Source organism: Myotis daubentonii, chromosome 5 (assembly GCF_963259705.1).
Source record: "Myotis daubentonii chromosome 5, mMyoDau2.1, whole genome shotgun sequence".
Taxonomy (NCBI): domain Eukaryota; kingdom Metazoa; phylum Chordata; class Mammalia; order Chiroptera; family Vespertilionidae; genus Myotis; species Myotis daubentonii.
In genome coordinates this window covers 52527656-52592885 of record NC_081844.1, presented here as the reverse complement: position 1 = coordinate 52592885, position 65230 = coordinate 52527656, and the positions used below count along the sequence as shown (strand labels likewise).

The 65230-nt window shown below is 38.5% G+C and overlaps 2 protein-coding genes and 1 non-coding gene across 4 annotated transcripts; all 3 read left to right on the top strand.

Moving 5' to 3' along the window:
• The first annotated feature begins 5639 nt into the window (after positions 1–5639).
• On the top strand, positions 5640–12033 carry LRAT (lecithin retinol acyltransferase). The gene is made up of 2 exons (XM_059697782.1): positions 5640–6476; positions 8809–12033. The coding sequence occupies exons 1-2, from the start codon at positions 5937–5939 to the stop codon at positions 8959–8961; spliced, it is 693 nt and encodes a 230-aa protein (XP_059553765.1). The 5' UTR covers positions 5640–5936; the 3' UTR covers positions 8962–12033.
• Positions 12034–33411: 21378 nt separating this feature from the next.
• On the top strand, positions 33412–59958 carry RBM46 (RNA binding motif protein 46). 2 transcript variants are annotated; one of them, XM_059695307.1, is made up of 4 exons: positions 33412–33574; positions 35289–35756; positions 36229–37011; positions 59365–59958. In XM_059695307.1, the coding sequence occupies exons 1-4, from the start codon at positions 33424–33426 to the stop codon at positions 59562–59564; spliced, it is 1602 nt and encodes a 533-aa protein (XP_059551290.1). In that variant the 5' UTR covers positions 33412–33423; the 3' UTR covers positions 59565–59958. The 2 variants fall into 2 exon arrangements, with proteins under 2 accessions (XP_059551290.1, XP_059551289.1); XM_059695306.1 differs by lacking the exon at positions 59365–59958 and adding an exon at positions 52550–52605 and having other exon boundaries at positions 33424–33574.
• On the top strand, positions 38023–38124 carry LOC132236367 (small nucleolar RNA U13). The gene has a single exon (XR_009453295.1). It is a non-coding gene; the product is annotated as a small nucleolar RNA U13 (small nucleolar RNA).
• Positions 59959–65230: the final 5272 nt, after the last annotated feature.

Below are 65230 nucleotides of genomic sequence, written 5' to 3'. Positions count from 1 at the left end.
TCCAAAGACAATAGGGAGGATTGAAGCCCTCAAAATAAGGTGCTAGCCAACCAGGAAGCTGGGGAAATCTTCCTCCCAGGAGGTAATTGATTTCTGTTAGCCTCGCATTCCAGGCAGCACTGAGCTAGGAGGCTGCAGGGAAAGGAGTCTGCGCTTTTTCCCTCTGCTTCCTGAGGGAAGGTCACGGAAGTCTTTTCCTCCTACCTTCTTAGAGCTAGCTAGTTTGGGCCTCTGCTTGTGCCCTGGGGCCAGACCCTAGTGTATGTAAACAAAAAGAAGAAACACCATTGTTAAGATTATCATTTTTATGTGCTCAAGGATTTAATAGTCTAAAAATGATCTAAGAACAACAACAACCATCTTAAGGGAGGACAATAATGTAAACACATAAGTTTAGGAAATCAAATGTGTCAGGCGTAGGACCCAGGGGGAAGAAGGCCTAACAGGTAAGTAAGAAGTCTGGGACACAGCCCTGGTTTTGCTTCTGACTCTGTGCCCTTGGGCAGTACGTTGAACTGCCCCAGATTCCTGTGTCTAAGGACAGTGTAGGTCAGACTACTGGCCACTCAAGTGCTGGGAACTTCCTGATAAGGGCGTCTTAACTAGACTGTTCTATTGTAGTAAAATAACTGATGTTAAAAACTGGACCCCAGGGTATTTGAGAAGCAGGGAAACAACGTCTAATTAAAAGGTGTGGGACTCAAGTTTGAATTTCCCGGGTTGGGCACAGCACCTGGCAAGCAGCAGGTACTCAATATTAACGAAGGGATGACGTGTCTGAACTGATGGAAGGGCAGGCCCTCCCCAGTGCTAATGGACCTGGGACAGAAAACCTGTGGCTGAGTCCTGATCCACACTAACACGGGGGCAGAAACAAAGTTATAAGCCTCATTTTCTTCCCGTGTAAAATAGAGGTGACACTTTACAGAGTTATGAGGATTTGTTCTGTGCCTCGCAAGCACACAGGAAACACATAATATTGTGGTCATATCCTCCATTTCAAAGCCTTCTCCGAGGAGCAGGGAGGCTGCAGAGGTAAAGAGTCTGTCGGTGGGAAATCCATTAGCCTTCCAGCCTTCTGCTGGACTCCGTCCGTATCTTGTCCCTGTGAGTGAGCAGAGACCTCTTTCTCCTGGAAGTCACCCCCCCGACCACCCCCCCCCCCCCCGCCACCCTTTCATGGTGAAGCCTGGAAGGTAAGTGGGCTTTGTGAGCCCCGATTTCAGTCTGCTTACCACAGAGACCCAGCGGGGTCTTGGCCTGTGCAGCTGGGAGAAATGGACCTGGGCCTGAGAACCGCCGCTGGGAGGGCCCAGGGCCAGGGCCAGGGCCCCAGGCACAGGTCAGGATGTTGCTGCTGTCCCTGGTTTTCCGCAGGGCTCTGGAGAAGTGGTGGTCCAGGTGAGAGTCGGCTTTTCAGTGCAGGGTATGTATGTGTTGACCAGGAAAACCTCTATTCTTTCAGAATCACCAGACCCGGATTCATGTCCATTGAAGACGCTTGCACATTGAAACTTGAACAAGGCCCTTCATACAGTCTGGGAAACAAGAGGTCTTCTTGGCAACCAGGGGGATTTTCCTCTTCCCAAATGACCAGTTCTGGTTCAGGAAGGAGAACTTTCTAATGTTAGATTTCTCTTAGGCACTTCCTTCTAACAGCAGTTGTCTTCCCATAGTTTAAAGTCGATGCAGGCCGGAAAGTATTAGTGAAAGTGGAAGCCTCTTAGTGAGTAAACGTATTTTTATGAAGGCTTCCCCTAGGGAGCAATCAAAACCTGACCCTCAGCCACAGAAATATATGGACTCTGAGGACGTTGAGAACTTGCCTTTTGCAAGGTTACACTGATGGCTGAAGAACAGGGAAGGAGAGGACAACCAGTTGAGCCGACAAGCGCTCCTTTGAGGCTCTATTTTCAATTGAAAAATAGCCTAATCCTCACTGACTCCTTCCTGCTTAAGAGGTTCCAAAGAAGACAAAGGACGTTCCGCTGCCTCCTCCGGGTTACCCCGAACCGAACTCTAGGCAGGCGGGGCAGGGGAAATGGCTGCTTTTGGGCAGCTTCAGTGAGAAATAATAATAATAATAATAATTAATAATAATAATGGCATAACATTTTGACTTAAGAATTGGGAGTCATCAAAGACAAAAATAACTTTCAAGAAACTATAAACACTCCCCATCCTGATTCATTTCCAAAGACAGCAGAATGCCTCTATCTTGAGCATCCTACACGGATTCATGCCTCATCTAATGACCTCACCTCTTTTTTTCTTTAAGTGACTCCCTTTGCAGAGGCCCCCCGCCGGGAAAGAAAGAAAAACCAAAGGCAAATCACCTTGGCCCTGCCTGCCTCTCACAAAATGCCCTGGGGATGCGGCTATTGAGGGTCTTCAAGTGATTTCTCCTTAATATACGTTTGTCCTAAAAGAGCAGAGCCCTCTGTGGAGCCATGTGGCAGTTAGTTCTCTATGCTTTAGTCTCCCCAAGTTCCGGAGATAGGAGATAGTGTTACAGTTCTAAACCAGTTAGTGACCCCCAGAGAAGGAAATCGCTAATTACCAAGTCCGTTGTGTGTTGTGTTTTTTTTTTTAATCTCCCAAGCTCCTTTGGCTCTTGACATTAAAGGGCTCCGATCTGGGCGCTTTCTCAGAGCTGGAGCCCACTGCCCTGTCCAGAGTCCAAGAGTCCGACGTGGGGTCTGCAGTGCCGGGTCCGCGAGGCCTTGATCAGACTTGTGAAAATGTACTTAGATTTTAACTCCTGCAGCGGAGCTGGTGTACTGCAGCTAGAAGCTAACAAGCGCCCCGGTGCAGGAGGATTTGATTTGTTTCAGCAGCTCCACAGTTCGGCGCTTGATTTAAAAAAAAAAAAAAAAAAAAAAAAAAAAATTAGGGGGAATCCTGGGGTAAAAAGGTTATTTTAAATTTCCACGTCCACTGCCTCTCTCCCCTTCTTCCACCTTTTTCTTTCGTTTCGTTTGTGGGAAATGGAATTTTCTTCTCTTTGCTGGGATTATAATGTGATTCAGGATCGTTTGTGAAATGAACAAAAGTCACCGGCAAGGGGATGACTGGGACCCAGCGCTGATGGCAGACCCGGGGTGGGAGCCAAGGCGGGGCCTCCACCCCGCAGTTCTAGGTAAGATGTGTGGCCCTCCGTCCACCCACCGCAGCAAGCCCCCTCCCCAGGAGGGCGGAGGATCTGCTCGCTGGTGAAACCAATGAGCCCCTTACTGCCCTGCTTAGTGGAGCCTAGCGAGGTTCTCCATCGCCACCTTGGTCTCAGAATTTGGGCATTTGCATAACGCAGAGATTCTCAAACTGTGTGCAGCAAGAGGTCCGTCGATGTGAAGCAAGAATTTTTAAAACATGCAATATCATTTAATAAAACATACCTTTCTAAGGGAATATCCACAACCTTATTTCAATTAGTACATAGTCACACCATTAAAATAACATGTGGGAATCAGTATAAAATTCTGTTTTCAAACCACAGAATCCACCCCACAGCCACACTATAAATTTCCCAGAATTGTAAAAGGCATTGACATTTTTCTAAACAACCCAGCCCGAACAGAAATGAAGATGATTTCCAACCAGCAGGGGTACAATCTATTAGCATTTTCTTTGATTCTCCCACAGCCACTCCATCAGAAACAGTATAGGCACTTGTGCTATTCTGTTGTGGAAAGAGGTTCAGGGGAAATTATTCAAATCAAATGTGAAGGTGTGGGGACCCATGGCTGGAAATGGGGATACATGTGAATGTAAGGTCAAAGCAGACAAGAGGCTTTGCTGCCCACCAGCGTAGCCAGAGCGAGGATGAAGTAATGAAACATCATTCCTGGTGGTGCCTGTTTCTTGGAAAGCATGGTGGCGCTTACAACAGGGTGTTCTGTACATCAGCTCTTTCCAAGAAAAACAAAATGGTGGGTGAAACTCATGAACCTGAAATCCAAAGCCACTGACTTTGGCTCTAACCTTTAACTCTCGATGGGCTTGGAATCAGTCCTTCCGTGGGAATCAGTCCTTCCGTATTAGGGTATATAACCTGTCACTCAAACACTGTGGTTAATGAAATCTTGCACAGATGTTCTTGGCTTTATGTTGATACCTGGTCCACTGGAACTTGGCTATAATATAGAACATGATGATTTTGCTTACAGTACCTTCATCATGCCTCCTATATGATAACCACACTCAGCACATGTCTGTTCTGCCATGATTCATGAGCTGGCAGAGTGTGTGTCCATCTCTCTGTACCAGTGATGAAAAACAATGTGTGTACTTAATTCCATACATACACATTATATATACATATGTACACATATATGTAATTTTTAATTTTTAAACACTGGGTACATTGCGGATTTTTAATCAAAACTTCTGACGTGGGTGTTTTTGCATTGATTATACCGCGCTTTAAAAAACAAACCAAAAATATGCAATACCTATTTAGTCAGGGGCACTGACTTATTTTCTCATAGGTTGTCAAATTTAAAAATGACAACAGCTAACAACAATAGCTGTCCAGCATGAATGAATAGAAAGTATACCTTTTTTTGTCAGATGGGCAAAATATATTTTTGTGGTGTGTTGCAGAATTTTAGTAACTAGTTTATATGTGCCAGGGGATGAAAAAGGGTGAAAGTCGCTAGCATGACCTCTGCGCAGGGTGGGGACCCCTGCCTGCCGGCCTGGCGTGCAGGGCGGGTCAGCAGCTCCCTCACCGCTGCTCGGGGACCATCCTCCCCATGCACCTGGGTCACCATGCACACGCTCAGTCAGTAAGGCTCAGCCTCGGCCTCCCTTGGCCACCTCTGGACGACTGCACTTGCAAAGAAAGCGGCAAAGTTGGAGTGCGCGAACCAAAGCTAGGTCTTTGCAACCTTGCAGCCGGAGAAATAAACTTGGCGTGACCCCCGCTCTTCAGGAAAACGTTAAGGGCTTCGCCGTCAGCACACTGACCGTTGGAGCCGCGCGCTCAACTGTCACTGGTGCCTCGGAGCGCGGAGGCGCCTGAAGTTCTGATCGGGGCGCGCGGAACCTGGACGCGCTGGTCGCCGCCCCACCCGCCCGCAGAAAACAAGGGGGATGCGCGGCACTTAAAGGCGAGGGGGATCGCGGCGTGTGGGAAGGGCCATGGTTCTACGGAGTTTAGGAAGGAACACGCAGGCTTCCGAGGCGCGCACACTTCGTAGAGTCAATGCAAACACGTCAGCCGATGTTTCGGGGCATCCAACCCGTTAGGAAGAGAAAAATATCTCCCGAAGGGACCTTCCACCGAAAACCTCCCCGAAGTACCCAGAGAGTGCCCGGGCCCAGACAGGTGCAGACCGTTTCGCGCGGCCACGCCTGCGCCTCTACAGTTCAACTCCGTTTCAAAGCCGAAAGACTTAGGTCGTGAGTGCAAGAGGGAGCCGGTCTAAAAAGACCGCGGTGCAAAAGCCCGGAATCCCGAGGCGGCCTGCCCGCTTCCAAAGAATGAGGGTCCCACGCGCCCCACTGCCAGCGGCGCGGGCCACCGGCGCCCAATCAGCGCTCTCGCCGGTCTGTGACGGCGTTCGCCCCGCCCCCTGGGCGGAGATAAAAGGCCTCCGCGCAGCCGGCGGTGCTGAGATTGGCGTGCGGCCCGGCCCGCGCCTGGAGCACCCGGGAGTCCAGGTGCGCTTCCTTGCTGGCTGCTCGCCGCACGGGTCTCACTGTCCCCTCCGCCAGCCGCCGCCAGTTCCTCACCCGCCTCAGTCCCAGAGCAGTGCCACCCCTAGGCGTCTCCCCCTCTCCTTTTTCCTCTCCCTCCTCCCAGGCCGTCGCTGTCGCCTCCCCCGCGGCATTGGTCCGCTGGCCGCAGGTGAGTTGCAGCGCAGCGCCCCAGTCTGACCAGCTCACCTTGCCTGAGCAGCGGCAGCCCCCCAAGACTCTCGTTTCCCTGCAGGATGAAGAACCCAATGCTCGAGGCGGCGTCCCTGCTGCTGGAGAAATTGCTCCTCATCTCCAACTTCAAGCTCTTCAGTTCGGGCGCCCCGGGCGAAAACAAGGCAAGGAGCAGTTTCCATGATATCAATTCCTTCCGCCGGGGCGACGTCCTGGAGGTGCCCCGGACCCACCTGACCCATTATGGCATCTACCTGGGCGACGACCGTGTCGCCCACATGATGCCCGACATCCTCTTGGCTCTGACCAAGGACAGGAGGCTCACGCAGAAGGTGGTCTCCAACCAGCGCCTCATCCTGGGCGTTATTGGCAGGGTGGCCAGCATCCGCGTGGACACTGTGGATGACTTCGCCTACGGAGCCGAAATCCTGGTCAATCGCCTGGATAAGTCCCTCCAGAAGAAGGCCCTGCTCAACGAAGAGGTGGCTCAGAGAGCGGAGAAGATGCTGGGCACCACCCCCTACAGCCTGCTGTGGAACAACTGCGAGCACTTTGTGACTTACTGCAGATTCGGCACCGCGGTCAGCCCCCAGGCGGACAAGGTACCACTTGTGACTGACTCACCGGTGGGCTGGGCGGGGCCGCCCCCACTCCCATCCCTAGCCGTGTCTCTCCCCGGGGATCAGGCATTGAGTTTAGATGAACAAAGGCTCTGGCGTTCCTAAGGGAGACAATGTAAGTAAATGGCCATGTGTCTTGCAGGACCTCTCAAAAGGCGCAGTGGAGTTTGGCAGTGCAGCACCGCTGCCCACTACGAGAGAGCCGCCCGGCTATTGCTACAGAAGTCATCAGGGTGTCCACCCAGCGTAGTAGAAATGACAAAGTCCGCCGTGTGCTTGCAGCTTTTCCCAAGAATTTCAATTGGCAGGAAGGTGTCCAGAGTTTATATTTAATCCGTAACACTGTGTACAAAGTGTTGTGCATTTAAACTAAGGAGGCTTGCAGCATTCTCCCTCTGTAAGCTGCGCAGAATGAATTCCCCTTGCTCACTATCAACTAACAAAATTCCCAGTAAGAAGACCTCCCTGGTATATCTCTTACTCCTGTGTGGGCTTTAGATGGGTCTTTTCCAGGGTACTTTGAAATTTTTGTGTTGGCTTTAATCCCTATCTAGACTCCCTTATTGTTAAGCATCCTTTACCCATTAGTCCCAAAGGTGGGTTAGGTTTATGGATTCCCTAGAGATCAAAACACTTGGTTTTCTAGAAGAGCCATTGGCTGTTGGAAGGTAATATTAATGTGTGAAGTAAAACAAACAAAAAAAACAATATCAGAATTTAAGATGGTTAAATTAGCCACAAATCCAAAGGGGGGAGGGATGAATTTTTAGCTCCTTTGCCCAAATCTTAAATTTTAAAAATAGCTAACATTAAAAAAAAAAAAAATGCCTGCAACTTCATTTGCAATTAAAAGCTTTCTCAGCCTGCCCCGAAGTTGTTAAAGTTCAACCTTAACAATAGAAGCCTAGGTCATCACAAAATGATCTTCATGGTTGACTCTTCTTCACATTTATGTATTTTTTGGACCAAAAGAATCTGAGTCTATGTAACCAATATTTTTATTGCTCCATATTTTGATTAATTTTTGACCCATGTGGGAAAATCTTTCCTCTGTGGCAGAGCATGAAAATATTATGCTTTTACATATATATGGGTGCATCAAACTCCTTGTGATTGTTTATAGAGCCACAAAGACTCAATCTAGGAATGCTTTTGTAGGAATGCGTTTTTAAAGAATCACAGCTCTAGGCTTGTTTAGAAATGAACTTCACCACATTTACAAACATGGGCTCCAAAGTACACAAAAGAAAACACATCAGATTTACTTAGGAACCAAGCAAATTATTTCTCCAAGGAAAACAGTATTTCTATCGGGTAATACTTTGATGGGACACATATAACTCTGTATTATATATTTCTACAAAAAAACAACAACAAACAGTGTAAGTACTTTTTTAAAGTAGTAAAATATTTAATCTGCATACATAAGTAGTTGGAGAAGTTTTTCATCTTTGGAAACTTTGTCGGGTTTTACAGTAGTAGAGAAGGGTTTTAACTGCTGTTGCTGCATAGCACCTCTTGTGAAACTTGAGTTTTTGTCTTCACTGTGAATGGTCTAACAATCTGGCCACAGAATAGACTTCCCAGGGGAAAAAATCCCATCCCAATTTTTCCAGTTCTCAGAACTGCCTGTGGACATGCTCTGTGAGAATTAGGTCATTAATGCTGAAGGAGGACTGATTTCTACTCTCCAGAAACAATGAGGAATTATTTGGTTCTGAATGTCATTTTTGAAATAGATATGTGTGTGTATATATATATATATATATATATATATATATATATATATATATATATAACTATTACCAGGTTAACATGAGAATTGCACAGTTGTCTCTTAATTTTGAGTTAGAAATTTAAAAGTTATTATATCACCAAATTTTAGAATGGTTCATGGAATGAATTGAATTCACCAATAATAATGGACAACTTATTTATTTGAGATTAGAGATCTCTTTGCTTATCTAATTTTAGAATATATTGTTATTGATAAACAGTTTAATGCTTTTAACATTTAATCCTGAACTTTTATGGGGTTACATTCTCTGTAGTTTTCTATAAAAGTTCTGTATTTATATAGGCAGCTGCCATTGGTAACCTATTTGCCAGAGGTGTTATTTCAGCGGGCTGTTACAGGATGTGGAATCAAGAAACTGAACTCTTAACATCTAAATTCTTTCATAAGTCATAAGAGAAATTCTAGTTTTTCTGGTAGACAGAAAATAGCCTGGAAAATTGTGCTTTATTATTTTGTATATATGATTCTTCTTAGGCTTAGCCACCTTTTCTGACATTCTTAAATTTTATTTTCTAGTTTTGCGAGAATTTGAAGATAATTATTCGTGATCAGAGAAGTGTTCTTGCTTCGGCACTCTTGGGATTGGCGGCTATAATCTGCCTGGGCATGGCATCATATACTACTCTTCCTGCTGTTTTTATTCCATTCTGCTTATGGATGGCTGGCTGACTTCACATCCTCATGTCAGTGTGTGTATTTTGTGTGTACATATGTTTATATTTATGGAGCACAAATCAGTATAAGCATCGTTGAGAAAAATGTGACCTGAAACATTGTGTTCTGGATAAAAATGTGATTAAGAATCACACAAAGTGCTTACTGTGTAAGCCCAAGAACAAGGCCTTCTGAATCTTCCTCAGGCAGTTGCATTTTAAAGCTCTGTGCAAATCTGGGAAACCTGACAACTGTGATAGACTTCATCATTACAAGAAAACCAGCCTCTAAGATGATGGCCACAGGAGATATTTTTTCTCTCTCCCCTGTAATCACTGCTCTTCTCCATTAGGCCAGAATCTGAAGATCAGAAGACTTATTGTAAACTTTATTGTAAATTTAATTCATTGAAAAACTTATATTAAACTGAAAGAATTTCCCTTGTTCAGATGAAAACCTATTTGATGATTGGCCTAGAAAGAAATTCTCAATCTTTTTTTTTATGTATTATAATTCCTGATGAGTCAAGAAGATTTCATTACTTGAAACCATATTAGCAAAATTAAGGTTTACTGATAAATAACTGACCAGAACTATAGAATCTGTGTTTTCCTGCAGAAATTGCTACTATAGCATCAGTTGAACAATTTGATGTAGCTTTACTTAATAGGAAGCCTAGCATTCCGCCTTCCCCCCTTTTATGTGTCACTGTGATTACTTTAAAGGACTCTAAGAGGTAAATGGATATAGGATTGCAATAATTTGGATACTTGTAATGTATATGTACCAATTAAATATGCGGATATCCACATACACTCAAACTGATGAGAAATTAGGTTTGTTCTTGACTGCTTTATTATCATACCAGTGTGGTTACTATAGAGCATTTGTAGAGATGAATGTTACAACAGATTTAGTCCATTTTCTTATGCCTTTGCCTGTGGTGTAACTTGCATATATGACTTTGGATGGTTTAGCTTTTAGAGCACTTACTAATGTACTGTATAATTTTTAAAAGCCCTCAGATTTGTTTTCTAGTCCATTTTTTCCAATTTCATTGGCAAGTATAGCTCGCATCCTTAAAAGAAGAATGCCATAGCAGCATATAAGCCCCAAACAAGTAGGACTCAAGGAAATAACTGTTAGGGATAATTTGTGTCTTAGTACTTCCAGGCATGTAAATTGATTATACCAAGGCTGTTTTAATATTTGAGTTGCGATATAGTGGTGTTAAAGGAAGCATTCAAGTACTTTAACCAAAATTAACAAATTCTACAATTAAGCCAAAAGCTAGACTTGTATTTCAAGTATTAAAGTTACTTTACAAACTACCAAGTATCACAAAATAAGTCACATAATGAGTGGTATGAGGAGGTGGGATCAGTCACTCAATAATCCAACCAGAACAAATTTCAGAGCAGATTTTAGCAACTGATATTTTATCACCACTAAATTTACCCACAATAAATTCAGTTGGAGTTTAATTTTGTGTTTAATCATTTAAATATTTTAAATAATTAAAACATGAAATGGCAATATCACATAATAAAGTTGTTCCATGGGCCTGTTCTGACTACTTAAAAAGTTACTGTAAGTATGTATGCATGAGAGCAACCACCAGCCCTGGCTGGTGTGGCACAAGTTGGTTGGGAGTCGTCCCATGCTGGTTGCCCTGGTTGTGGTCTCGATCCTCAGTACAGGCATGCAAGAGGCAGCTGACTTACGTTGATTGATGTTACGCTCTAACATCAGTGTTTCTCTCCCTTCCTCTCTCTAAAAATCAACAAACTATTCTTAAAAAAAAAAAAAAAGCAACTACGATGAGAAATCCATTGTATTAGTGTTTTTTCACTTACTGTATATTACCCCTGTAGCAATTGTTTAAAGTCATTTTTTTAAAATATGGTGTCCTCATAAGTAATTAACACCTTTTTGCAGACTTTAGTATTATAAGTCACAAAAGCCACTGTCTGATGTTAAATCTGTATTCAAAGATAACAATCCCTGATTAAATGCCAAGGGAAGTACTTAAGATTGGGATTAACATAATCAGTCTTGACTCACTTCATATCCTTAAAGCAAGATTCAATTCATCATTCACTTAAGTGCTCACTATATGCCAGGGATTGACCTGTTTCAATTTCATGGTCTAGATTTAATCATTCTAACTAACCATATTGAAGTGTATACAGTGCTATGGGAACACAGGGGAAGACATTAAATTGTCAGATAAATCTCTCTGAAGGAGGCAGTGCTAACATTAAGGTGAGAAATAGTAAGAGGTGATCTTATCACACTGATGTGTTGTTTCACTAAGGGGAAGAGGGATCTGGAAGGAGGTTTTATTTACTTTGTTGAACTTAGGAGAAAAGGAGAGTTTTTATTTAGTTGGCTCAGCTTGATTAGTTGCTTAACTAGGTAGAAAAAGATGCAAATATCCCTGATTGTGGTTATGGAAAAAATCCTGCACTATTAATGTGTCTTGTAATGAATTTCATGATGGCATCATCAGTTAAGATTGATCCTTGTGATCCTGCCATATATGAGCCCATATATTTCTAAACTTCTCACTTGTGAAATGGTAATCAAGTAGTATCTAATGCAGCTTCTTATTGCTCATTTTGTTCTTTGCCATATCCAGATGAAGGCCAAATAGGACTACTGGGACTAAGATGAAATAATGCATGAGTTGATACTGTGCAGGTATTAGGGATAAAAAGGTCAATGAGACATGGAAATTTGCCTTGAAGTTTATGGCCAAATGGGTATAAATGGCACAATAAAGCTGATTGAAGGCATAGAAAAAGAAGTGGTTATAGTTTTAACTATAAGGCCAAAATTATAGGGACTGTGTTTTGAGATGAAAAACCGGTGTTTTTCAAGAGATAGATTTGGGCAGAACATTTTACACAAGAGCAAATGCATGAAAACTGTCCACAACATGCCTGGCACATAAGTGTGAGGTACTCTACTCTTATCTTAAGTATGTATGCATAAAAGTTCTGAAAGCATGAAACTGCATGGCGCATTTGGGCAAACGCAAGTGGTTCAGAGGCTAGAGCAGAGCAGGCTGATGCGAGATGTGGGGGGAAAAAAGTAATCAGGCGGTACAAGTCTTGTGTGTAGACCAAAAAATGTGGACTTTATGAAGAGGCAATGGAGATTTGGGGGTCCAGAAAAGTAACTCCCAAAAGTATGAAGGAAAGATGGGAACATGAGCCAAGACAGGACAAGAGCATCTATTAGGATACTAGCGATGGTCCTAAATCTTTCAAATAAAGACCTGTAATTGTGAGGGTGGAGAGCAAACATGTCAGGAAAGTGTCAACAGACTTCAGCCAAATCCTTGTATTTGAATAACTCTTGGTGGGGTGTCAGGGAGGAGTTTTGTGTCATTTCCATTGGAAAGTTGGTTCCTGAAAAATAAATATGGTGGCTGTGTGTATACTGGATATTCCAGATATTTGTTCTGCTAGATATAGTTCTAAGGACAAGCAAATATATAAGGATTTGTCATTTAAAAAATTAGCTTTTCAGAATATGGATATATTTCTTATTTTTCCATTTTCTATTTCATACTACTACTGTCAAATAGAAAAAAATGTTTTCCTGCAATATCACATACCAAAGGCAAACTCTTGTTATAGGTGAGAAGCATATAAGAAATGATAGTTGCCAATTTTCTGTTTTATATGCTCTATTGAGAAAGTTTTACCCAGCCTAAACATATCAGTTCAACTGGTTTTATATTTGGTATATATACATGTATGTTAAATCAATTTTACATACTGTCCTCTATATTTGAAATTAAAACTTTACGTGTATCTGCTTTCAGACTGATAATGGCCTATGTTACCTACATCTTGAAGCCTACCTTGATTATGCACAAAGTGTTCTATACAATATTTTATGAAAAACCTCTTCTCCATTCCACAAAATTAAGCAACAAGACATGGATCTTCTGACCAGATGTGAAATGCCGCCAAGGCAGCCTGTTGCTTTACCCTGGCCATGAGTGAGGTAGAGATGAGGTATGAATAGAAGCAAGTCCCAGGGCCAGACTTGATGGGCACTAACAGCATTGCAAAGGAACACAGAAGTTACTGGGCTGAACCCTTAAACACCTAACTACATTTCAGATGTGAAAAATTAGACACAGAGGTTGAGATGTTTTGTGATTATGCAAATAATCAGAGCCAGAGCCAGAACTTAACTCCACCTTTCTTTCCATCACTCAACATTGGCTCCCTGAGGTCTTCCACAAATTGGACAAAGTTTCCTACAGTGAATGTATTAATTTCTTGCAGACCTTCTGTGTACTCCAAGCAGGACCACACAAGAATGAACTACTTAGAATCTTAGTCCTGTGGTTGCTTAGTATAATGAGGAAAAAAATGGCAAGTAAATAGATTTCAAAACAATGAAAGGTCACATATTAGGTCAATGTACATTCAGATTAGGAGGCATCCTTGGGCCAATCAGTTGTGGCTAACTCGCACAAGGACATGCAAGGCATGGTGAGGTACTCTAAAGAGCTCCTTCATCTGATTTTCCTTTGAAAATGGCTATCAGTGTTAGCTTAAATGGCAGATAAATATCTGATTATCACCTTAGCTCATTCTGCAACAAGGTAGAGAATGAACTAGGTGAGATATAAGCTACAAGGACATAATTTCTATTACCAAAATGTAAGAGAAAAATGAGAACTAGATATAAGTCAATGGCAGGGGGAATGGAGAGGAGAGGTAAGAAAGAGGGAGGCTGTTTCATAGAGCCTGGCAGGGTGTATGTATGTTAATGCCTTAGTTTCTCCTTTCCTCTCACCCTCCAACATGTGAGGGCTTCACACTGGCCAACTGAGCCAGAAACCAGTTGACAGGAGAGCCTGGGAAGTAGCCTTCTTGGAAAGGCAGAACCATACCTCAGGGAGAATAGGCCAAGACTTGGCACCAGGATAAGTGTGCTGACTGTACTGAGTAATACTGGTGAACTTAGGGTAGTGGGCCGTGGGAGATGTAGGATGAACCTGGTTTGGGATTTATAAAGTTTGAGTAGCCTAGGGTCCCACAGGCAGAAATACAGAGTAGACACTTGGAGTCTCACTCCTAAGACAGAGCGCAGAGATGGGAATATATTTGGGAATTATAATAGTGGTCGTTGAAGCCAAGGATATGAATTAGAGCAACTTTGAGAGGTCTATGAAGATTGGTTTTTAAATATAAAGATGGAAAACTAAGGTCACAAGAAGGAGGAAGAAAGACCAAGAACAGTTTCAGAAAAAGAATGAAGAATAATACGTACTACAAAAGTTTAAAGCAGACACTGTGAGAAAGCCGAGGAGTGAGTTTTGAAGGTAAGAATACAAATAATATCAAGATATAGAAGAGATAAGGACTGAATAATTTTTCTATTGGATTTGACAAATAAAAAGACTGCCAGTGACCTTGATTAATAAGCACCCCACTAATACTAAATAGGAGATGTTAAAAAGGTTGGGAGAAGAAGGCAGATTGTGGGTTGAAATGTAAATGAGTGTGGGCCTCTTTTTACGAAGTCTGGTGGGGAAAAGAAAACACAAAAGACTCAGAAAACAGAGTATTTATCTAACATCCCTGTTTTCACTTCAGCATTCTTTGGAATGGACCATACTGTCAACTGTTTTATGCCTCATTTTAAGAAGCATAAATCATAATTTAATTTTCACAGTTCTTTTCTGAGGGAAAAACACTGTGAACTGCACTTTCAGAAAAGTGACTCCTTTCAGAGGGTCATCAAATCGATGACCAATTAAATTCCCATTTCTGTTGGCTTCTTTAAAAAGAACACTTATTCAGATGGAAATTCGAATAGGTCCAGGGAAAGTGAGAAGGGGTAGAAAATAAGAAACAACCCTACTGCATAGACTCTAGAGCAGTGGTTCTCAACCTGTGGGTCGCGACCCCTTTGGCGGTCGAATGACCCTTTCACAGGGGTAGCCTAAATACATCCTGCATAAAAGATATTTACATTACGATTCATAACAGTAGCAACATTACAGTTATGAAGTAGCAACGAAAATAATTTTATGGTTGGGTCACAGCATGAGGAAATGTATTTAAAGGGCCAGAAGGTTGAGAACCACTGCCTAGAGCAGTGATGGCGAACCTATGACACGCGTGTCAGAGGTGACATGCGAACTCATTTTTTTGGTTGATTTTTCTTTGTTAAATGGCATTTAAATATATAAAATAAATACCAAAAATATAAGTCTTTGTTTTACTATGGTTGCAAAGATCAAAAAATTTCAATATGTGACACAGCACCAGAGTTAAGTTAGGGTTTTTCAAAATGCTGACACGCCGAGCTCAAAAGGTTCACCATCACTGGCCTAGAGTCTTGGGCTCTTATTCAAACAACCTGTTGAGAAATGACCATTTCTTCCCTTCATAGAATGATGGAGTGGAGAGATCAAGACACAATGCAAGACTCAAATTCAAATGCTTTGGGACCCTTTTCAGTAGCATAACCTCAATTAACAATCCAAGTAGCTAACATGTCCAATGAAAATTGCACAAAATAATATCATATAATGTGTCCTTTGTCCTATATTAACCCCAATATGTGTAAAAGTTTGAAACCATTTTATCTGCTATTTGACATAATCACCTATCCTTTGAAGAAGAATGTTAGTATTTCTGAGAAAATCTCCTTGTATGTATTGAGTCAAACAAAGAGCCTAAATTCCAAAATTTAACAGATAAACAGCTCTTGCCTGTTAAGCCTGGCTCTGCCCGTAGTTGCCCCAAAGGATCTGCTCAGGCAGAAAAATCAGAGCTTAAAGCTCCATATTGGTCCAGACACCTGATCTGACCAGGGGTCTTGCTGCTGGTGGAAACCAACAAGTTAGCAATTGCTAAAAGCTTGAGCGACATGAAAATTTACTTCCTCTCTAAGACTCCCCTAACTCTTCTCTCCATCCACCTCTCCACACACATCTCCCTATGCTTTATTTCTGACAAGCCACAGGCAAATGACCGCCAGGGAATTTAACAACAGAAAATACTTTCACTTCCTAGCACAACTAATTTTTCCTGGATGAGGACTTAAAGGGACAATACCATTGGAAATGACTATTTTAAAAACTATAAAGGAATTTCAGACAAAGACAAGCTGGAAGAAAATCTGAAAATGAAGAAAATGAAGGAAATGGATTTAGAGCACCACAGCAGTCTGAAGGATGAGGTTTTCCTTAGGTGAACAACTCCCCAATACCTGCTTCCCTTTCTGTTGCTGCTGCTGCTGCAGTGGCTGCTATGCCTCCTTCTGTAGCTCAGATGTCTCCTCTTTGTTAATGCTCTTTCTCCTAAGCTCTCTGGAACCAAGTGAGATATTTTTTCAAAAGAGATTTAGAGAAAATGCACTTTTTGCATGTGTTCTCCACCTGTAACTAAGTGATAGGTAGAGAAACAAAGACTCTTTTAGAGCAGTGATTCTCTGAATAGGGCCCTTTACTTGGTTTCTGCCAGGCCTCATATCCCCTTCCCCCCAACCCCCAACACCCCTATGGAATGTATGCATGTGCATTCAGTGATTATTCTAAATATTTAGAAAAAATAATCCATATATAATGAATGGTATGACAATATTAGCTAACTAAATTTTTTTATTATCCCCCCATTTTCTTGCATTCTCAATAAATGAGAGTATTCTTTTCACAGTATGCATTTCATTAGGTTTAATTGCCTTCATCAAATAAAGTGCTTTTTTAAAATCTTAATATCAGGCAATTATAAGTTTCCCCTTATTCTGATATCCTATAGTACTGTTCCTTAATGAGCACTGTATTGGCCACCTGCATCAGAATCATTCAGGAAATCTGTTAAAATTGCAGGTTCCTGGGCCACATTCCACATGCAATGGAGCAGTGGTTACTCCATAGTTGAATATCAAAACATTATTGTTCCTTTCCTCTTTAGTAACCTGATCTTTATTTAGTTGGGGTTAGCAATGCACCTACTAGAATACTAGATTTCCTGCACTTCTTTTCCACGTGACAATGTTCTGACCAATCTAATGAAAGCAGAAGTGGTGCGTAGGAATTCTAGGAATGCCCCTTGAAAGGGAAGAAGCGCACTTTTTCTTTCCCCATTTCTCTTGCTGCCAGTCTGGAAGCAGACACAATGGCTAGAGTGCCAGCAGCCATTCTGGATCATGAGGTGACCTTGTGGATGGAAGACAGGCACCTAGGGTGGCGAAGCAGGAAGAAGGAACCTTGGGTCCCTGTGGTGATACCATATCAGATTTGGACTGTCTTCCTCCACAGGAAATAAGCTGCTAATTTCTTCAGGCAATTGGAGTTATTTAGAGTGTTCTTTCCTATGCAGTTGACCTAATCTCACTTAAAAAAATATGTTAATTCAAATTTCTGTGGGGGGTTTAAAAATTTGCATTTTTAACCACCTAAGATAACACAATCAAATTTAGGAACTATTTTACAACTATTTCTTGGACCAATCAGAGATGTAGACTGTGTACTTTATACATTTGCTTGTATTGCCCAGGGTTTAATACCATGACCAACAATAGGAGACAGTCCATTAAAGTCTACAGAATAATATGTGGGTAAGAAAAGTCAACAGTTTTACCCTAATTTTCTTCCTTTAGCTATCAGAGAAGATATTTCTTGTGGAGAGGCTTAAGAAGTAGTTGGAAGATAAATCTTTTTCTTCTGCTTTGAAAGTCCTAAATAAACCACGCCACACCATGAGCTGTAAGTGGCACCACAGTTTCTCAAATGTGGTGGTGGTTCTGCCTCTAGAGTCCCTTCCAGACTTTGTCATCGGGGAAGTATGAGTCCCATATTCCTACTCAGTCCTTCGGTGCTGCTAGCCTCATGGGGAGTAAAATCAGTTCTAAACACACAGCAATCAAATGCTTCTTCATGATGTGTGTGTGTGTGTGTGTGCAGACAATATGGACATACACACATTATTTTATCAACAAAGTAATTTTCCAAGTTCCTGGGCATTCTATGTCCTCCAACATTATGTCAATTAATAATTGTGATAATTATGCTAATAAAATGCCAATGATTTGAATGAAAAGTTGTGGTGCTCAGAAGTCATGGATGATATATGTTAATGATCTAATATTCTCAGTGACCCACCTGCATGCTTCAAGACATTGATTATTCACCTTTTCTAAAAGGGTATAAGAAATCCAGCTCTTGGAACCTCTATTTCTATATTCCCTCTCAATCTTACCCAAGTTATCATCTTTTCCTTTTGCTCTGTGTGCCAGAGATTCTATAATAAGTATCATAGGTCAGTGAAGATGGTATAGTGATTGCTAAATTCAAATCTATAATATCAGCAGCAACATTGAAGTTAGAAAAACAAAACAACCTAAATGCTCTAAGATTTAGTTTCCTTCCCTGTAAAATGGAGATAAAAATAGTACTTTTAAGAAATCAAGTTGCAGTGCAGAATAATTAAAATAGAGCATTTAAGTTTTGAGCACAATGCCTAAACAAAGTGATTTAAAAATGTTACTGTGACTGGCAATTCTTTCTTCTGTTAAATATTTCAGCTTCATTCTGTGTTTCTGACTAGATGATAAAACATCTGTGAAACTATTAGATACATTCTTTAAAACCTATTCTGTGACATTTAAAAAATACTTTTTATTGATTTCAGAGAGAAAGGGTGAGGGAAAGAGAGAAACATCAATGATGAGAGAGAATCATTGATCAGTTGCCTCCTGCATGCCCCACACTGGGGATCGAGCCCACAATCTGGGCATATGCCCTGCCCACGAATCAAACCATGATAGGTTCATAGGTTGACGCTCAATCCCTGAGCCATGTCTGCCGGGCTGTGACATTTTTAATAAAGGAGAAAAACAATCACTTTCCTCAAATTTAGCCATTTGCCAGATCCTGCTTCTAACATCCCACAAATTAATAACAGTATGGCAATCTGATATTGCCTATGTTTGTCAAGTGAGTCTGTTGATCACAAGACCAAATTCATAACCAGCCAACTATAGCTAGCTACTGTGGCCATTACAATGAACGTGAAGTCCCAAAGACTCTTTTTATTTTTAAATGTATTGGGGTGACATTGGTTAATAAAATCATGTAGTTTCAAGTGTATCATTCTGTAACACATGATCTATATATTGCATAGTGTGCCCATCACCCAAAGTCAAATCTTCCGTCACCATATATTTGACCCTCTTTACCCTTTACTATCCCCCCCCCCCCCCCACACACACCTTCCCTCTGGTAACCACCCTACTGTTGTCTATGGGCCAAAGACTTTCTTAACCCAAAAGCAACCATACACAGTTGTACACTATTTTTACAAGCTAGACTTTATCCTCAATCTTGTATCTGGTATTGAAACTAGATGAGCAAATAAATCTTACACTTCTGTCATTCTAGCTCAAAACCTGAACGCATGGACCAGCACTGGCAACTCTATGCCTCCTATCACTTGATACCCCACCAGGCCTGCTGTCTGGTCTTCCAGGAGGTAATTAATAAATATGAATAGCAGTATTAGTTATAGTAGCACTAGTGGTGGAATTATATTCTCAATAAACATTTGTTAAATAATTTATATTCTTTTATTTATACATTGATAGAGGACTATTTTTTAAATAACTACATATACTAGAACATCTGTAATAAATTTCAGAGTAACATTTTGTTTTTAAATGCTAGGTCCTTTTTCATTGTCATCTGGAAATTCACTGAGGCTAGTCTTATATTCATTAGAGCAGCATTTTCCAGCAAGTGTTCAGTAGGTGTTTCTCAGGTTATAAATAGGCACTGCATGAACCCATTGGGTCATTAAATAAGTTTGTCAAGCCTTGAGTTAAACAGTTAGGACATCTCTGAACTTGTATAAGCTATTGTGCACTGAGCATCACCAAGAAGGGATCTGAGGTGTTTTTTAAAAATTAATTTGATAACATTACTATTTACTTCAAGGAACACTTTCTGGTTCAAGCATTGTACTGAACAAAAGTTTGAGAATTTAATGATAGTGGTTTTGAAATATAGGCATCTCTACTTTATAAACAAGAAGGCATACAAGGAGTAGTTTGGAGAGAGGAAAGGGATGAATATGAGATGGATGCTATACTTGACGCTTTATATTTAATACTCATGGTAGTCACTGATGCGGCTCAGCAAAAATGCCACATTGAGGGTACCTAGGATTATACCTCCCAGACCCCTTTGTTGGTGGCATCATGTAACCAGTCCCAGCTAATGAAATGTGACTGGAAAGGACAGTATCAGTTTAGAATCTGGCATGTAATTGTCCCTGTGAGATGGCCTAGAGCTCTCCTTTCCCTCTGCCTTGGCCACTTGCATTGTAACAGCTACTGATGCTCCATCATTCTGGGTTGCTGAGTGACGAGCAGAGGAATGGGGACAGAGCCATAGCTACTGTATCCCAAGAGAGAGATAAACCTTTATTATTTTAAGCTGAGATTTGTGGAATTGTTTATTATTGCAGTACAACCTAGCCTATCCTGACTGATACAGTACCTTATCAACTAACATACAAGGCAGGAAATATTGTTATAAATACAATTAATGTGAAAATGGAGACTCTGGGTGGCTAAATAATTTGTATCCAAACTCACATTGCTGGCACTTAAACTGTCTCATTCCAAAGACCACGGTATTTAATCCACCTTGTTTCTCTGGCGGAAAAAAAATGTTTTGAAATACAACTCATTAGACCTCCTAAGATGCTTAGAAATCAGTAGGTGCTAGATAAATATTTGTTTAACAATATTGCCCATGCCCTTGAACTACTCTGGGGTTAGTGAAAGGATAGAGTCCTCTACTGTGCCAGTTAAGTACACACCTAGAGATGAAAGAGAAGGTTGGCTGTAAAATTTCCTTTAGGGTCTGCAAGAATTTCAGCTTCACCATAATTTCAAATGAAGGGATAAATAAACAGAGTAGCATAAATAGTCCAAAAGCTAACTTTGGAGTCAAATTTTTACCAGTTTCAATAACTTTAGCTATAACTTCTCTAAACTCTGACATTATGAAAGTCATCCCAGTCATATTTTAAAAATAAGTACACTACATTATCTCCATCTCCCTCCTTCTACATATTAGTAATTTGGGAAATTATATAGAAATTACTTTCCTTTTATGAGGTTACTTAAAGAATTCAAACTTGTTAAAAAAATAAGCTACCTCTATTTTTAAAATTGTTTCCACAGTTTACATTTTAATATGTTATTATGACAGAACAAGACTCCCTTTTTTTTTGGTCATAAAAGCTTAGTAATTCAGTGATGTTAAGACACAGGTTGAGATGAAAATGTATCTCATTTTTAAAGAATGAGATTTGAAATAAAATAAGTAAAAGCTGGCAAAAGGGTTGTCCCAGAAACTGCACATACAAGTGGATCTTACCTTTGTTCTTTCTAGTATTTGGATCACCTTTCCCCAAAAACTTGCAAATAAACTTATAACAAACCCTAATTTGAGATTTATTCCTGAAAAAGAATTCTAGTTGGTATAAGTATTTTAGATCCCCTTTTCTAGGAGTCTTGAGAAATAAAATTAAAAGCCATTCGTTTAACTTTACATGTAGAAAATACAGTTCCTATAGATGTATTTGAAAAATACATCTATTTATAGACTATGGATACTAAAAGATTTAGAAGGAATCTGACCCAAAGTACATACAATGTTAAGTACTGGACTGGGAATGGTCTTTAAATAATACTGTCTTTTCTAAAGCAGGGTTCTGTGGCCTGACTCTAATGCCTATTGAGAAGCCTTTGTTTATTTGGTTTTCTTTATACATACAGGGAGGTCTGGAGGGGCAAAGAAACTGGAAATAGAAAACAACCCTTCAGGAACATCTTTTGCAACTCACAAGATAATATCTCCACCTAGTGATGTTTTAAGGATCCTACAGCAAATCCTAAAAATAAATAAATAAATAAATAAATAAAGTTTTTTGAACTTTTCAGACTAATATGTCTAACACAATTTCAGTTAGTTTAACTTTAAACGTGTATTTATAACTAATTACTGGGAATTGAGAAGGCATCAACATGAATCTTTTTTGTGGGGAAATAAACAAGCAGCCAGCCACACATGTTAATCAAGAAGACAGATCAATTACCATACTTGCAGTTCTTGAGGTGGATAAATTAGACATTTAAAAAATTTAAGGTATATAATCAGTCTAGGTTTTCTAGGGGTTTTATTTTGAATGCATGCAGCCTCTCTAAATGTGATGGTATTCATCGACCGAAGGGCAGAGAGTTTAGGAAAGAATATTTGTTGAGCTCCATGTGTGCATTAGGTATTATACCACTTGTTTATGGACACATTTTGAGATAGTATAGTATAGTGATTATGTCTGCAGGTTTTAAAACCAACCTGGGGCTGCTATATTACCTTGAGCTACTTAAGTTCTCTGTGTCTCAGCTTCCCCACCTGTAACATGGGGCTACATGGGACTAGGACAGTGGTTCTCAACCTGCGGGTCGCGACCCCTTTGGCGGTGGAACAACCCTTTCACAGGGGTCGCCTAAGTCTATCCTGCATATCAGATATTTACATTATGATTCATAACAGTAGCAACAGTACAGTTATGAAGTAGCAACGAAAATAATTTTATGGTTGGGTCACAACATGAGGAACTGTGTTTAAAGGGCCAGAAGGTTGAGAGCCACTGGGCTAGGACCTTTGCCAAAGCCACTGTGAGCCTCAAATTAATTAATAGGTGAAAATTCCTTAGAGTTATTTATGGCACAGAGTAGGTACTCATTCTTTGTTAGCATTTTTTATCATTTAATCCCCACAATTCCCATTTAAAACTGGGGCTCAGAGCAGTTATTTGCCCAAGGTGTCCCAACCACAAAATGGCAATACTATAGGGATTTGAGTCCAGAGCTGTCTGACTCCAAAGCCGTTACTAATTCCTTACTGTTGGAGTATGTTAAAAATAAAACATACTCCACGTTAGTTAACTTCCACATTAGTGCAGTTAACATATGGTGACAACAAACTAAAATCATGAGTTATTGTGAACGAAAGCACCTTGAGTTTGGGAATTAGGAGACCGAATGTGTTACTGTGTAACCCTGTGGATTATTCTGGGCATCATATTCCTCATTTGTTAAAGGAGAAACTACATGATCTAGGTTCTTTCCCGTTTTAATATTCTGTAAGTCTGTGAATCTAACGTTGGTTCCTAAAGCCTTTTTCTTTGTCGTGGTTCCTAAGTCTTTTTCTTTGTCTGCCATTTAATCGTGAGCTCTAGTTTTATAGAAAGCAAAATTTTACACAACCGTATCCGTGAAAATTGGTTTTACACAAGCATAGAAACTGGTTCTTCAGCTCTGCCACAGCCAGATCTCTCTATACACTGCTTGGAGGTAGCGCCGGCCTATGATTAAAGTACCGTTCTCTATCGTCTAGTACTCTATTACTATTTGCAAATACTTTTAGCCTTATCATCAGCCCCCCTCTTCCGCCACCAACCCCAGATCCTTATTTTAAAAGCTCCATCCTTATGAGATGGCTATTGGGGGTCAAACTAGTAGTTTAACGCCTGAAGACGTCAAATGAGAAAAAGAATCTTTACAACAAAGTATCTATATATTCTTCTAAAAGAAGTTCAAACCATAGCCCTTGTTTTTAAGCGCTTTAACAAGATGAGCAGGACCTTCTTTTAGTATCATTTCGTGACCACCCGACCTCCAAAATTTGCATCCCTCGCTCCAGTTGGTTCAAGTGCCTGTCACTCCAAGCACTTTTAAGCTCCTCCCCCAAGAGCCGCCTTCGGATTTGAACCATGGTCTTGTCCAATCGCCCTGGCTCCTCCCCGAGGCCGGCCACTGATTGGTCCAAGCCCCACCCCGCGTGGGGCTGTTTATGCCACCGTGCGCGAAGCCCGCTGGGAGCCGAGTCTAGGCGCGAGGACCCGCGCGAGCCGTGCCGTGTGGACCCCCGACCCCCCGCGCCGACCGACACGTTTCTGAAACGGTGGCGGCGGTTTGTGGTCGTTGGTCCCAGGGATTTAGGACCAACATTTGAAGACCCAGAGGGGTGAGAAGGGGATGGGGGCAGCAAGCTCGCCGCCACACCGCGGGTAACGGCTGGGGGGCCGGTCGCCCGGCCACAGGAAGCCTTGCCTGAGTCCCCCACGCCAAACTCGCCGGGAGGACCCGCTCCTCGCGGGAGGCGGCGTCTGCCGCGTTCACCCCGTCGAGTCGCGGGAGGGCAAGTGCCATAGCCGCGGCCTCTCAGCCGGACAGGGCATCTGGGGGCCATAAGGCTCCCACCATCACCCCTCGCGCCACGTGTCCCCGGCCGTCTGGCCCCCAGCAACCCCTTCTCCTCGGGGCCCCTCGGCCGCTCCTTCCGCCCCACGGCGCCCTGCCCACTCCCTCATTTCCGCTCTCCCCGCCGCCTTCCGGCCTCTTCCCGCCTGCTGCCCTCCATGTTCTCCTAACGCGCCTCCTCCCTCGAGCACCGCAGGGCCGGCCACCGGCCTGACCGCCCCGCCAGACGGACAGAGGACCCTTGTCGCGCCCGCGCGTTCCCTCCAGAGGCTCTGGGACGACGGCCGGCCGGTCGGGGCGTCCTGACTGCTGGGTGAGAGTTGGCGGCCACGTCGTGGTTTTTACCGAGTTCTAACCGCGGGTGAGCCTTGAACGTCCTGCCCGGGGCTCTTGTCCGGTTCCTCCGAGGAAGGCTGCGGGCGGGCGGACCGGAAAGGTAGCGGACCCCCTTAGACGGCAGTGCGGCCAGTAGTTCCATCTTTACTTGCTAACGACGGACAGTTTTGAGTTACTGACTTGTAGAATGTTTTCTTTGGGGTGCGACCGAAAGGACCACTGAACCTGGAGTCGGGAGACCTCGAGTTTAATCCTGGCATTGATCCTTCCTTCTAAGATGCTCGTGAAGCCCCTTGATTTATTTGGCACCAGTTATGTGAACGTAGTTGAGCTAATGTTGAAGTTTCTTGAAGCTCTCACATTTGTGGTTTTTTTTAATATACTTTTATTGATTTCAAAGGGGAAGGAAGAGAGAGAGAAACACCAACGGCGAGAGAACCATTGATTGGCCGCCTCCTGCAACCCCCTCTCTACTGGGGATCTAGCCCGAGCATGTGCCCTTGACCAGAATCGAACCGGGGACCCTTCTGTGCACAGGCTGACTGACGCTCTGTCCACCGAGCCAAACCGGGTCGGCGAAGCTCTCACATTCTTGACCAATACCCTATAGCTTTTGTAATCTATGGTGATTCTGCTAAGGCCAGTGGAGAGGGTATAGCAGCAGGAGCGTTTAGCCTTGGCTTTTCTTACAAATTTCCCCCGCTTTGTGTTTGAGGATAGCATTAAAACCAGGAAGCGGGGATATGTTGCATGTATAACACTAACATATACATAATATATTCACATGTCGGTAGAATTTTGCTTATTTAAATAACGGAAGATATTTTCATTTCAAGCATCACGAGTTGGACAAACTTAGATTTGGAGCCTTTCAGAATTAAAGCGTCTTACGGGCTCTTCTAAATTCCTGCCAGGGTACACATTTAAAACATTCCATTTTAAAATGAGTTTGTTTGCAACTATATGGCATTATCGATATGGAGATGACTAGTAGTGGTGCAATTACTAAATATTAGCAGTACCTTAATTTCTGTGTAAGACACTGCTCTAATTGCTAATCTTCACTTAAGAAGGTGGGATATTGGACTTCCAACACTATTGCCAAATATTATAATAGGTATAAACACTTGAAATATGTATTACTGGACATATTATGAGGTAAGAATTCATAAGACTGTATAATTTATGGGCTGATATTAAGCCTCATATTTTTAATGGTGTCATTTTTGTTGTTAGGAAACGTAGACATGTAGGTTTAAGTAGGGCTTGTGATACAGATTATATAATTGGTGTAAAATCTGCTCAGATTTTCATAGTAATGCCAGGTATTGTTTCTCATTTCAGTTTACTACCTGATGGTTGGTTAAACAAGAAAAACATTGAAGAAAATATGATATCTATGTTCAAATTTTAACAGATTTCTGATGACAGACTATAGAAAATGATGTAAGGGATAGTAGTGCACTATTTTGTTGAATACAGGAATTTTTGGTTCTATGGGTATATATTTACCTCAAGTTCAAAGAACATTATACTTTTGTTTTCTAAGCAATATTTTTTAAAAATATTGGTTACAATTATTTTATAAAATAGTTCCATTTTAAAATATATTTTAAAATTTAAACCTTCCCTCCATAGTATTACTAGAGGTTGTGAACCATCTGGTACTAAAACTTTTTATATATTACATATATATGTTTAACTTACAGGAATAAAAATATATTCTCATTCTTTAATAAAAATAATTTAAAATGGAATTGAACTAATCTATCGACACCTCTCTTATTTTGAAGTGTTAGACTTACACATCATTATACTTTTAACCAAATCTTTCCATTTTCCAACCATGTTGCTATAGTGCAGTCTGTTATTAAAATGAGTTGTCACTAAAAAAATCTCCATTGACCTGGCAACCATGGTCCCGTGTACCATATTCAATAACAACTGAACTAACAAATCTGCATTTTAATACCATGTAATTTAAGGAATGCCATAAAGATTTAATGTACTTTCTATAAAAGTGTTTTGATACCTTAAAAAATTAATGTTTTTTAATATTGTGTTCCGTTTTTTTAAATTATAGTAAAACTTCCTGTGTCTATTTTTACAACTTCATACATTTTTATAGTCATTCAGAAGATGAAGTTTCAATTTAAGTAGTTTGAATGAGTTGACACAAATTCCTTTATTTTTATTTATATTTTGCAAAAATTGTACCTTTTTCTTTTTCCCCCTAAATATATTTTTATTTATTTCCGAGAGGAAGGGAGAGGGAGAGATAGAAACATCAATGATGAGAGAGAATCATTGATTGGCTGCCTCCTGCATTCCCTCTACTGGGGATCGAGCCTGCAACACAGGCATGTGTCCTTGACCAGAATCGAACCCGGGACCCTTCAGTCTGTAGGTGGACGCTCTATCCACTGAGCCAAACCGGCTAGGGCTTTTTTTCTTTTTTAAAAAACTAACTCTTTATTGTTGAAAGTATTACATAGGTCCCCCGCCCCCCCCCCGCCATTGACCCCCTTCTAGCCGCCCCCCCCCCATTCCCTCTGCTCCAGACCTTCACCAGCCTATTGTCTGTGTCCTATTGTCTAATATGGGTTATGCATATATGCACACAAGTTCTTTGGTTGATCTCTTACCACCCACCCACCTCCCTCGCCTTCCCTCAGATTCTGCAGTCTGTTCTATGCTTCTATGTCTCTGGATTTATTTTGTTAATCAGTTTATTTTGTTCATTAGATTTACACATGAGTGAAATCATGTGATACTTTCTCTGATTGGCTTATTTTAATGCCTAGCATAATACTCTCCAGGTCCCTCCATTTTGTCTCAAAGTGTAAGAGATCTTTCTTTTTCTTTTTTCTTTCTTTTTTTTTTTTTTACTGCTGCATACTATTCTATGATGTAAATGTACCACAGCTTTTTTATCCACTTGTCTACTGAAAGGCACTTGGGCTGTTTCCACATCTTAGCTATTGTAAATTGTGCTGCTATGAACATATGGGTGCATATATTTTTTCTGGTTGGTGTTTCGGGTTTCTTAGGATATAGTCCTAGAAGTGGGGTCACTGGGTCAAATGGCAGGTACATATTTAATATTTTTAGGAAACTCCATACTAATGGCTGTACCAGTCTGCATTCCCACTAGCAATGTACTATTGTTCCTTTTCTCCACATCCAGTACTTGTCATTTGTTGATTTGTTGACGGTAGCCATTCTGACAGGTGTGAGGTGATACTTCATTGTTACTTTAATTTGCATCTCTCTGATGATCAGTGACTTTGAGCATTTTTTCATTGTCTTTAGGCTATCTGTATGTCCACTTCAGAAAAGTATCTATTTAGGTGCTTTGCCCACTTTTTTAATTGGATTGTCTGTCTGTCTTTTGTTAAGTTGTATGAGTTCCTTATATATTTCAGATATTAACTCTTTATCAGCTGTATAATTGCCAAATATGTTCTCTATACATTGGGCTCCCTTTTCATTCAGTTGATGGTTTCTTTTGCTGTGCAGAAGCTTTTTTATTTTGATGTAGTCCCATTTGTTTATTTTCTCCTTAGTTTTCTTTGCCCTAGGAGATGTATCGCTAAACATATTGCTATGAGACATGTCTAAGATTTACTGCCTATGGGCTCTTCTAGGATTTTTATAGGATTGGAATTTTGGTAATTCTCAGATTGATTCTAGAATATTTTAGAATGAATATAAGATATTGTATGCCATTTTTAGATTTGATTTATAATTCTCTGAGGTTCTTGAATTTTGGCTCTTTAAAAAATGTATTTTGACTAAGTATGGTATTAAAGTTGATATCTTTGTTAATTAGATATGTGTATATGTTTGTGTGTCTATTAATCACTTGAGGATATCTATTAATTTGAGAGAGACAAAGAGAGAAAGAGAGAGAAAAGCATTGATTGGTTGCCTCCCATACTCGCCCCAACTAGGGATAAAACCCGAAACTTAGGTATTTACCCTGGCCGGGAGTTGAACGCACATCTTCTGGTGTTTGGACAACACTCCAACCAACTAAGCCACCATGTCAGGGCTTTGTGTATATATTACTTTTGTTTTAGAGACTTTAAGATAAGGAGACATTCTTTTTTAAGGGGGAAAATGAGATTGTTGACTCACCATTGTGTTTTGTACTTATGTGATTTTTAAAGTTTTTATACTATTTTGATTGAGATTTCTTGTCACATACTTAGTCTAGCATACCTAGTCTTTTACATTCTTTAGTAAAAGAGTCTTTACTCTGGGAACCAGTCTATTATTTCAACATAGACCCTGCATAATATCTTTAAAAATCCTATATAATATAGAGGTAATATGCAAATTAACCCTCACACTCTCACAAGATAGCTGCCTATGACCAGGCCAGCAGGGGGGTTTTGAGGGATGACCAAATGACTGAAAAAGCAGGCTGCGTGGAGCAACCAGGCCGGCGGGGAGTGGGGCAGTTGGGGGCGACCAGGCCAGCAGTGGGGGCAGTTGGGGGCGATTAGGCTGGCAGTGAGGGGTGACTAGGCCGGTGGGGGTGGCAGTTGGGGGTGACCAGGCCAGTGCGGGGGGCAGTTAGGGGCTACCAGGCTGGTAGAGGGGGCCAGTCGGGGGCAACCAGGTAGGCAGGCAGGTGAGTGATTAGGAGCCAGCAGTCCAGGATTGTGAGAGGGATGTCCGACTGCTGGTTTGGGCCCAATCCCCGGAATCGGGCTTAAACCGGCAGTTGGACATCCCCCCAAGGGGTCCCGGATTGGAGAGGGTGTAGGCCGGGCTGAGGGGACTCCCCCCCACACACACACACCATGCATGAATTTCGTGCACCAGGCCTCTAGTATAACATAAAAGACATAGATTAAACCAAAAGATATGTCTGTAAGGTAATGTAGGTGTGGGTTGGGTAGATGGGAACCTTTGCCCTCATGCAACCCAGATTTTAAACCATAGAAAGTTTGCAGGTGTTTTTGTTTGGTCTATACAGTTTTTGTTACTGTTTTTTTTCCTTCATTGTATTAATTTTTAGTTTCTCTCCCTTTTATTTTTGACCTTGCAATACTCTGTTTTCAGGGAACCATGAATGTCTTGTAGAGATACTGCTCTCCAAAATGCAGGCTTAAAGCATAGAAGGCATCTAACTGGGTGATGATGATGATGATGATATTAATATTTCCTGGATTGTAAGTCTTTTTAAGGCAGGTTCTACAGCAGGGGTGGGAAACATCCAGCCTGTGAAATCATTTGGTCTGGCATTAGAGGTGAGTTAAATGTTTGACCAAATATAACAGGCTAATTTTTAATTTGATACTTTTGTATGGCCTGCAAATCCTATATAATAAAAGCCTAATATGCTAAGTGTCCGGTCATCTGGTCGTCCGTTCAACCAATCAAAGCATAATATGCTAATGATATGCTAAGGCCACTCAACCTTTCTCTGTGACGTGCACTGACCACCAGGGTGCAGATAGTCAACCAGTCACTATGACGTGCTCTGACCACCAGGGGGCAGACGCTCCAACTGGTAGGTTAGCTTGCTGCTGGGGTCTGGCCAATGGGACTGAGCTAAGTGGGCTGGACATGCTCTGGAGCCCTTTCGGGGTCCCTTCCCGGCCCCGATTGTGTACTGGTGGGGGTCCCTCGATCTGATCTGTGCCCTCCCAATCCAGGACCCCTTGAGGGATGTCGGAGAGGCAGTTTCTGCTTAATCCCACAGGCCAGGCTGAGGGATCCCAATGGTGCAAAAATTCGTGCACTGGGCCTCTAATGATGTTATAAATATCCAAATGGCCCTTGGCAGAAAAAGGTTCTTCATGGGTCAACTCTCTTTGTATTAAATTTTGTAAGGGATGCTAAATGCCACATGGTCTAGCAATGCATCCTTTGCTTTACTCTCTGCAGCATGTGCAGCCCATGTTTGAATGCTTTTATTTTGGCAGGAAGCTGCCGTCTGTGGCAGCCCTTTCTGATATTGTACAGTCTTCTCTGCTTAGTAGAAAGTTATATTGAGGCATACTTTGTTCCAGGTGCTCTCCATTTGTGGTTGTAGTTCTACCCCTTATGGTTAGCAATATGGCTGAAAATCCAGTTAAATGACTGGACATGGAAAACATTTAGTAAATCTGTATAGGATTGAACTGAATTGTGAAATTTGACTCATTAAGTTTTTGAATTCAGATGTGGAACTAAATATATCCTGGACTAAAGTATGAACATGATTTTCCACCAGATTAAGTTTTGGTCATGCCATTTTTGTGCCTGTGAGTGTGAACATATAAATGCCATTTATGTAGTTGTGCAGTTGTAGTATGTACATGCAGGTCTTTGGCTCTCAAATTTTAAAAATAGAGAGAATTCACATAAAAATATGTAGATTTCTGACTTCTCTTATAAAATTGGAAACTGGCATAACTAGGCAAACTGGATTTCCTCCCTAACAGTTTGCTAAAATTGAGTAGCCACGGCCCTTTTCTGAGGATACATGGACTTTCTAATTAATTAAGCACAGTCCATAGCACATCATAGAGTGTTGTACTTTGCCTTTCCACTCATTTAACATTACTTGTCAGGGCCTTGTAGGCATTTGAGATGATCTTTTTGTGGATACTCAAACTTAATGTGTCCAAAACTGAGTTCTGATCTTACCTCTAAAATCTGCCCCATTTCAACCTTCCTCACTTCTCTGCTTTTCATTGCTCAGGCCAGAACTTTGGTGTTATCCCTGACTTAATTCTGTTTATCTCAAAATCTGTATCCAATCTGTCAGGGAATTCTATTGGGTATACCTTCAAAATACCTCTCATATCAGAAACTACTTTTTCCCTCCACCACAACATCCCTGGTCCATGCCACCATCATCTCTCACCTGAATTTTAGTCATAGTCTTCTAATTGATCTCTGCGTCCACCTTTACTCTTCTGATTTCTCAGTACAATAGCCAGATGATTCTTTTAAAATGAAAGATCATATTATTCCTGTGCTCAAAATCTATAGTGGCTCCTCATTTAACTTAGAATAAAAGCTGAAGTCTGTGTCATGTGGCAGCTTGTTACTTCACTGAATTGGTCTTTTACTATTCTCCCCCTGGCTGTACCGTACTGTTCCCCTTGCTATACTTTATATGTGCAATGCACACTTCTATTTTTGGGTCTTTTATTCTCATTTTCCCATTTGTGTGGAATTCTTTCCCCAAAAAATGGCATGGCTAGGTTCCCTAATTCTTTACTCAAATGTTACTTTTTTAGTGAAGCTTGTACTGGTTATATTTTTAAAAATTGCACCCTTTCTTTTCCTACCAACCTCCCCTCTCACCCTATGTGTGCTATCCCTGTTCTTCCCCCACCTCCCCTACTATTTAACTGCTTTTAACATGTATTATTTATTGCTTTTATTATCATTTGCTTGTTCCACTGGAGTAGAAGTTATATAAGGGAGGAATTTTGGTCTTTTATTTACTGATGTTTCCTAAATAAAAGAATAGTTCCTGGCATACAGTAGATGCTTAATAAACATTTGTTGAACAAGGGAATGAATTTGAGTTCCCTCAGGCCCTGGCTTCGTCAGGAAGGACAGCTTTAGCTTTGTCAGGAAGGACGTCTGAAATGACATCCAGAAGACGTCTGGTCTAATTAGCATATTACTCTTTTATTATGGATTGGACAATATTATTTTATCAAGTTGATATTATATATTGTTTTATTATATATTAGTACATTTATAGTGCTTATATGCAAAATACTATTATTTAAAAATATGTATTGATTTTTGAGAGAGAGAGGAAGGGGGAGGGATAGAGAGATAGAAAAATCTATGAGAGAGAAACATCAATCAGCTGTCTTCTGCATGCTCCCTACTGGGGATTGAGCCTGCAATCCAGGCATGTGCCCTGACTGAGAATCGCACTGGTGTCCTCTTGGTTCATGGGTTGATGCTCAGCCACTGAGCAATATTGGCCAGGTGCAAAATCCTATTTTAAGCCCTTCATGCGCAATCCTGACAACAATCCCGTGAGATAGAAACCATTATAATCCACTTGTTAGAGGCAAGTAGACTAAGGGAAACATGCCCAGAGTCACAGCTAGTAAGGGGAAGAACCAGGATTCACATTTAAGCAGTCATTTAGTAACCTGAGTTTGCTCTTAATTATAGCATATCCTTCTTTTTTTTAATTTTTGGAAATAAGCCTTCTATTACACGTGTTGCAGATCATTTTGCTCTGTTTGTAATTTTCTTAGATTTGTGGGGGGCGGGGGGGTTGTGTGTGTGTGCGTGTTTTCTTTTGCTTGCTTGTTTGTTTGTTTTTGACTTCCAGGTCTTTTCCTTTGAAGTTTTTCTGTTTATTTTTTAGAAGAGTTTTCTTGATTCTAAGACTTAAAAAATAAATTTACTGATTTCCCCCATTAGTTTTGATTTGTAGTAGAAGCTTAAGATAATGGGACAAGACGTAAACCTTGCGCTGTATAGATAGATCATATATTCATTGACAGCAGTATTTTTATTTTGTTACTCCTACTGCTTTTTCCTTTTCCAAATCTCATTTATTTGTTTCCCCATTCTTGTTTTTGTTGCTCCTTTTATTCTCTTTTTCACTTTCACCTATCTTTCTTGTATCTTAGGCCTTGTAAAGGTACTGCTTGATTGACATTAAAAGAAGTTTCCAGTTTCCATTGTAGAGAACTTTGCGGGGCAGGACTACAGTGGTCACCAAATGTAGCAGCCATAACTATCCTTGACTTCTTGCATCCCAAAGTAATGTTTCATAGATTCCTGATGCTCCATGTCATAATCACTGTTTTTTAATACTTTGTTTTAGGAACTGCAGCCATGAATGAAGAAAATATAGATGGAACAAATGGATGCAGTAAAGTCCGAACTGGTACGCAGAATGAAGCAGCGTTACTTGCTCTGATGGAAAAGACTGGTTACAACATGGTTCAAGAAAATGGGCAAAGGAAATTTGGTGGTCCTCCTCCAGGTGTGGATTTGTTTATGTTAAAAAAAATCGAAGCTTTAGTGTAGTCATTTTCATTATGTATATATCTTTACAAGTATCCCAAACAGTAGCTCTATTTTTTGTAACAGCTTTTAGACTTTAGCAATAATTTTTTGTTACTCCTCACCCGAGGATATTTTTCCAATGATTTTTTAGAGAGAGTGGAAGGGAAGGGAAGAGACACACAGAGAGAAACGACGATCGGTTGACTCCTGCATGTGTCCTGACCAGGGCTGGGGATAGAGCCTGCAATCAAGGTATGCACCCTTCACCCTTCAGTCCACGGGCTCTATCCATTGAGCCAAACTGGCTAGGGCAGCAATAATTTTTAATGTTAGGGAAAAGGTAGATTTTATGTTAGGCATGTTTTACCATTACAGTTTTCAATTCTTTTGGATTAAGAAGCAGTTGAGCCCTAACTGGTTTGGCTCAGTGGATAGAGCGTCAGCCTGCGGACTGAAGGGCCCCAGGTTCGATTCCCGTCAAGGGCATGTACCTTGGTTTCAGGCACATCCCCAGTGGGGAGTGTGCAGGAGGCAGCTGATTGATGTTTCTCTCTCATTGATGTTTCTAACTCTCTATCCCTGTCCCTTCCTCTCTGTAAAAATTCAATAATATATATATAAAAAGAAGCAGTTGAGAAAGAATAGGTTGGTTTAGAAAGAAGTCAGGATTGAGTCAGTGCGGAAAAGGATACTCTAGAAATTAAAGGGGGGAGGTCTTTGGTAGGAATTTGAAAGACCAGTGAGTAGAAGGAGGAGTGGTGTCTACACTAGATGCAAATCAGATGCAAACATAATCCTATATAATAAAAGGCTAATATGCAAATTGAACAGCGGAACGACCGGTTGCTATGATGCACACTGACCACCAGGGGACAGATGCTTAACGCAGGAGCTGCCCCTCCTGGTAGTCAGTGCACTCCCACAGAGGGAGTGCCGCTCAGCCAGAGCCCGGCTTACGGCTGGTGAGTGCAGCTGCGGTGGTGGGAACCTCTCCCGCCCTCCCCAGCAGCACTAAGGATATCTGATTGTGGGGAGCGGGCCTAAGCTTTCAGTTGGACATTCCCTGAGGGCTCCGGGCCTGCGAGAAGATGCAGGCTGGGCTGATAGGCCCCTCCTCCCCCCAGTGAACGAATTTCGTGCACTGAGCCTCTGCTTAGATATAATGTTTTGTTTTTCTACTAAGAGCCAATGCATTTTCTTTGCTCAAAACCCTCCAATTAACTTCCTATCAGACTTAAAATGAAATCTTGGCCTTTAGTTACATTGATGACCACATTACTTACCACTTTACTCCTCCCTCAAGTACATGTTAGCCATATAGCTTGCATGTTCTGAGTTCTAATATACAAAGCACTTGCTTTTTCTTCTTCCTGATATATCCTCAGAGCTCATCCCCTCATTTCATTGAGGTTGTCTGCTCAAACTTCATGTTATCAGACAAGACTTACCTGACTACAAAAACTAACCCTTCTGTGGCTGTATTTTTATAGCACTTATACTCAGTCTTCTTTCTGTATGGAATATATGCTTCGCGAGGGAAGGTGGTTCTGTTTTTTTCAGTCTTGGATCCCCCAGCGCCTAGAATAGTGCATGATACAAAGAAGGCTCTCTGTGCATTTATGCAATGAATGAATGAATAGTGAATATAAATATCTTATTAAAATTTATCTGTGTTTATTTTTGTCTTTCAGGTTGGGAAGGTCCACCTCCACCTAGAGGCTGTGAAGTTTTTGTAGGAAAAATACCTCGTGATATGTATGAAGATGAGTTAGTCCCTGTATTTGAAAGAGCTGGGAAGATATATGAATTTCGACTTATGATGGAATTTAGTGGTGAAAATCGAGGTTACGCTTTTGTGATGTACACTACAAAAGAAGAAGCGCAGTTAGCCATCAGAATTCTTAATAATTATGAGATTCGACCAGGGAAGTTTATTGGTGTATGTGTAAGCTTGGATAATTGCAGATTATTTATTGGAGCTATTCCCAAGGAAAAGAAAAAAGAAGAAATTTTGGATGAAATGAAGAAAGTTACAGAAGGAGTTGTAGATGTCATTGTTTATCCAAGTGCGACTGATAAGACTAAAAATCGTGGTTTTGCATTTGTTGAATATGAATCTCACAGAGCTGCTGCTATGGCCCGGAGAAAACTAATTCCAGGTAAGCCTGTCCTTTTAAAGGTTATTTTTCCATATTCCCTCTATTGTAAATATTAAAAATGACAGTACCTTATAGATCAATATTATGAAAATACATAATGCCTTTAGAGGAATAAGGATTAAGTTAGTAAGTAAATGAAGAAGTTGTTTATATGAAATAAATATTTATAATTTACTGATTAATGGATGATATATTTGTAAGTTAATTGTTGCTTATTAAAAATTCAAAAGACAATGTCTAATTCTTTTAATGATTTTTCTTTGAAGTATATTTGTTTGTTTAGTCTTAAAATTAATTTCACCATAAGTTCTGATTAGGTTTGCCCTAGTAAATTTTCATGTGAGTGGGAAACTATAATACTTAAATATATTGATATGTATTTGAGTTTCCGCTTCTTTGGAGAAACAGATTTACTTAACAGTATTTGACTTGTGTTTTAATTGTCTTCAGATTAACTTATTCTTTTTTGTAGGAACATTCCAACTATGGGGCCATACCATTCAAGTAGATTGGGCTGACCCAGAGAAAGAGGTTGATGAGGAAACCATGCAGAGAGTTAAAGTTCTCTATGTTAGAAATTTAATGATCTCAACTGCAGAGGAAACAATTAAAGCAGAATTCAATAAATTCAAACCTGGTGCAGTTGAAAGAGTAAAGAAACTTAGAGATTACGCTTTTGTTCATTTTTTCAACCGAGAAGATGCAGTGGCTGCTATGTCTGTTATGAATGGGAAGTGCATTGATGGAGCAAGTATTGAGGTAACACTGGCAAAACCAGTAAATAAAGAAAATACTTGGAGACAGCATCTTAATGGTCAGATTAGCCCCAATTCTGAAAACTTGATTGTGTTTGCTAACAAAGAAGAGAGCCATCCAAAAACTCTAGGAAAGCCACCAGCTCTTCCAGCTCGTCTCAATGGTCAGCATAGCCCAGGCCCCTCTGAAATTGATAGATGCACTTACCCATTTTTTCCTGGAACAAAGCTTACTCCAATTAGTATGTATTCTTTAAAATCAAATCATTTCAATTCTGCAGTAATGCATTTGGATTATTACTGCAACAAAAATAATTGGGCACCACCAGAATATTATTTATATTCAACAACAAGTCAAGATGGCAAAGTACTCTTGGTATATAAAATCGTTATTCCTGCTATTGCAAATGGATCCCAGAGTTACTTCATGCCAGACAAACTCTGTACTACGTTAGAAGATGCAAAGGAACTGGCAGCCCAGTTTACATTACTTCATTTGGGTAAGTTTAAAAATACTTTAAATAATATTGTAGAATATGGAATATAGATTATTTATAAATTCATTTATTTTGAATTCAACATTAGGGGTGAGTATTTAACATAAATTTTACCTCAGTTTTATGAATTTGTGGTAAATTTCATTGAGACTCCTCCTATAGAGACTTCCTATGTTTAGCTTATTTATTTTTTAAAATATGTTTTTATTGATTTTAGAGAGAGAGGGGAAGTGAGAGGGAGAGAGAGAAACATTGGTGTGAGAGAGAAAGATCCATTGGTTGTCTTCTGCACACCCCTTACCGAGAATCAAGCCAGCAACCCTGGCATGTGCCCTGACCGGGAATGGAAATGGAGACCTGTTGGTGCATGGGAGGATGCTCAACCAACTGAGTGAGCCACACCGTCCAGGGCTATTTAGTTTTTTAAAACATTACGTATTTACTTTAGAGTTTATGATTCTGTTTCATTAGTTTGTTTTGCAATGACTGATCCTAATTTGAAATAATTTCCATATAAGTTACAGGGTTTGTTACTTAAACCATTTTCTTTGGTAAAGCCTATCCAGTAATCTTTTTTGAGGGTAGGGGTAGGAAGTTGGTAAAATCAGGCATTTCAGATGGGTCATTTGTAGACACAGCCTTATGCTCACCAATCTGGAAATTACTCATGAAAGACAAAAAGCATTACAAGATGTTTATGACCATTAATTTCAGGCTTTGAAAAAAGTAACTTTCTCTAAAACATTTGAGGGATAGTTAAGAAAAACTTAACTATCCTTTTGTAGTTCATAAGCGTGATGATTGGGTGTTCACACTTTTTTAAAAATATATATATTTTATTGATTTTTTACAGAGAGGAAGGGAGAGGGATAGAGAGTTAGAAACATCGATGAGAGAGAAACATCGATCAGCTGCCTCCTGCACACCCCCCCACTGGGGATGTGCCCACAACCAAGGTACATGCCCTTGACCAGAATCAAACCTGTGACCCTTGAGTCCGCAGGCCGACGCTCTATCCACTGAGCCAAACCGGTCAGGGAAAGGGTGTTCACACTCTTATGTGGAATGTGCCTCCCACAAACCTTGTTACTTCTTCAGCACATTTTCCCTCTGACATAAAAAAAGAAAGACTTTGGGCCATATGTTAACTAAATATTTGGCATTGTGAAGGAAGAGATGTAATACTGCTCTGGTATTTTCCTACTTTCTGTTTTTTGGTGTTTTGTTAGCTACCCACTTCCCACCAGTTTGTCTCATTTTTCAAATTGCAGCTATATATTTCAGTTGGTGATGACTTTGTGCCCCAAATAATATTTATTAGAAGAATAGTAGTTTCTTGAAAATCAACTATAAAAAGGAAAGATTACAAACTAAGGATTATAATTGTGTTTTTTTTATTGCAGTAGTCAAACTCGCTAAGTTTAAAATTGATTTGTTATATGATTGCAGAATTGTACTACTGAAGCTTATATCCAATTAAAATTGATATCCTTAAATTTAAGATAATAAAAGAAAAACATTTCCAAAAGAGAAAGTAATTTTTACATGTTATTTAGATTTACTTATCCATTATAGCCACTCCCCATGGTATTATGAATATTTTTAGGAGATTCTGATTCGGAGATCTGGTCATAACTTTAGGACTGAAGGTAGAGTTCCCTTCAAAGAAACTTTTCAGTACTGTCCTTAGTTATTATTTTGGAAATATTTGGTAATTTTAGTCATTTAAGTTAATAAATTATTAGGTATGGTTTCCATCAATGTACATAATAGAAACCTTGCATTTTTCTTTTTTTTTTTTTTTAAAATATATTTTATTGATTTTTTTACAGAGAGGAAGGGAGAGAGATAGAGAGCTAGAAACATCGATGAGAGAGAAACATCGATCAGCTGCCTCCTGCACACCCCCCACTGGGGATGTGCCCGCAACCCAGGTACATGCCCTTGACCGGAATCGAACCTGGGACCTTTCAGTCCGCAGGCCGACGCTCTATCCACTGAGCCAAACCGGTTTCGGCGCATTTTTCTTTTAATAAAGACAAAGTTAAATATAAAATTAGGTGGGTAGCAAATAATTCAAATTAGGGTTTTTAGAGAAAAATGGATCAAATTATTCTTTTGGAGTAAATATAGATAATTAGTTGCTGAGCAAGATTTTCCCAGGATACTAGTATCTGATCCAACATGGTAATGCTGAAATATAAGTTATTTCTATCCTCACTTATTTCCCTTACAAATTTAACTTAAATGTGATTCTTAAAACATAGTCTCCTTAGTTTATTTTATGTTAGATTTTTTTGTCTAGACATGGTTTCTTCATCTGGTTCTCCCATAAAGATCAGATGTTAAATGAAACCGGAGGTTTTTCATCAGCTTTTAATTTAATATTAAAATGATTTTTTTTTTTTTTACTTGAGTACTAGGGCCATAGTTAACTTGTTATAGCTTTTAGTTCCCAAAGAAAACCCCTGTTCAGGTACAGTATTCCTGCTTGATTTATGTTAATCAGGAATAAAATAAACTTCAATAAATGAAATCCTTAGAGGGCACAGGCAGTTTGCTTTATAGTCATCTATTTCAGATTTTATCAACTTCATTATTAATGCTTCTTATAATAAAAACTGGAACAATTTGTGTTTTATATATTTTTTCAGTTTCTATTCACCATCAGAAAAAAGAGCTAAGCCAAATATAAGCCAAAATTTTCAATTAAACTCTACGGGCTTGCTTGGATGCAGTATATAAGGCCTGAGGCCTTGTCTACAGACAGCAACAGAAAAATCCTTAGAGGCAACTGAGGAGAAGGAGAGAGGGAATTCAGGATGTGGAAGAGTCAGAGATCAGGGCTCTAGGAATTTATGATCAAAAAACAAATGTCAGTCTTTCAGTTGTCATTTAAGTCATGTCAGGTGCTGTAGACAGCCAGGAGATTATGTGATGCCACATGGCAGGTTAAGGATAGAGTTAATGTCATTGTGGTGATGATCTGATGTGATTTTCCCTTCTATTAATTGAGTGTCTGGACTTTTAAAAAGTTGATGCGTTTTTACATGAAGTTTCCTTTAGATAAAGTTTGCAGGGTTTAATTGGATGGTTCAGGGTTGAGATCATGGTGGTAGTGTTGTATTCTTAGAGGGGAAGGGGTGTTGTGTTTGTTACTGCTATCCTGCTAAATATTTACATGTTTCAAGCCTTAGATTTTTCTAAGATCTTGAGAGGTTATTGATTTGTTGTGGAGTCCCTCAAATAGAGTTCATTAAGTATTAAATAACCTTTGGCTCTATTTTATTAAATAATTTGAATATAATTTTCTAGTTAGTGAATTTAACTATTATTTTAAGATCTCTTTCAGTGTAGTAATTACTTTAATATACTTCTATTAATTCTTTCAACTTGATGCTATTTTTTTTAGTTTGATGCTATTTTGAACATTATTATTTAATCTTACCTTTATCTTTGTTAATTTAGTTTTTATTTCAGAGCTCTTTAAGACTATACTTTTAATTTCCACTTTGTTTTGGCATTACCATGTTCATTTTTCAAGTTTGAAAAAAAAGTAGACTTTATTTAGTTAAATTCAGACTCTCATTAGTGTTATGAGGAAAATAGAAGTTCTTTAAAGGGGCACTAGGCATCTAAATGAGTACTAGAAATCTGAGAGTTTACTTTTAGTGACCATTTAGTGCTCTTACCGGAATCCCAGAAACACTTGTTATATAGTCCCTTAACATTAATTTTTAAAATATTTTGGGGTGTTTTTTTTTGTTCCCATTTAAAGTGAGCTCGATTTTAAGCAAAATGCCCTTAAATAGGAGGAAAGCTGGAATTAATGCCAAAATTGAACCCTCATTTTTCTTTTACTTCAAAGTTAGAGACTATCTTCATCCTCATACTGTCAGAGAATAACCTCCCTAACCTCAACCCATAGGATAAGAAGTTGTGTTAACCTGGTTATATTTAGGAACTTGTAATAAGTGGGATACTCATTGAATTTAATGGGTGGAATACAGAGTTGGGGCATAGGAGATAGATAGCTCTATACCAAATATTTGATGTATGGAGACTTCTTGGGTCATTTAATATCATCTTTTTAAATAAGACTTCTGTTTCAAAATACTGTATCTTTAATAATAGATCAGACTATGAGTGTGAATAATTCTGCTATTCTTAAAATTTTGCCTCTGTTTTGAATTGGGGCCTTCCATTATTGCCACTACTTTCTCCTGGAGGATTATTCATCATCTAGGACTGGAATAAGCAAAATCAAGGAGGTAAAGAAAAGCTCTGGAGAGTTATAATTTTGAAGAAGAAAGTCTTGGAGAATACTTTCTGGAAGGAGGGAGGTCACCTCAGTGTGTATTGATAATTCACCTTGAGAGATATTTATTAACAACTCATTCAGGCAAGGCATTTATTTTCTTGTTTCTATGTTTGTAATACTGATGAAGTAGGGTTTTTTTTGTTGTTGTTTTGTTTTTTTACTTGGATGACCACCTAAAGTTTTAAGACAGGGATGAAGAGCCTCTTGTTACAAACCAGTTTATGCCATTGATTTATTTTTTTTTTTATTTTTTTTTTTTTAGAAGAAATTTTTTTTTTATTATTATTATTGCTTAAAGTATTACAAAGGGTATTACATATGTATCCATTTTATCCCCCCGCCCTAGACAGTCCCCTAGCCTCCCCTATCACCCAGTGTCTTATGTCCATTGGTTATGCTTATATGCGTGCATACAAGTCCTTTAGTTGATCTCTTACCCCCCTACCTCCTGCCCCCCAACCCTCCCCGGCCTTCCCGCTGCAGCTCGACAATCTGTTTGAGGCAGCTCTGCCTCTGTATCTATTATTGTTCAAAAGTTTATAATGGTCTCATTGATTTAATTTAATCTGAGTATTCTATTGCTTTGGCCATGACTGATGAAGTTTAATTAAAGAACAAATCTTTTTGAATGCCTTTCCTGTGCTAAGTGTACTTCCTAAGCAATCTGTAGCTAAAGATAAATAAAACATTGTTTTTGCTCTTGTGGAGTCACAGTCTACTGAAGAAGGCAAGCATAGGGTATTTTGGGAGTACAAAGAAAGGGCACACCTCACACCTGATCTGTGTTGTAAATGGTAAGAAGAGTTTATGGTCAGAGAGAGACACCACACAAGCGAACATTTAGAAAAACAGCATGGTGGTGGGTTAATGGCAGAGTTCTATATAATGTTTGTTTTGGTAATTTTAGTTAGATTTTAATAATTGGAAATTGTAAGTAAGTAGACTTTAGTTAATTGAAATTTCAGCAGTTCTGCTTTTTAAAACTTTGCAAGTACTGTATTTTTTTTTTATTACAACTATGTTGATATTACTTGCTTTTCCTCTGAGCAAGTACTTTTTTTTCTAGGTTAATCTATTCTGGTTTGTGTCGACCATTTTATGTGTGAATATTCATCTTTTTAATATTTTCCTGTATTTTCTTTTTTCAATATTCATTTTATGGCTGACGTGCATATTGCTTCGCATATTTGACTTTGTAATTACATACATTATTAGAGTCTTTTTTCTGGACAGTGAGTGGTATTTACCAAGTATGATAATCACTATTCTATTTTTTAATACTTAAATTCAATTTTGATTTCTGTTATCACTTATAACTTGGTTGAAAGTTGCAAAATAGAAGACAGCAGGATGAAGGAGTAGTATTCTGAGAAGTTTTAATGTGAAAAATAAGGTGCTTTTATCTTATGAGCTGTCATTATTTCCAGATTGATGGGCAGAAATACAAAAAAAATCAAATTTTGATTTTAGAAATTTGCCAATAAATTGCTTTGAAACAAAGAGAAACTTTCAGTGTTTGGTTTTTTTTTTCAAATTTAAGAAATAATTTTAGGAGACTCTTAAGCTAGGTACCATATATGGTACTGTATTATAATGAAAAAATTAATTACAAATTATTAGAAGAAAAATGATAGTTTTAGAAAGTTATTCTTTCCTTTCCAGTTTTAATTACAGATTTGACTATCATGATAGTATTTCAGACTGATATATTAAAGAACAAAATTTGCTAAGTCTGCTTTAAAATTCACTTAGATAAATAAGAAGTAGCATCAGCATCAACATTTTATACTTTAGTTTGTTTCCATATGATCAAGTGGTGAGACGAAATTTCCATTAACTCAACTATGTGTCTTTGACCCTCCATGAGGGCCCAATATTTATGAAAATATACTTCTATTCCTCTTGAAATTTAAATATTTTTTTAACAGGCCATCATGTGGTATTCCTTATAATTTTTATCCTACTAACACTTGTATTAACATAGTATAGTTATTATGGAACTAGAGGCCCAATGCACGAAATTTGTGCAAGAGTAGGCCTTCCTTCCCTGGGCTTCCCTCTGGCCCCAGCTTTATCCAGCAGGATGTCTGGAATGATGTCTGATCTAATTAGCATATTACCCTTTTATTATTATAGATTAGTACTGTGAGAGAAGCAGCTTATTTAATTCTAGAAACCTGGTGCACGAAACTGTGTGCTTGGGGGGGGGGGGGGCCCTCAGCCTGGCCTGCATACTCTTGCAGTCTGGGAACCCTTGGGCGATGTCCAACTGATGGCTTAGGCCCACTCCCCACAGCAGTCGGACATCCTTAGCGCTGCTGTGGAGGCGAGAGAGGCTCCCGCCACTGAGCCTGGCTTCTGGCTGAGTGGCGCTCCCCCTGTGGGAGCTCACTGACCACTAGGGGGCATCTCTGCTTTGAGCATCTGCCCCCTGGTGATCATTGCACATCATAGCAACTGGTCGTTCCGCCGTTCGGTTGATTTGCTTATTAGTCTTTTATTATATAGGATATTATTGAGTAATCAAGTAGAAGTACAATAATCTACAGTCTCAGCCACCAACAAACTGTGACCTTGGAATGGCAAATGAATCATTTACTCTTTGTGGACCTCAGTGCCTTTAAATATGAGGGTTTTATTTGGTGAACTTAAGTACTTTCTTATCCTCCCAATTGATGATTTTGTTTAAAATATGGTTAAAAATCTTATGAAGGACCAAAAATAATACTTGAATTTTTTTTGTCTACCAAGATACATACTTAAGTTCAAATAGTTGAAAATTAAGAGCTACTTCTGCATGAATTAACTCTCAATTTAATATTCCTTACTTTATACAATTCAAAGCTTATATCTGTCTACTTTACAGCAGAACAATTGGATTAAAAAATAAAAGGTTCAGTCACCTGTTTTATTTGTATGCATATGTAATTGCTTTTTGTTATTTGCTTACCTGAATTTGTTCATTGTAATCAAAATCAAGATTTTATAAAACTTAATTACTTAAAAGTTTTGAAATTAATTTTTTTTTATAACAGAGAATCTAGGAAAATGATGTATATTAAAACATATCATCTCACCAGTATTTTTCCATAGCTGTTATTAACTGGCTAAAGTGATCATATGATTTCATTTACTTTTATGCATTTGTTTAATCATGCTTGGTTCTCTATTATCTTATAATTTTTTCAACATCTTTAGCTAATACTTTTCTAAAATACTTTTCTAAAATACTTGTTGTTATTAATACAACAGTTTTAACAGTAGCTACTGCTTTATTAATTTATAAATACAACATCTGATTTTGTCATTTAATATTTTAGAAAATAATGCTTTGTAAAATTTCCCCTTTTGAGTTAATGTCACAATAAAATTTGCCTTGTATGTTCCATTCTTATACATCAGTAGCAATTCATAATTTTGCCACATGGTGTCACCTAAATATATTTTTTAGCCTGGCTATGAATAGAATTTCAGTGTTGTATTGATGTTTCTTTCTTTTGGTTTGCTTATTTTGGGGGGTTTAGAATCAGTAAAGTCTCTGTGAGAAGCTGCACGTAGCCTTCAGCCTATTACGCCTTTATCTCTGCTTCCTACTTTAGTAGACAGTGATCGCTTATACTACAGCAGTATGATTTAGTGAATGAACTAGTAAATGGAGACAGAAGTTGTTTTGGGAAATAGGTTTTACTGCGATGAAATTTATTCAAGTGATTGTCTATACTTTTAACCACTTTAAAATTACCCCATGTCAGTTGCTTCTGTGCCTTCGGTTAAGATTAAATATAGAGTCTACTCTTTTATTAGCTAATTTCAGTTACATTATATATCCTGGAGTAATACATCCTTTAAGACCTGGTAGTGCAATCACTCCAAGAATGATGAACTTCCCTTGGTGATTTAAAACAAACAAAAATAAACTTTAGTTTCCTTAACTAATTAGAAGCTTTAAATAACCAGAATATTAATAACTACTTGGTTTATCTTGTTCCTTAAATTTGTAGTATTTGGCTAAACATATATTAGTTACTTGTGTGCCATTATTTATCTCATGGCAAGTGATATTTGAGCTATTAAAAATGGCCTGTATGTAGACTTCTATATGCACAATACATATTTTATGAAAGTGATTTATTTGACTAGCTATATACCTTCTTGAATTGCTGTGATTCAGTAAATATAACCTGTATACAACATTGATAATGATCCTATATAATAAAAGCTCAGCGGCCGAATGGTGGAATGACCAGAACAACTGGTCGACCAGTGGGCTGATACTCAATGCAGTAGTGGGAGTGCTGCTCAGCTAACCAGGATGAGCAGCGCTCCCACAGCAGGCTGATCCCTGCAGGCCACACCCTCCACCAGTGCATGAATTCCGTGCACTGGGCTTCTAGTTTATACTATAATTGTATCTATGACTTTGGTTAAAAAGTATATAGGAATGCAATCATTAGAAACATCAATCTATAATGCCTGATATTTTGGTGAATTCACTCTGAAATCCCTCTTTTGTTGTGTGTTTAAACAGTATAGCTTGATTTTTATACAAAAAAATTAATTCTATTGACACTCTGACTCTTGAATAAATAAAAAATGTAAACTGTTATGTACAACTCCAGCTTCTTTAATAGATATCTAGTTGACCTTCACTTTTTCTTCTCTCTCTTTTTTTTAATTCTCTCTTGAGGATATATTTTTATTAACTTTAGAGAGGGGGGGAAAGAGAGGGTGAAAAACATCAATCAGTTGCCTCCCTATATGCCCTGACTGGGATTAAACCCGCAACTTAGGTATTAGCCCTGACTGGAATTGAACCCACAACTTTTTGATGTACAGGATAATTCCCCAATCGTTTGAGCCACCCAGCCAGGGTGACCTTCACTTTTTCTTTAGCTTTTGATTTTCTTTTACTATTTTTCTAAGGATATTATTACTAGAGATACTTCATTTTTTTAAAACCTTCATAATTCTATTTTCTAGATAGATTGTTATAATTATGACTGCAAGGTCGTTAACTTTTTTCTTGTTGCCTTTGTTTCAGCACTATACAGTAGGTCCTCGGGTTACATCGGAGATCTGTTTCTACGGCGCGACATAACGTGATTTTCGCCGTAAGTCGGAACCCACCTACATAAGCACCTATGTCACTCACATGGAGCGCACATACACAGCAGTAATGAAGTGAAACAGTAAAAAACATTTAAAAGAAAGATAACAATTCCTGATCTTTACTTGTGGTAAATAAATAACAAAAAACATAAAGCATATACGTCGAAATGACGGACATTTTTTTTTATAAATAAATGGGAGATGGCGATAACCACGACACAACGTCTAGTCCGATGTAACCCGAGGACTGTCTGTACTAGTCTGCTTGTTTGCTGGTTATATTATGGGGTAAACAAATCAATTTGCAGTATATGTGTCATATATGTGTTTGGCTTTTTTTTTTTGCCTCTGCTATATTAATTTTTGGTCCAATGATGATCAAATCTGTAGTTGATTTATGAAAGTATTGGATTATTTTGGGCTCAGAATTATAAGGCTCCAAGTGAGTCATTATGAATCTTTGGAAAAAAGGTTTAAAATTGTATTCTGAACTATATAGTTATAATTTTTACCAAAAGCAAGAGTTAAATAATTCAAGCAGGGAAATGTTAATTAATTTAAATGAGTCTCACCTGTGTATATTTTGTTTCTACATTTGTTTCCTTGAAAGATCACAAATTGTTTCCTTGAATGATCAAGAGTCCCTTGAGGGATTCCTTGGTATGAACTGTAGGTATGTCATACATAGAAATAGTAATGACAGAGCATTGGAAAGTTATTTCTTTTGTCTTAGGAACTAGAGGGAAAGAGGAGATACTAAACAAGAGTAGAATTACCCTGTGAAAGTATTCTCTTAGCTTCTGAGGGGTATTTACAAATACGATGAGGTAACCATGATTTTTTCTTCATTTCTTATGATTTATTTAATAGCAGACTCAAGATTTTTCAGTTTTTGCATTGAAATGAATCTAGGATATCAAAGCCAGATTGAGTCATTCTACTCTAGAGATTCTCATATTTTAATAATTAAATGCAAAAAAAGTTATGCAGTATTCAGACTAAATTTTGTTCTGCTTAGAGTATATATCTGGAATTTTTTTCTTTTTTTTTTACTTTATTTTTAGAGAGAGAAGAAGGGAGAGAGAGAGGGACGGACACAGGCATTGATGTGAGAGAGAAACATTGATTGGTTGCCTCTGTATGAGCTTTGACCAGGGGATCAGGTATGTGCCCTGACTGGGAAGTAAATGTGCAACCTTTTTTGGTGTAAGGGACGATGCTCCAAGCAGATGAGCTACCTGGCCAAGGTTGTCTAAGATTATGTTTGCTTTGGGCATCAGGGTTTAATTAAACCTTGACAACTATGGAGGACTTGGAAACTGTAATATGAAGTAGGACAGTGAACAACTGAAGTATTTGGGGATGTTTAACCTGTACATACTAATATTTACAGGGGGAATATGATTGCTATCTTCAGATGTTTGAAGAGTTGGCACATGGAAAAAAGACTAATATGAAGCTCCAGGGTTCTTGGAATTTAGTGTAATTGAGGAAAGTTTCAGGGAGGTAGATTATGCTTTTATATAACCCAGACCATGTAAGCTTTTAAACTACTACTAAACAAAACTTTAACTTTTTATGATTTATTTTAAATATGTTTATGTTGTTAAATAAATGCATGGGAGAAGAACAGGTTTTGTATTAGACTCTTAAAATTCAGAATTATCTTCCTTACACCTTTTGGAGTATATTATACTGGTCTTGCTATTCCGGAGTCCTCTGAAAAATTGCTTTTTGAAAATGTTATTTAAGGAAGTTTGTTTTTGGCATTATTCTTATACTCTTTTGTTTATTATTTACTCCTTTAGTCTTTCTGTTCTCATTGTTAGTTATTAACTGGCAGCTGGCTGATTGTTAATCCTTGTTAATGCAGAGTGGAATGAAAGTAGGTTTCCAGTACATAAAACACAGAGCTTATTCTTGTATTATTTATTAATTTTTGTATTATTTTCCATATGAACAGTGATAAATCTACTTTCCCCCCATGTTCTATATAAGTTAATTAACAAATACTGAATATTGCTGTGTATACAGTCCAGAGGATCGCTGTAGTGAATCAGACACAGTTGCTATTTTCATAGAGTATACATTCTATTGAGGAAGACTATTATTCAGTTACAGTTCAGATAAACACTGAAGTGTACAGGGCGTTATGAAAATGTATAATTAGATGATCTGACCTAATTTGAGATGAGAGGGCCAGGAACTAGAATATTGCATTTTAGAAATAATTTCAGCAAAAGGAGATTTAGTACTTTAAATTTAGTATAGCACATAGACTCAGAATTCCTGCATTCACATCCCAGCTTTATTACTTACTTGGAAAAGTTACTTTAACCTTCCTGTACTTCAGTTTCTTCATCTGTAAAATGGGAATATTAACTGTTTATTTCATAGGGTAATTACATGTACTTAGTTAAAATTGTGTAAAAGGCCCACAACTCTGCCTTTTTTATTTTAAAATGTGCCATATAAGTACTGAAGAATAGTATTCAGAAAACAAAGCCAAAACATGGAGTTTCCAATCGACGCTAATAAAAGAGAAAAATGGTAATTGGCATACGACGCTACCCTTTTCATCGGCTAATCAGGGCTATATGCAAATTAACTGCCAACTAAGATGGCAGTTAACTGCCAACAAAGATGGCGGTTAATTTGCATATGTAGGCACAATGCAGGGAGGCTAAAGGGAAAGCAGGAAGAAGCCCCCTGCCACTGACAGTGATTGGAAACCCAGGGGGGAGCTAAGAGCTGGGGGGCAGGGCAAAGGTGGCCCTGGGGCCGCCTTTGCCCTGTCCCCCAGCCATGATCGGAGAATCAGGCGCCTTTGCCGCCCTGGCCAGTGATAGCAGGAAGTAGGGGTGGAGCCAGCGATGGGAGCTGGGCACGGTCGAAGCTGGCAGTCCCAGGAGCTAGGGGTCCCTTGCCTGGGCCTAAAGTGGAGCCCACGATCGCGGGGCCGCTGCCACTGCGGGTCCCCGCTGCCCGGGCCGGACGCCTAGGCCAGAGGCGTTAGGCCTGGGCAGGGGCAGAGCCTGCAACCGCGGGGAGCTGGAGGTCCCCTGCCCAGGCCTGACACCTCTGCCGGAGGCCTCAGGCCTGGGCAAGGGGCCGATCCAGTGATTGGTGATCAGAGGGTGATGAGGGTCAACTCCTCTGGCCGAGGCATCAGGCCTGGGCGGGGGGCTGGGGGTCCCCTGCCCAGGCCTGATGCCTGGGCCAGAGGCATCAGGCCTGGGTGGGGGGCGGAGCCGGGGATTGGGGGGATATGATGGTCCCCTTGCCCAGGCCTGAAGCCTGGGTCAGAGGCGTCAGGCTTGGGTGGGGGGTGGAGCAAGTGATCAGAGGGAGATGGGGGTCCCCTGCCCAGGCATGATTCCTGGGCCAGAGGCCTCAGGCCTGGGCGGGGGTCAGAGCCAGTGATGGGGGGATATGGGGGTCCCCTGTCCAAGCCTGACACCTCTGGCGGAGGCGTCAGGCCTGGGCAAGGGGCCAATCAGGCGATCGGAGGGTGATGGGGGTCTACGCCTCTGGCCGAGGCATCAGGCCTGGGCAAGGGGCAGAGCCAGCAATAGGAGGGGTCTGGGGGTCCCCTGCCCACTCCCCCCCCCCACCCAGTGCACGAATTTTGTGCACCGGTCCCCTAGTAATTAACAATAAATATTATTACTACTATAATAATTAAGATTCTTTGAGCACTAATATGTTAGGCATTGTGCTAAATGCCTTTATCTAATACTTTATCCTGATGATATCAGAGATGAATATTATTTTAATGTCTATACTTTCTTCTTAACAAATAAAGAAACTGAGGCTTCAGTAGATTAATTCACTCAGGAACCCCAGTTAGCTAAGAGGTGTGCTCTTAACTACTATTCTCTCTACCTTCACGTAATTCCAATGAAAAACTGACCTTTGTCTTATGTTAAACATTTGATAACACATGGTGATCATGTGGGACATTATTGGCAAGTTATTTTTCTAACAATTAAAATACACTGAGATGGGATTCCCGGCCCCCCTCCCCCGTGTTTTACCTCCTTTTCAGAAACAGTTTTGTCCCCATCAAACTTGTAAACCAGACCATTCTAGTATAATGTGAACATAGGACATCTGATTGAATCCTAAATGAATCATTATAAGTTACAAAGAGCTTATGAACATAATCTTGTCAACAGGGTAGCTTTGGGATTTTAGGTTTGCGCTTGGATAAGCATTGCCACTGGAAGGCATATGTGTCAAAATGGCAGGTGATACGTGTTTTTCTCCATCAGATACTATATAGAATGATAATAGTTTTTAGTTAATACACATTTATACTCATTTACTATTTATATATTTATAATTTCCTTTGCGCTCTCTTCCTCCTACACTTCCAAGCTTCCACTATGATTGTTTCTTTATTCTGGCCAAAAGACATTAATTTTTATTTTCCTTTGGATATGTTTATGACAAATAACCTCAGTATAATTTGCCTGAATATTTCTTTAATTTACCTGCTTTTTGAAATGGTATTTTTACTTCATAAGCAGTTATTTTCCTTTAGCCCCTCGAAGTTATACTTCCACTAATTTTCTTCTGGCTTCCTTTATTTCTGTTGAGTAGTCAGCTGATATTTACTTATTATTCCTTTGAACATAAACTATTTCTTTTTTTGCTCTGCTACTTTTAATATTTTTTTTAATCTGTGATTTTCAGAAATGTTACTATGATGGACTTATGTGTACTTTCTTAGTTTTTATCTTAATTGGTACTTTTCACTACTTCTAAAATCTATACATCAATGTTTTTCACATGTTTTAGAAAGTTCTAAGTTATTCTGTTTTCAGGTATTACTTTTGTCCCATTCTCCTTTATATGGTACTCCAATTACACAGATGTTAAATCTTTTTACTGTCATCTTTTCTTGCCTCTAAGATCCCTCTTCAGAATTTGCCAGTCCTTCTAGGGGAAATACTCCTTCAAAAGATGTGCATACTTCTCTGAGTTTTCTTCTTTGTTTAGGACCTCAATCCCATAATTCTTTACTGCCTAGGTCATTCTCAATGCTTTCGGGTAGATATTTTTGCTTTTATAATAGTCTACATTTTCAAGTTCTTACTAGGAAGATTGATTAGTTAGTTGCCTATTTGATCATGTAAAAATAAAGGATATTGTGACTTTTTTCTACTGAGTTATAATTTTAAGATGATTGTTTAAAAAAATCTACACTTTTCTGTGGATTATCAAATATTTTTCATTTGTTCATACTTTTAGGCATAGTTTCTCAGTATAGACTTGGATATACATTTCTACTAGAAAGCTTTAAGGCACATAAAGAGATGAATGCCTAAAATGGATGACTGTCCAGAGTTGTACTATATATTGTTAAATTAGGCTTCAAGTAAATAAAGTTTAACTGTTAAAAAGAAAAATGTTTTTTAAGTTTAGTGTTACTTTGGCCATCCATCCATCTCTCCTTTTTTTTTTTTAAATATATTTTATTGGTTTTTTACAGAAAGGAAGGGAGAGATATAGAGAGTTAGAAACATTGATGAGAGAGAAATATTGATCAGCCGCTTCCTGCACATCTCCTACTGGGGATGTGCCCGCAACCCAGGTACATGCCCTTGACCGGAATCGAACCTGAGACCTTTCAGTCCGCAGGCCGATGCTCTCTCCACTGAGCCAAACCGGTTTCGGCCATCCATCTCTTTTTAAGGCCGAAGGAAAAGGTACTGATATTTATCAAATTCATTTAGATTATTTGGCTATCTGCTTACAGAAACTAGGTAATTTCATTTGTTTTTAAAATCCTTTATTTTATTAGTATGGTAGTTCTTAGAAAAACAAACTAAGAAGGACTTGACTTATAAATAAAGATACGGTTTTTTTCCGGTAATGTATTAACTCATAATTTTCATTCAAATAGCAGTATACTGTTGTCTGTTTCCATCTTCACAGAACTTCAGAAATGATAACTATTTGTCACTTGTTGCCTTTTCTCTAAATTTATTTTCCTATTTATTGATAAAAAGTTTTAACTAAAATTGTCAAGGATTCCATGCACTCCCAAGATAGGGATAACATCAATCTAAAGACTCAATTCTCTTCTGTCTTCACTGCTTACAGACAGGGAACACAATCTCTTCAGCCTGGACCTATGTAGAAGAATTTGGAGAAAATAAACAGGTAAGAGAAAGTCTCTTAGGAATATTAAATGATAGATTTAGTTTTCAGAAAGCCAATTTTAAGTTATTCTTATAAGGAGAAATAAAATTCTCCAATAAAACCTTGTGAAATATTTTTATTACTATAGTTCTATTAATTATAAACCCATTAAGCAAAGTTTTAAAAGGTTAAACTGGTTTCCGTATTTCAGGTCTTCTCAAAACTTTTAACATGCCTACTGTACATTTTAAATCACCACGATGGTAAATTGTATGTTAAAGTTGATGTAGTTGGAAATGGGTATGTTATGTATATAGATTATCTAGCATTTCTCAAACTTACCCAAACATAGAACTTTAATTATTTTCAAATTTAGTAATCTAAAATTATTGTTGATAGGATTTAGAATAAAAGTTATATTTATAAGGATTCACTGTATAGTTTTTTCAACATGGAACTGAGAAAGATAAGCTTTAATAGGAAATTACAGTAGCTTATAGTTTGAGTAAAGATTATTACTATCTAAACTCCTTTTTACATGTAGAGGCAAAAAGAATGTTGTGACCCTAGCCAGTTTGGCTCAGTGGATAGACCGTCATCCTTTGGACTGAAGGATCCTGGGTTTGATTCCGGGCAAGCGCACATACCTTGGTTGCAGGCTTGATTCCCAGCCCTGGTTGGGGCCCATACGGGAGCAACCATACGCTGTGCCTCTCTCACACTGATGTGTCTCTCTCTTGTCTTTTTCCCTCCCTTCCATTCTTTCTAAAAATCAATGGGAAAATTTCCTCGGGGGAGGATTAACAACAACAAAAACTGTTGTGGTTGCGTGGGTAGCAAACCATATCCTAACTAGTTCTGTGTTCTTGAATAGGTTACTTTACCCTTCTGTGCCTCACTTAATCCTGTTAAAGAGTAAAATAATAGTACTTACCTTGTCAGGATTAAATAGTGTTGATAATGTATAGTTATTTTTAGCACATAGTAAGTGCTCAGAATATAATAGCTTTTATTAATATCATGCTGCAGATTCAAAGAAATATATTTGTTACGCTTTAGACATAACTGTTTTTATAGATATTAGCATAAAAATTCCAATACATGGTATTCCCAGAACTAAAGGGTGTCCCAAAATTCACGCAAGAAGTAATTTTGATAGAAAACACAGATTAATAATTAAAAATTGTAAATTTTTTATTGATTCATAAAGTATACAGTATAGGGTTATGTATGGAATAGCATATCGGGTAAATGGCCTCCATGGCTTTGCTGGCACATACGCACTCTTTTTTTTGAAATTTTCCATGACTGAAATGCGGCTGCTCAGGCAATAACAGTTAATGGTGTTTGCTATCGTGACATGATAACCCAGTTTTTTGTGCCTAAATTGCAAGATATGGATGTGGACGACATGTGGTTTCAACAAGACGGTGCCACATGCCATACAGCCCAAGAAACAATTCAATTACTGCATGAGTCATTTCTTGGTCGTGTAATTTCCCGTTTTGGTGATCAGAATTGGCCGCCTAGTCATGCGATTTAACGCCGTTGGACTTTTTTCTTTGGGGTTTTTTGAAGTCTAAGGTTTATGCCAACAAGCCCACGACCACCCACGCCTTGAAGGAGGAAATTGAGCGCTGTATCAATGAAATTCAGCCACATTTATGCAAAACGGTCATGGAAAATTTCAACAAAAGAGTGCGTATGTGCCAGCAAAGCCATGGAGGCCATTTACTCGATAATGCTATTCGATATATAACCCTATACTGTATACTTTATGAATCAATAAAAAATTTACAATTTTTAATTATTAATCTGTGTTTTCTATCAAAATTACTTCTTGCGTGAATTTTGGGACACCCTTTACCTTTTCCTATAGGTTTTTATATTTGAAATTTTGAATTATGAGGACTAATTTTACTTATAGAAATGAAATTTGAAAAGAGTTATCTTTTTTTAAGGGTTTTATCTTCTTTTCACTTTTGCCCAGATATTATTTCTAGTGAGCTACAGTTTTCGAGCTATTAAGGAAACCTAGATTGTTGCAGTTCAGATCATAATTTTTTCTCTGCTGTTCTATTACTGTCTTTCCAAGTGGTTTAGAAACTAGCATTAAAAGAAATTTGACATAATCTCTTAATACAAAGTAGCAAACTAGATGCTCTAGATATGATTTGTTTGGTCTCGTCAGCTTTTTGAAAGGAAAGCAACTAGGCTTAATTTCAGTACAAATAGCTAGATGCCTACTGTTTTCCATTTGGTTCTTTTTGAGTTTTGTTTGTTTGTTGCATCTTGGCCTCTGAAGGTATTTGAGTTTGTAATCACTGTTTAATATATTTCAAGAATTTTTGTTTTGCTTTTAAAGTATTATCTATTATTCCTATTAAAAGTTCTTGCCAAACTGATTTATAAAGTTCTTCAGTGAAATAACTGTTTCTAAGGCCAAAAAAATTTGGGAAAAACTGTACTGTGTACTCCCCTGGGGAAATCATAATGCATATTAGCATATTGAATAATTGTGGTAGCAATCTGTTTAACTGTCAAACTTATCTTTCCTAAATTTTTCCAAGATTTTTTTTTTGCTAAGGGATTCTTCTTTTGAGGTACTTCAACTGTCTGGAATGTAGTTTGGGAAACGCTGGAATTAACTCAAGAGAAACACTTGGCTTTTTTTATAACTTTATTGAGGTATAATTGAAATACAATAAAATGCACATATTTAATATCCATACTTTCCCTGGCTGGTGTTGCTCAGTTGGTTGGGTGTTATCCTATGCACTGAAGGGTGGCCAGTTCAGTTCCCAGTGAGAGTGGGCTCGATCCCTGGTAGGGAGCCTGCAGGAGGCAGCCCATCAGTGTTTTGCTCTCACACAGATGTTTCTCTCTCTCCCTCTCCCTTTTCTTTCTAAAAATCAATTTAAAAAAATCGTAAAAAAAAAAACAAAGTACACTTTGGTCAATTTTGACATATATTCATCTGTTAAATGACACCACAATTAGTGAAACACATTTCCATCACCCCTAATGTAATTCATTCCTCCTCTCTTTCCCAGGCAACCACTGATCTGCTTGCTGTCACTATAGATTGGTTTGCATTTTTTAGAATTTCAAACCCTTGTTTTAGAAGACTTAAATTATAATCTTCAGATAATTTAAAATCAGTTTCTTAAAAAATAAACCTATAGATATCACTGTTTCAAACTTACATGGGCTGGTTTATTGTAAACTTAAAAAACCATTTAGTTAAAATCAAAAGCAGATGAAATTTTTCTGAATTTGAATCTGAAAAATATCATTACTCTAGTAAAAATAGAGAATTAACCAACTAGAACGTTATAAGGAACCAGAGACAATAACTTCCTTTCTTACCCAGTCATCCATTACTAAGATTAGCATACTCAAAGCCTCCTCTTAATCATCTTAAAACAGACTGACCTAAACTACTCTGGGCTTACTCTTAGAAGAAAAACAAATAAAAAACATCGACCATTTCTTACCTACTTCTTGTCCTTTGCTGTCAGTTGTCTGATAGGAAAAATTAAGTAGAGGATAAAAATTATCTTTTTAAATTTTGTCAAAATATAATTGTAATAGGGAAAGTAAATGAGATAAAAAAAATCAGCGAATTTGATCATACTAATGTATTTCAGCCAAAAGTATCACTTAAAATTTTCTAGTTAATGCTTTTTAAATATTTCATAGGTTTAAGTTGCTTAATAACTAGTAATTCTAAAAAATCTCCCTTCTACTTTACACTCAGCTTTTGATTTTCTGTACTAGGATGGAAAGTACAAAGTAATAAATGATAAATGTTATTTATATTTATATTTGATAATATAGATGAATTTTTTTTTAACTCAGTGTTTGAATCCAGCTGTACTTCACCTTCTGAGTATGTACAGTGTTATTTAAAAAACACTTTGTTTTTCAGATGAAATTCAGTGGCCCAGTGAAGAATTATTGAATTATTTCAATCATGGTTATTTGAATATTAGCAATTGAAATAATAAAATGGTGAAATAACATTAAAATAATTTTAATGTCCCATCAAAATGGAAATAAATGTTAAAATATGAGGTATGGGAAATGTATTGCATAGAGCAAAATGTCAGGTGCTTTACTCTTATAGACTGGTGTTGGGAGTATAAAATGGTATAAGCCAGGGGTGGGCAAACTTTTTGACTCGAGGGCCACAATGGGTTCTTAAACTGGACCGGAGGGCTGGAACAAAAGCATGGATGGAGTGTTTGTGTGAACTAATATAAATTCAAAGTAAACATCATTACATAAAAGGGTACGGTCTTTTTTTTTTTTTTTTTTTTTTTTTAGTTTTATTCATTTCAAACGGGCCAGATCCGGCCCGCGGGCCGTAGTTTGCCCACGGCTGGTATAAGCTGTGTTTGATGTTACCTCAAAAAGTTAAATATAGTGTTACCATATGTATCAGCAATTCCATTCCTAGGTATTCACTCAAGAGAATTGAAAACATATGTCCATGCAAAATCTTGTACAAATTATTTCTTAGCAGCATTATTTATAGTAGCCAAAAGGTAGAAACAAACAATGACCATTGACTAGTTAATGGATAAATAAGATGTTGTATAGTATACATACAATGCATATAAAAAGGAAAGAAGTTCTGGTACATACCACAACATGGATGAACCTTGAAAACATTTTATACTAAGAAGCCAGTTAAAAAGGATGACATAAATTGTGTGGTTCAATTTATATGAAAAATCCAGAATAGGCAAATCTATAGAAACAGAAAAATTAGTGGTTGCTGGGGCTGGGGGAGAAGGAATGGGGAGTGACCGCTAATAGGTACTGGGTTTCTGTCAGAGTGATGAAAGTATTCTCTATATTGGTGTGGGTTGCACAACTTTATGAAATACTTATAAATCTTATAAACATCCGAAGCTTTTTGTTTTCTAATCTTTGTAGTATTTGGGGAAGATTTTCCTCTCTTAATTTATCCTGTATGAATAAAGTCATCAGTATCAATTTCTAATTTTGTATTTTGATTTAGTCTCCTTAAAAATGTGAGAATACAACAGTTGAGTAGAATATTTTTAAAATTAAAGGCTTACAGTATGGTACTATCAGAAATGCACATTTTCAGACCTAAGCACTATGCCATTAGCCAGTTTTCTGTCTATGTTTGTGAAATCTTCCTCTGAAGATATCTCTTCTGTCCACATTTCATGAATAATAGGCTGCATTAGCTCTTGAATGGATATAAACCCAAAGTGAAAGTGATTTCTCTGTGAAACATTTCCCTTCCTACTAAAGACCTGCTCTTCTTTAGTCTTGTCTATTGAAATTGAAAGAACTTTTAGTTGTGTCATAGCCACATGGCTTAAAAGAATTTGACTGTATTGGTGTAATTATCTTTAGGAGGAGAGAACCAGAACTTTTTCTAAAGCAATTTATTTGAATTATAGGAGCACTAACTTTCTGTTTATACTTAATACCATGACCCTTCAGGCAAAGTGGATCCTTTAAGAGAAGAATTCTGTGATACCTGCAGTTACCCTACTTTGGTATCAAAGTAATTCCTTATCCAATTTTAAAATACTAGGAATATTTTGAACTGGATGCTTTTAATGTCTTTATGTCTTCTTGGAACAAACTGCTTTTATTAATCTTGTACCATTAATAAAAATACAAAGGTTATAAAATTATTCTAATTAGTGTTTTATAATGCTGGAAATCAAACCAATGTTTAATTGATGTTTATTTTTCCATTTTTTTTCTTAACTAGGTCCTTTCTGATGTTGCTTGAGCTTATTCTTCTGCAGTTGATCTCATTCCTGTTGGCTAAATATTAAGTCCCATGACAACATTAAGTTAATGCTCATTTGTTTTAGGCCTCATATATAGTTCCAGGAAATATAGAAAGAAACTTTTATCTGTATATTAAATGACATAATTCCTTTTCATTCATTCTTAAAAACACCATAACTTCTATAAATAATCATTTTATAGTATTGTCACACCTCTGGCTTATTCTGTACTAAAGAACATAGTTGAGTTTTTGGAAAATATGGGATTTACAAATTTGGTCTTTAATATTCACACACATCTATAAACATTACAATTAATGAAGCAGGAAATTATTGCTGCATAAGATGAATGTTTATTGTGAAGCAGTAATATTTCAAATGTAATTGTTTTTTAAAAAATTTGGTTAAATTTTTGGATTTTTCTATACTATAAGTTGATAATGGTTTTTTGAAGTTTATTTTATAAAGATGATTCATTTTACTGTTTTATGGTACCAGTAGGATGCTAATATTAAATTGATGTGTTGAGTTATATAAACGTTTATATTAGTATTTAAATAATGAAATATTGGACAGTTAGTTTTATAGTCCAGGGGTGAATGTTTTTGCTGGTTTGATACCTAATACAGTTTCCAAAAGAGAAGCAAATATGAATTTGCTATTTTTATCTTAAGAAATCAGAGCTTTTTTGTGATAAAAAAGACACAAAACAATTAATAGATATCCAAGAAATAGATATCCAAGAATGTATTTTAGTAAGATCTCTGAAGCACTGTCAGTGAAAGACACACAATACTGACTGATAAAACAGTCAGGATTTGCCATGCAGTGAATACTGACACAGTCTTTACCAGCAATATAGTATTGCCAGGATTTTGAATGTTAGAACATTATGTTAAATGGTGATTATAGTTTTAATCCTTTGTCTCTTTGAATTAAATTTGTATCCATAAAGATGTGCAGCATAATTGTTCATGTATTTATTTACAGACTACAATTTCCGTCGCAGCTCAATAAATAGTCTTTCCCCTGTTAGTGCTACCCTCTCTTCTGGGACTCCCAGCGTGCTTCCTTATACTTCAAGGCCTTATTCTTATCCAAGCTATCCCTTATCACCAACAATATCACTTGCTAATGGCAGCCATGTTGGACAGCGACTGTATATCTCCAATCAGGCCTCATTCTTCTGAAGAAATACTGTAAACATGAGTATGAAAGTTTCTTTGTAAAGCATGCTAATTAAAATACTGTTTTATTTTAGAACTGGGTTTGCACTTTTGGTTTTAAAATGATAGATATGTATTTCAAAAAACATGAGCCATAATTCAGAATAATCCACCGTTGTGTAGAACTTATAAAAATGTAAACTTTTGCTACTTTAAATACTTCTAATTCATGAGTAAGCAATAGAACCCATTAGTTTATGCTAAATTTTTGCATAATAACTTTGCTACATAGCATTTCGCAATATTAAAGCACTTGCAGACAATGGTTACACTGGATTTTATTACCAAGGATCACTATATGTCTTAGAGATGAGAACAGTTATATAACCAGAAGCATCTAACTATTATGTAGAAAGAAATGAAGGGGATAAAGAGATACAAATTTTACTCAATACTAAAGAAAAAAGCAATTTACCATTGTGGTCCTTGAACTATTAATATTTTAGTTAATTATTTGTTATAGAAATAAATTATAATGTTGCTGTTAATATAGTTAAGGCTTTTATAGTTAAACTTCACTTGTGTTTTTGATATTCACTGTATAGTTGTTTGAGTAATAAGTGTTACGGTTATTTAATGTTGAAATCATGTGTTGTTTAATTTTTGTACTTGAATTCAAATTCTTTGACATTAAATATGTGATGTTTAAATATGCATGTGTTTTGTTTTTTCATTAGTATGTCCAAAAAATTAGCTCTCACAATCAACTTGACTTTTTCTTGAGAAGAGTTTTTACTGGGTATACAGTCATAGGCTCTGTGTCTTCCTGGAACCAAAACAGGATATTGCAGAAAATTGTTGGTCTTATGAAATACAGTGATAAAATTCCTTTTCAAAGGCCAATGGAAATATTTTGTTGATGAACCCAGTGAAGTTCCCCCCTTTTACTTATAAATAATTAATGAATCAGGTCATTTGATTGTTTAATATTTTAGTAGTGTACATTTATAATGAATTTCTAATGATGGTCTGCATCATCAATAGAGACAAAAATACACTCTTTGATACTGACATTAACTTCGTTGATCAGCTCATTGTGCAGCTGTATGACACAGGGTTTGCATACATAGAATATTAAATGGTTACAAATATTTCTCCTTAGGAGAAATTTAATAGTTTCTAGCAGAAGTTTTATGGAGAATAATTAGTCTCATTTTTTTTATCCTCTAAAGAAGGCCCATTTCATATAACCAAATGCAGTACTTAACTTTCCAGATTACTACCTTAGGTTTTCTAATTTAAATAAGCATATATGCTATACTTAATCTACATTAATTTTTTCCTATGTGAATTGCACGAATTTTACAGTTATCATGACTCAGGTTCATATCACCCTTCAACAAACATACAATGAATGTCAGTTACTGTGGTAATATCCTTAGGATACAGAGGTGACTCAGATTCCAAATCGAAAGAAAAAGACTAATTTTTCATAGGAATGTTTGGAATGGCCCAAATCATCATAATTACAAGTTCCCACATTGCTTTTTCACCTTGAAAAATAAACAATTGAGAGAGTATACCAACCACACTGTGTATTTAGAGATCCTTGGTAATGTGATAGGAAACTTTAATATCAGATTTGATCACCACTTCTGCCAAGTAACAGCTCTTTGAACTTGGACATACTTTTACATCTGTAAATGGTAGTAAACACTTTATATTATAACATATAAATTATATATGTTTTATATGGTTTATATGTTATAATATGTGTATATATTATATAAATAAACATTTTCTTTATTCATTCATCCATTGGTAGACACTTAGGTTGTTTCCATGTATTAGCTGTTGTAAATATTGCTGCAATGAAACGGGGGTACGTATATCTTTTCAAGTTAATGTTTTCATTTCCTTCATATAAATACACAGAGGTGGAATTTCTGGATGATATGGTAGTTTTTAATTTTTTGGTAATCTCCATACTGTTTTTGTAGTGGGTGCACCAATTTACATCTCCACCAATAGTGTATATCGTTTTCTTTTCTCTGCATCCCCACCAACACTTGTTAGCTGTTGTCTTTTTCATGATAGCCATTGTAAAAAGTGTGATATGATATCTTATGGTTTTGATTTGCATTTCTCTGATCAATAGTGATGTTAAGCAACTTTTCAGGTATCTGTTGGTCATTTGTATATCTTTGTAAAAAATTTATTCAGATTCAGTGCTCATTTAAAAAATCATCTTTGTTTTTTTCCTATTGAGTTGTGTAAGTTTATATAAAAATATATGAGTATGTATTTGGGGTATTAACTCCTTATCAAGATGCATGATTTGCAAATATTTTCTCCTTTTCCATAGGTTGTCTTTTTATTTTGTTGATTGTTTTCTTTGCTGTACAGAACTTTATAGTTTGAAATAGTCCCACTTGTGTATTTGTGCTTTTGCTGCCATTGCATCCGGCTTTCTATCCAAAATATTGCCAAGATTGAAGTCTAGAAGCTTAATGGTTTTCTTTAAGAGCTTTATGGTTTCAATTCTTACATTCAAGTCTTTATTTTAGTTGATTTTTGTATATGTTGTGTGATCCAATGTCACTCTTATTCATATGGCTGTCCAGTTTTTCAAACCCATTCATTACAGACATTATCGTTTACTCATTGTATAATTTTGGCTTCCTTGCCGTAAGTTAATAGGCCATACATGTATGGGTGTATTTCTGGGCTCTCTATTCTGTTCCATTGATCTATGGGTCTGTTTGTATGCCAATACCATACTGTTTTGATTAGGGATTGCATTGAATCTGTATATGGCTTTGGGGGAGTATGGACATTTTAACAATATTAATTCTTCCACGACAAAGAATATCTTTTCATTTATTTGTCTCTTCTTTAGATTCTTTAATAAATGTCTTTGTATAGTTTTCAGTGTATAGGTCTTTCACTTTCTTGGTTAAATTTATTCCTCAGTATTTTACTCTTTTTGATGCAGTTGTAACTGGTGTTATTAATTATTCTTTCTAATAGTTCATTTTTAGTGTATTTAAATGCAATGATTTTTGTATATTGATTTTATATCTTGCAGCTTTTCTGAATTCATTTATTTTGACAGTTCTGGGTGGAGTCTTGAGAATTATCCTATCCTATATAATAAAAGCCCAGCAACCAAATGGCGGAATGACCAGAACTACTGCTCTACCAGTCGCTGTGACATGCACTGACCACCATGGGACAGATACTCAATGCAGGAACTGACCCCTGGTAGTCAGTGTGCTCCTATAGTGGGAGCGCTGCTCTGCTGACCGGGATGAGCGGCACTCCCACAGCAGGCCATCCCCGCAGGCCACGCCCCCCACCAGTGCATGAATTCCATGCACCGGGCCTCTAATATATACATACTAGAGGCCCGGTGCACAAAATTCGTGCACAGAGGTGAGGGTGTGTGTGTCCCTCATCCTGACCTGCACCCTCTCCAATCGGGGAGCCGTCAGGTGATGTCCTACTGATGGCTTAGGCCCACTCCCCGTGGTTATCTCCTCTCTGCAGGGCTTGCCTGCTCTATACTGCAGCCGACTGCCAAGCAAGCCATGCTGGGACTGCCTGTGGGCCGCACTTGCCTGCTCACTGGTCGCTGCAGCAGTGGCCAAGCAAGCTGTGCTGGGAGCTGGCGGCGGGCTGTGCTTCCCTGCTCCCAGGTTGCCACAGCGACTGCCAAGCAGGCCATGCTGGGAGCTGCCTACGGCCTGTGCTTGCCTGCTCCTGGGTTGTCACGGTGACAGCCAAGCAGGCCATGCTGGGAGCTGCCTCCTCCCTGCTGTCAGTCTCCATGGAGGCAATGAGGTTAATTTGCATACCCACTCCTGATTGGCTGGTGGGCATCGTGAAGTGGTGGTCAATTTGCATATTTCTCTTTTATTAGTGTAGATATAAAATACCATGTCATACGCAAATAGAAAGAGTCTTTGTTTTTTCCAATTTGAATGACTTTTATTTTTCTTATCTAATTTCTCTGGCTAGGACTTTTAGTACTATCTACACTAAAAAAGGAGAAAATGCAAATTGACCATACCTTTGCGACACCCACCAGCCAATCAGGAGTGAGTATGCAAATTAACCCAACAAAGATGGCAGGTTAATTTGTATTCGCAGGCACCAAACAGCAGGGGGCTGGACGCTTGCATTGTCGCCATGGCGACAACTCAAGCTTCCACACCGCCCCAGCCGCTCCGGGCCTCTGGGCAGCATGGGAAGGCGGAAAGGTGGCTCCAGCCTGAGCGAAGGCAGTGCCGGCAGCCAGGGGAAGGAAGGCCCATTCTTGCATGAATCTTCATGCATCGGGCCTCTAGTGTTTAATAAGAGTGTAAGAGTGGGCATCCTTGTCTTGTTGCTGATAATAGTTACTTGTATTAGGTTACTGGTTCAGTTTCATTTTTTTGCATGTGGCTGTCTGGTTTTCTCAAAACCATTTATGAAGAAACTGCCCTTTCCCCATTGCTTATTCTTAGCTCCTTTGTTGTAAATTAATTCACCATATATTCATGGATTTACTTCTGGGCTCTCTATTCTGTTTTCATTGATCTATGTATCTTTTTTTTAACGACAATTCCATATTTTTTATTACTATAACTTTGTAATATATTTTGAAATCAGAAAGCATGATGCCTGCAATTTTGTTCTTCCAGAAGAGCTATTTTTTGAGCTCTTGATGCATACCTTGGTGAATGGAAGAGATATGTTGAGGCGTCTGGAAAACTGCATAGAAAAAAAATAGGAGTAGGAGGCTTAAGGGTGAGCTAATGGTCCCTCTCAACTGTGAAATAGTGAGGCAGGGGGTGGGGAATACTTGGTATATTCAGGCAGTCTCTTCTGGGATAGGAGGGTCAAAAGGATTCTGTGTGGTAGAGAGAAAAAAACAGCAAAAGGGAAATTTCAGGATCCTGTGAGGTAAATGAGAACCACAAAATGAAAAGGCATCTTATCCCGAGCACTGACAAAAACAATCCATTTAGAGAAATTGTGCTTGACTACACTGAGATCAAAGGGCATTCTTAAACTTGGAATCTTATGAACCACTCAAAAGTGCCAACCCTGTCTATGAAGTGAATAGACACAAGCAATCTACTTCTTTGCAAAGCCACTATTAAAAAAATGAAAAAATATCTCAGCTGATGAAAATTTTCTTAAAAAGCCAAACACTAAAAAGCAGAAAACAGTTACATAATACTCTAAAATGAAATATCCTCAAGCATTTGGCATTTTCGAGGAAAATCAAAAACCACTTTGTAACAACTCAGGGAATGTCCTCCTGAAGCTTCTTGAGGCATTTTCTGCATGATGAGTTTTTACCCATTATATGACCAAGGAAACTTTTTAGCTAAAGCAATGATGGTGTGTGTTTGTTTCATCTATTTAATTGTAGATCTAAGGCTAAAAAGTGAGGCTAAGAGTGGTAATCTACACTAATAAAAGACAAAGATGCTAATTGACCATACCTTTGCTACGCTCATCAGCCAATCAGAAGAGTATGCAAATTAACCCAACAAAGATGGCCATTAAATTTGCATACTGCAGGCAGATCCCGTTGCGCTGCCCTGCCTGGGGCTGGCTGCAGTGCGATCCCCAGCCAACAGCTGCCCCAGCGCGGGATCCAGGCCTGCCGGGGGCGGGGTGGGGGGTGTTGGCGGCAG

Excerpts from the sequence above, each read along its gene's own strand:
- LRAT (XM_059697782.1), top strand. The coding sequence starts at position 5,937 with ATGAAGAACCCAATGCTCGAGGCGGCGTCCCTGCTGCTGGAGAAATTG. Across the intron at positions 6,477-8,808 it reads TCAGCCCCCAGGCGGACAAG|TTTTGCGAGAATTTGAAGAT; the intron begins GTACCACTTGTG and ends TTTATTTTCTAG.
- RBM46 (XM_059695307.1), top strand. The coding sequence starts at position 33,424 with ATGAATGAAGAAAATATAGATGGAACAAATGGATGCAGTAAAGTCCGA. Across the intron at positions 35,757-36,228 it reads CCGGAGAAAACTAATTCCAG|GAACATTCCAACTATGGGGC; the intron begins GTAAGCCTGTCC and ends TCTTTTTTGTAG. Across the intron at positions 37,012-59,364 it reads GTTTACATTACTTCATTTGG|ACTACAATTTCCGTCGCAGC; the intron begins GTAAGTTTAAAA and ends ATTTATTTACAG.